The sequence below is a fragment of the Lissotriton vulgaris genome, chromosome 12, assembly GCF_964263255.1.
Source record: "Lissotriton vulgaris chromosome 12, aLisVul1.2, whole genome shotgun sequence".
NCBI lineage: Eukaryota > Metazoa > Chordata > Amphibia > Caudata > Salamandridae > Lissotriton > Lissotriton vulgaris.
The window spans coordinates 589598114-589670202 of NC_141700.1; positions in this window are offsets into that span (position 1 = coordinate 589598114).

Below are 72089 nucleotides of genomic sequence, written 5' to 3' on the forward strand. Positions count from 1 at the left end.
TCTGTTACGAGGGAACTAATTCTCACACATTTTTTAATAACGGTTTTGAATGCGGTCCGACTGGGGTTGAGAGCCCAAAGGTCGCTCGCCGACAATTGATTAATATAATCCTTGAAAAGTCGACCAAACGTACCTCCTGGATTTTTCTGGGTGATTTCTATCCAGACTAAGGATTCTAGTGTGCCAGTGTCCGCTTGTCTCAGTTTATGACAGAGGTTTAGGTATGAGCCGATGTTAGAGGCCTCATAATTTAATAACCCTAGCTCTAGTCTTACCTGTGCTGCAGATGCGGAGTTTGGGAGATGGAGTACCTTTTTATAGATTTTTGTTGTGTGTCGATTTAAAGCAGTGTTTAATTTGCCCCTAAATATCTCAATCCCATATGATAAAGTAGGGCCAATTTTTGCTCTCAGGACTTCTAAGAGTGGCAGGAGAGTTGGGCCAGAAAGATTTTTTGAGATCTTGGCTAATGAGACCGCAAGGGTCGTAGCTTTGACTGCTATCTCATTCCGATGTTTGATGAGGTTACCCCTAGAGTCCAGATGGACACCTAGGTACTTATATGATTGACCTATGGCAAGGCGTATGTTGTTATATGACCATCCTCCGCCCGCATGATGTTTCCTACCAAAGGGGACAACTTGGGTTTTCTTTAAATTAACCTCTAGTTGATTTATGGTCGTATAAATGAGCAGTTTATCGAGGAGCCTTTGCAGCCCAACCCTCGTAAGGCTGAAAAGTGCCAGGTCATCGGCATATAAAAGATTGCTTAATGCCGTGCCTCCTATTTTTGGGGAATGACTGTTGGTTTCGTCCAATGTAGTTGACAGATCTGCTATAAACAGATTAAAAAGCATCGGGGCCAGCACGCATCCCGCATCCCTGCTTCACACCTCTAGTTGTCAAGATTTTCCGCGAGAGATGCGTACCGGACCCCAACTTCACCCTAACCCAAGTATTCGAATGGAGTTGAATATTTGCGTCCAGTAGTCTATCAGGAATCTCCCATTTCCTCAACTTTTCCCACAAAGCCGCCCTTGGGACCATGTCAAACGCGGCTTTAAAGTCGACAAAGCAACAAAGCACTGGCCTAGATGTTGAGAGTGCTTTGTCGACAATAGTTGACAGTGCTAATAGATTGGTCATTGTCCCAGAGTTGGCAATAAAACCTGTTTGGTTCATTGGTATCAGTTTTTGGTCTTTTGCCCATGTCCTCAGCTCCTCCAAGAGGAGGCCAGCATAATGCTTCGCCTCTATATCCAAAAGTGCTATAAGTCTATAATTGTTGGGAGAGGCGCGGGATCCTGATTTAATAATAGGTTGGATGATTGCACCCCGCCATGAGTCTGGAATTATTGCAGTTCTTAGAGCATAATTGAAGAGGTTTGTCAGCAGGCCTGACCAGAGAGCTATATCAGATTTAAACAGTTGCTGTGGCAGGCCATTTGGGCCCGGCGCTCCATCTGATCTGGCTCTTGACACAGCCGTAGCAACCCTTTCTTGCGACATCTGGAGGTCCTCGTCGACAACGTGAAAGCACTCAGGGGCTGTGCTCTGCACATTACTAGTTTCTGTATCATTCTCTCTTAGACGGGTGCTCCCTGTTGATCCTGAGCGTTCTAGTGACCTAAAGTGCTCTGTAAGGAAAGTTACCCAGTCCGATTCCTGGATGTTTGCCGATCCAAAACTTGGTGTACTCTGACATGAATGGTTAATTAGGGCCCAGAATTTTCGTGAATTGCGGCTCTTACTCTCCCAAACTAACTTGCACCAGAATTGGTTTTCGTGTGTCCTTTTGTCATTGGTGATCGCCAGCCTAAATGACTTTTGAGCTGCTTGATATAAGATTAAACATTCGCTATTCCCCGGTGCCTTTCCAAGTAGCCATAGAGCCTTATTTCTCTCTTTCTTAAGTAGCTTTGACTGTTGTGAGTGTATGAACTGGCATGAGGAGGTACTCCTTGGGGGACGCGGATTTGCTGGAAATAGGTTGATAAGGTGCTTGCATAGCGTTGTCCATGTCGCAGTCGGGGAGACATTCTGATCACTTCCATCACTAATCAGATCCATGGTTGCTTGTAAAATATTTGGACTAATATCCTCACTCCATCTGAGGCGCTTTAAGTTTTCAGAATATATTCCCCTAAAGGTCGGAGGTGCAGGTTTATGCTTCTCTGGGTTTATGTTGAAGGATATAACCTGAGGCCGGTGGTCGCTTTCAGTTCGTGGATGGATACAAAAACTGACTAAGCAATGGAGCAGAGCTGAATTACAGATGGTGTAATCCAGGTAGGATCGTTTGTTTCCATTTGTCCAAGACCAGTTGGGGGGGGTATCACCCTCCGATCTACCATTCATTACCAGGTAGCCTGCACTATAGAGTCGCATCACACAAAATTTTCCTAGACCGCAGTAAGCTTGATTAGGCGGATTTGTTTGGATTACTGCCTCAGTCAAGGAAAATAAGAAAGGCCCCTCAGTTTCGGCTGTTTTTCCTTGGAATAGATTGATGTTGAAGTCCCCCGTGGCAATGCAGTCTGAGTTGGGATGTTCTGCGGCTAAGTCACTCATAATTTCCGTTAGACGTGTGAGATGTTCTCTTTTAGTGCGTGTACTTGGGTTAATGTACACGTTTAAAAGGAAGAGTGAACGTTGTTCCCGCCATGCGTTGATTTTGACCCCAAGTAGTCAATCTTCATCCAATTTTAGTTGTATAATTGGGCCTTTTAAGTTGTTTGTTATATATGTTGACAGGCCGCCTTTTGGGTGACCATAGCGGCTAACCCTGAGTGCTGGTTTCCATAGTTCGGTGAAGCCAATAACCGGGCATCCTTGTGTGGCCCAGGTTTCCTGCAGGGCTATTACTGCATGCTTGCAAATGAAGGAATGGACTTCTGAATCCCTTAATTTCTGCTGAAGACCGCTGATGTTCCACAAACACATTAAAAAGGTGGGATCTGCTGCTAGATTGTACGCTGTAGCGAATGAGGCAGCTTGAAGGCTTATATTTTCCTTGAATTTGCGGGTTTGATCCGCGGGGACTACGCCTTGTGGTCAGTCTGAGTTTTTTGTTGACAGGATGGCTGGAAGCCAACTCCAGCATTGACTTGAGTCGTCATTAAAGGCTGCTGTTGGAAATGAAGTTTTCTGTACTTCAGATCCTAATGCGTTTTTTAAAATCGAAAGCGGTCTAGTGTTAAGGGCAGGCATGTGGGTACCAACTTTTGCGTGTGCTGTTGGCTGGTTTAGTAATGCTGGGGGGTACCCTGGGGTGGAGTATGGATAGACTCTGATGCCCCAGTCCCGCAGGGTAGCCTTATGATCTAAGAATACTCCTGCCCAATAGGCCAACTTGAATGACACCAGGGTTACCTCAGACGGTTGTGTACCTCTAGGAGGAAGGAATATGATTGATTCAATGTCGTCCGATACCAGACCTGTAAACCCCGGGGTGTCATTCACTAGTTTTATAATATTAGATCTGTTAAGAATGTCTTGCCGCCCTTTTGATTTGTAGTCAGGAGCTAATATAATATGGGAGAGTTGCAAGTCGCTTTTGTTCTCTTTGCTGCATGGACTTGGAACTGTCTTGTTGATTTTGGCGATCGGTGGGCCTGCTTCTGGTTCCTCCTTCTGTTGTGTCTGATGTTGAGGAGCCTTCCTCACAATCAGACTGTTTTTGGGCAAGGGTGTTTAATGCTTTGCCCTAGTCCACAGCTTTCCAAACTTTTCATGTTGGGGACACACTTTTTGGAGCTGCATCATTATGGGACACAGTAAGGCAGTGTAGCGAGCGTAGCATCGCGAGCCCGAACCACCTAAGGGGGGTTCGGGGGATTCTCGGGCACTCTCTGTCTCTCTCTCTGTCTCCCTCTCTTTGTCTCTGTTCCTCTGTCTCCCTCCCTCTCTCTGTCTCCTTCTGTCTGTCTCCATCTCCTTCCCTCTGTCTCCCCCTGACTATCTGCCTCTGCCTCCCTCCCTCTGTTTCCCTCTCTCTCTGACTCCCTCTTGCTCTGTCTCCCTCCCTCTCCCTCCCTCTGTCACCCTCTGACTCCCGCTCTGTCTGTCTCAGTCTCTGCCTGTCCCTGTCTCTGCCTCTATCTGTCCGTCTGTCCCTGTCTCTGTCTGTCCCTGTCTCCCTCTTCTCCCTCTGCCTCTGTCTGTCTGCCCCTGTCCCTGTCTCTGCCTCTATTTGTCTCTCTCTGTCTCCCTCCCTCTCTCTGTCTCCCTCCCTCTCTCTGTCTCCCTCCCTCTCTCGCTGTCTCCCTCCCTCTCTCGCTGTCTCCCTCCCTCTCTCGCTGTCTCCCTCCCTCTCTCGCTGTCTCCCTCCCTCTCTCTATCTCTCTCCCTCCCTTTCTCTCCCTCTGTCTCACTCACTCTGTCTGTCTCCCTCTGTCTACCTCCCCTCTGTCTCCCTCCCTCTCTCTCTCGCCCTCTGTCTCCCTCCCTCCCTCTCTCTAACTCTGTCTCCCTCCCTCTTGTTTGTCTCCCTCCCTTTGTCTCCCTCCCTTTGTCTCCCTCCCTTTGTCTCCCTCCCTCGGTCTCCCTCTATCTGTCTCCCTCTATCTGTCTCCCTCCCTCTGTCTGTCTCCGTCCCTTTCTCCCTCTCTGTGTCTCCCTCTCTCTCTGTCTTCCTCCCTCTATTTCCCTCCCTCTGCCCATCACCCTCTGCGCGTCACCCTCTGCGCGTCACCCTCTGCCCTTCACTCTTTGCCCGTCCCCCTCTGTCACCTCACCCCAGCTTACAGGGCACACACACAGCCGCACAGAGCAGAGTGTCTCGGGGTCCGCGCTGCTGCGGCAGACTCTGACACACTCTTTCAAAGGAATGCCTCTTAATTAGCAGCTGTTATGTGGTAAGTGCCTTTAATACCGGTGTCATCCTGCGACACACCCACCATTTGCAGGCGACACAGTACTGTGTCGGGACACACAGTTTGGAAAGCTCTGCCGTAGTCTGATGCAGAAGAAGGCACACCACATGCTGTTACTACAATTGGGCCCAGTGTCATTCTATAAGTGCTAATCAGCTGCAGTTTCAGAATGACAATGGGCCAGTCCACAGTCTGTGCGAGGTTCAGAAAAATAAGTGTGAGAGGCCCGAGTGAAATCTTAAACTCATGGGGCCTCTCACAGCGAAACAGCATTCCTTACTGAAATGTCCTATTTCGATTTTAGTACGATATCTGTAAGTCGTCCGTAATTTGGAGATCCCATATTATGGTCGCCTTGTGGAGATGATACTAAAATAACGGACAGTCCGTGAAATTTACGGAAGGTTAGTCACCCTACCCTAGGTTTTATAATGAACTAAGACTATGAATAGTAGAATTCAAATAAAAAAAGTTTGTCTGGGCCGGAGGACCTAGGTACGCAGGGACCTGATAAAGTTGTCGATGTTACAACTTAGGGTGACAATATTTTCAGACCCCAAAAAACACAGGGTTACCGGAGATGCTGAAGTAGGACTAAATGTTGGGACCGGCATTGAACGATGAATGACAACAATACAGCATCCATCACCAAAAAGGTACTACACAGCTACATCCCATAAACCTAAACAAAAAGCTACAGGAAAGAATGTCAAAGACGTCAGCATTTTAAAGTATGTGCACTTTTTTGAATTAAAAAAGTTTACCTTGAAGTGCTCAAGTTACTTTATGACATACATGACTAGTGCTATCTCTCAGGTTTTCTTTGCATTCTCAAACTTTTGGTCTGATATTTATAATGATGGAGCTAGCCTACAAGCACTTCAAATCGAATGAAATAAGAGGATTGTATATGCTTCTACCATTTTTTTGGGGTGGGGAATTGCAATGCGGTAGAGAGGTGCTCACAGGTCTGTGTGCTTTCCGTCCTAGCAAATCACCCATGTCTGCTTTTCTGACATGATATATAAGTGATATGACATGGCAGGTCATATATCTCGGGGAGAGGATGTGGCCTAATGGCCAGATCTATCGCCTTTGGTGCTAGAACCATATTAAAATCTCGACATGGGCTCAACATTCTTTGATTCTGTGCTAATCATGTAATCTCCCAGGGCCTACAAAATAAAATTAATGTGCCCTTGTGTAATGTAACTGGTGCTCATGTAAATGTTACGCCACATCCTCTCCCCGAGACATAGAACATGTCAGAAAAGCGGACTTGGTTGATTTGCCAGGGTAGGGAGGAAAGCAAATGGATCTGTATGTTATGTTATGTTATGTTACATCCACTTGTAGCGCGCACGGATACTCATGAGTGGCCCGGCACAAAGCCAAAGGTGTATAGGAAGAAGCTAACAAACAAAGAGATGGGTCTTAAGTTTCCTTTTCAACACAACTGGGTTCTGAATGGACCGCAAAGGAAGGGGGAGGGCATTCCAGGCTGCACTAGCCTTCACCACAAGGGAGCTACCACCCATCCTCTGAAGGTTAAAGCGAGGAACCCGAGCAAAACGCAGGGGCATAGATTGGAGCGCACATGTCGGAAAGTAGAAGGAAAAGCGCCTCTGAAGATAGAGGGGGCCAAGGCCATGGAGAGCCTGGTGGGCCAAAACTAAAGATTTGAACCTGACCCTGTCAGCAACAGGAAGCCAGTGAAGAAACCGTAGTTGGAGGGTCACACTGTTCCTCATTGAAATACCCAATAGTAATCTAGCGGCCGCATTCTGGACTACCTGAAGCTTTTTAAGCAGGTATCCAGGGAAGCCAGCGAAAAGAGCATTGGCGTAATCCAAGCGAGATAAAATCAGGGCACAGGTAACAGTTTCTCTAGCCGCTTGAGGGAGAAGCGGAAATAAGGTCCTCAGAGTCTTAAAAAGGCCAAAACAGGATCCTGCCAGTATTTTAATATGAGTAGTAAAGGAAAGACTCTCGTCGAGCCATACTCCCAGATTTTTAACAGGCTGTCCCAATGCAAGGGGAAGCGGGGAGTCAGGAGGCCACAGCTGCTCGCGAAAGTCAGCGGGAAACTTGCCATAAAGCAAGATCTCAGACTTTTGTACGTTGCATTTTAACTGTGCATCCGCCATCCATTTAAAGATGGAAACTAGACACTTTTGCGCCTCTGAGACCGAGTCATATGTTTTATCCCAGGTAAACAACAGCTGCGTGTTGTCAGCATAGCCCATCACCTTAGCCCCAAGCTCCTCTGTAGGCACCTTGGTTTACAGTTTAGTCCACATTTTATAACATTCCAAAAAACAAGCATTGCCTATAGGCTCGCTTTTGGGACCTTATAAGTATTAGTTATGCAGCACAATATCCTTGGTGCAACATGAACTGTTGCATGGTTAAACACTTATAAGGTCCCATAGGCGAGAACATTTGGCTATGCCAATGCTTGTATTGCTTGCTATGAGTGTTCAGTGGGAAAAGTGCTCCCCCTTTCCAAATTTCCTTAATAAATCTTTATTTTTTTTAAATAATATACTTAACATAGCCTTGGGCAGAGACCGTGACGCTATATACAAATTGAAGAAGCCAATCAGAGGCGGGAAACAATTAAGTGATCTGATTTCTTTTCTATAGGGAGACAACGTAGAGCTCGTTTTTCTGTGATAAAGTTACTTTTAGAAGTCACTAACCGCACCACTGATTTTCAGAAAATATTTTAAATCACGTTATGTATTTGGGGGAAAATTAAGCCTAATGTTAGGTTTTGTACATTAATTAAAATGCTTAAGGCAGTTGGTTCTTCTTAAGTCTCGGCTATGCCCAGTTCTTGCGGGACCCTGTATTTAATTTGCAGAAGGAACGTTTGAAAAGTTTCCTTCTCTCTCAAAGAAAAGGAGGGCAAACGCAAACGTTTATCAGTGTATGATTGTGGTATGAGCTGAAGCTGCAGGTTGCTTTGACCAGACCACACTTCCACTTTTGAATGATTTCGCCTTTGTTAAAGAGCCCGAGGTAGGGTGGTAGAAACTGAAGTTTGTTTTCCCAAGATATGGGCAGCATTAGGATCCCCCTTGATGCCAGCTTCTTGTAGGTTGCCACTGTGAACGGATTGTGCTATCCAAATATCCTTTCCTGGTCACTTCTAGTGCATTTGTACAGCTCCATTACAGTTGATTGCGAATAGTATTGATATATGTTTGAGGGGTGCACAAAGTAGGATCCTTGACTCTCTTCATGTGCTTGGATTAGCCGATAACCAGTCCTAAATAGTCGGTGCAAATAATCAGGGAAAAAATAGAAGGTATACGTTGGTTACTGTAGCCTATACATTCCATGGTCTTGTGTTCATGGTTGTACTTAGGTTAACCAAGCCCTGGCTTTCCGTCATTGTAGCATGGCAGCATGCTTCAGCTGTGTGGCATTGCTTGTCCTTAGAAACTCTCTGTGGCGGAGGATGGTTGTAGAGCTCCAGCAATAAGAGTCAGTGTCCAGAACTGGTGACAAGTGCAGTGTGCGGGCAGGAAGAAACAATAAATTCAAAAACAGCATAGCCAATAGGTCTCTGTGAGAAGTTGGCCTGATATATGATGTTCACTAGTTCTAGTAACCACCTTGTATCAGTCCAAACAACCCTTATGGTGATTGGTTGTAAGTCAACCTTATAGACCAGCTATCCTTGTGGTAGCGTGGACAAAGCAGTCTTAGGCTAAACTCTTTTGGCATGTGAAGCCAGCTGTATTACCATATGTAACCCCCTTGAACACCAAAAAGAAAGGGTGATTACACCACCTTGCCCCAGCTGAGTGATCAGCCAGTTGTGTCAAATAGTAAGGCCAGGGGTGGCACAGTACGTGCTGCAGCCCCTGGTAGGCTTTGGATGCACCTAGGTCCTGGGTACCTAGGGTACACTGTACAGGGGCTCACAAGGTGATCCATGTTCCAATTGGTATGTACCTAGAGTACATGAAGTCCATTTTAACAGAGAGAGCAGAGGGCCCGGGGTCTTGATTAGCAGGGTCCCAGGTCAACTAAGTCGAAAACCAGCTAAACACTAGGCAAAAAGTTGGGGGTAACCATAGTCAGATGTCCACCTTCCTATAGTCTCGCCTTTGGAACCTTATAAGTGTTTAGCCATGCAACAGTTAATGTTGTTGCAGTAAGGATGTTGTGCTGCATAATTAAATACTTATAAGGTCCCAAAGGCGAGACCTATTGGCTATGCCAATGCTTGTTTTTCTGGCATTTATTGCTGCCTTTAGCGGTAGTTGAGCAATTGTACGCTAGGGGGAGATCATTTATTAAGAATGATTTGAAATGTTGGTCTAGTTTAGAAACGTAAACCGCGAAATAAAACACTGGTCATACGATCTTTGTCTCGTCCGTACGTGGTCAATCATACAAAACATGAAACAAGGCAATGTTGCATCATTTTTGTAGCTTTCAATTCATTTATCCTGGGACACAAAATTCTTGGGTTAATTTAATCAGAATAGCAAGACAGAAAAGGGAGTAAAAATAAAAGAAAGATCATAATAAATAGGCTGAAAATGCACATTAAAACAGGGTTTAATATAAATGAAAGTGGAATGTGTATATATATTACATTTTGAAAGGTGATTATGGGATTTTCCCCCATTATTCACACAAATTAAATTAAGTTATTAAGCGACAGAGAGAAAGGCAGAGGCGGGGAAATACAGGATACATAACAGGGAATATTTATTATGGTCCTATTAAGCTGTCAAGGGTCTCTGGTGACAAAATACATTTCGAACCTGATGTCCAAATTTCGTTTGTAACGCAACCAGTGCTCATGTAACGGTCCCTGATACCTTCTGGTCGCTATATAAAACTGCAAAAAAGATAACATGGATTGTATATTTCATCAGAACGCCGAGCAACAATATAGGTTAATTTTACACATGTAACCCGTTAAGTATTTGCTTGATAGTACATGATTCTTTTGAGGTTTGAGGCTTATTTAAAATAGCAAGTAGAATCCTACACTATTCTGTTTGGTTATCTATAGAAAACAAGCATTGGCCGTGCGACCATCGGTGCCGCGAAAGTGAAAGTAATTGCGAGATGGCGCCTGTGCTCTTGAGCGCTCGCCCTCCCGCCTGCTCGTTTAACCACTCTCTGGTTGCTGGAGAAAGCCCTTCAAAAAGCCGGTAGGTAAATGTCTCGCTGACTGTGCATGCACGCTGGATCAGCGAGACCTAAAAAAAAGAATTGTGCTAGCCTCTGAAATCCATTAATATAATGGGGTTAACCCAGAATAGTCAAAGGACCTGGGTATCAATCAGTAAAGGAAACAGAGTGGTTCTAGACATAGATCAATTATAGCAGTGAATCAAAAACCATTGAATTTTCATATGCGATTAAATCCTGCAAGTAAAAAGAGGAGAAAAAGAGAAGCCAAACGCATATACAATCAATCAGTACCCAATGAGTATAAGCACAGTAAATCACGTCAACTTAATAACAGTTTATTCCCATTTACTTCAGAATAAGAACACTTATTGATACAATGAAGAATGGAGGTTACTGCCAGGTGCAGTGTAGGAAAGTGCAAAGAATGGTGCTCGTGTGAAAAGTCAAAAAGATTGGGAAAGCATAAGGAATTAAGAAATTGTACTACTTCATATCGTGCTACGGTCAACTCTCCTTAGCGATGAGGAAAGCCTGCCCCTAGAATCATTCCAGAGATAATTATTCGTAATTATGTTTCTTTTCACAGTGTTACTACAACATCTGTGAATGTGGTCAGAGGGCGGGGGATCAACAACAAGGGTGCAGACCCCAAACAGGGGGGGGGGGGGGGGATCGTCGACGTTTCGACCCAGACGCGGTAAGGGTAGGTAAACTCCTCATCTACGGGTCATCCTCAGGACGGGGTGGTAAGGAACCTAAGTAGAAGCATGTAACGCCCCCAGCGATAAGGTGGGCCACCCGTCAGTGGTGTGCCATGTTACTCCAAAAAATGACTCCTGATAGGCCTTAATTACAACTTTCATGTGTGGAAGTGAATTCCTTTCAATTCCGCTGTATGTTAAGCGGTGAGAGAACGTCAGGGGATCTAAATCCGCCACCAGTCGGCACAATTAAACTCGAGATCTGCTTGACAGTTAATCGCAGGACCGCCGGGGGTTCCATCTAGCAGATGTTTACATCCCTTATTAAAAACAACTGTGCCTGAATGAGGCATGAATTTATGGTCTGTTGTAGGTGTAATCAGGGCTTTAAGTGGGCCGGTTCTCACCGATGCTGAGCACCAGCAGTTTTTTAAAGGAGTCCTCAAAACAGGTCTCTATCGTGCTCTGTTTTGTGCCCTGGCACAGGCGGTCTGTTTTTTTCCCGGACTGCAGTGACAGCAGCACATCGATGTGCGCATGCTGACACTGCTCACTTCTCACTAGTGGAGAAGTTACGGCATGACGTCATGCCAGGTAATCATTGTAGGGGAAAGGAAATCCTTTAAAGAGAGTCATTTTCTCTCTGGATTTCTCTTCTCTTTTTGAAATTCAGGAGCAGCAGCATTGTTGTGGTGTCACCAGACCTTTAGGTGGAAGCTTTTTCAATACTTTATACAAGCCACAGTTGCTGCTTATTTGTGTTATGCAACTAATAACCTTTGGCAAAAGCCAGTAGTCCTAACTTGTTGTAGGTATGATGTTACTTGTTAAATCATATATCTGGATGCAATGACAGAAAGAGCAAAATATAAGTCGGGCGGCACACTATGTTAAGCACAGATTTTTAGCTTACGTGTTTTAAGCCATGCCCTTAATTATATTGGCCACACCCCTTTGAGAGACCCCCAGTTTTTTTCATCCCACTTAAGCCGTGGGTGTAATGGAAGATCCGGAAGAAATGTGAACACGCTTAACAAGTAAATGTGCACACTCTCATGAAATCCAGGCTTTATAGGTTTATTTTTTATAGTAGGCAATGTAGATTCTTTTTTTTTTAGCTTAAAGTGGTGGGACGCCAGGACAGTTTTTGAGAAAACTCACACTGTGAGAAATTCCAGAACGTCCAGTTTTCCAAACACACTGGCTTCTCAGCTAAGTATTGGTTGAGATGCAAAACCAGTCTCGTAAAGTTGCAGATTTTCGCCACCATGTGGCAGCATAGAATCACTGCTGCAATAGTACTTCACTAGCCAGCCCAACAAGAAGCCCCAGGCAATAAATGTTACTATACAAGAAAGAAGTCCTCTATCATATTTCCTGTCTAGCCAGTTTTATCTCATCATAAAGTAGCAAAGAAGGTTAAGGTGCCTGTGGCAAAGTACAACTGTAACATGCAGATCACAAATGTTTATTTTTTTGTGGGTATCTCTGTGCGTTATTACTTTTTTTACCCATCCGTATTGTTTCATGTGTTACAATCCTTTTAATACTTCACAGTGAGCAATGAACCAGCAGTGAGGTGCTGCATTGTAACTGCAAGACCTGGGTTTAAAACCTTATTTTTTTTCTCAATCTTTTACTGAAAGGTTGCTAATGGGTTCCGTTCAGTAGCAAAAGTCTTATTTGTATAGTCAACCAAAACCTATGCATTATATTTTAAATCCTTATTTTGTATTTCTTCAGATTAAGCAATCTAAACATAAAATGCCGACAAGTATGGATGATATGTGACTCCTCTACCTTGTAATCCTCATTGTCATATGTACGTTTGTATGATTAACACACAAGTATGATTCATTGTCTCAGTAAATATGTGTGTGATGTAAAGCACTCTGGCACCCTGCACTGGAATAAGTAGCATTCAATAAAAAAAAAAACAGTAAGTGCTATATAAATCATTATCAATGTAATTACTCATACAGACTGATGCATCTTACATTATTATGTGCATTCATATATCTTATAGGGTTAAACAAAGAAAAAAATCTGCTTCCAAATCATAGTTTCTCTTTGACTCTTGTGAAGTGATACAAGCTAAGTACCTTTGTTCCCTGCATTGCATTGCCATCTACATTTTAGGCTCCAGATAGCTCTCAACCAGTATTTTTACTTGTAAGTTTTACATGTTCTGGTAGTGAGAAACTCTTTAAATACATTTTTCACTACTGTATATTATTCCTCTTCCACAGGATAACTTTGGAGTTACTTTATTACATTTTATAACCTGTGATTTCCAAAAGGGAGCCGGTAAAATTTAATGTTTGGTGTCTTTGGAATTGTAATGAAAAATCATCTTTCGTGGTAAAGTCTGATTTTAAGTTCCATTTTTAAAAATGGCACTTTTAGAATTGTAGATGGGCCCAGCCCCTAGCTAGTTATTGAACTTTGAGAATGTTGACTTACTCACACTAATTATATTCCTCCATACAGAAACATGGTGCAGAGTCCAAATGGGGGTAGTAGAGGTTTAACTAGACCAATTCTGATGGAAAACAGTCTAAAACAAGGCTGCCCCCTTGCCCTCTTTATTTAAGCGACCTGCCGGAGTATTTTAGTCAAGTAAATAATTTTCCACCGAAATTAGCACTGAGCGGCATTCATATTTTAATGTACGCTGACGACATTGTGATATTAGATTTTACACGGATACGACTCCAAAGAAACTTAAACGCACTAAATGGCTATGCAAAAGAAAACTTCTAGTCCCAAACATCTCGAAAAACAAAAAAGGCTACATCCTTTTAATTGGACATGGGGGGGGGGGGGGGACCATTAGATTCCGTCAAAAAATACACTTACTTAGGTTGCATTTTTTCCTAAACTTTTCTGAACTCCTCCCATCTACATCACATAGGGCGAAAAGCAGGTGCTCATGTAGGGGCACTGCTGAGGTTATACTCTTCTTCTGGAAGCAGGTACTTCCATCCTCTGCTAGAGGTCTATCGTATGAAATCCCTCCAATTTTAACATATGCCCTAGAATATATACATATCAAAACTTGGCAATCTGTAAAAACAAGAGAAGGGAATCTTCAACGGAAACTGGTAAAAGTAAATCAAGCTGTTCTGGTCCAAGCACTTCGCCTCAAACGTTCTCTAGCTAGGACATATGCTAGGGCTATCTCGAATGTAATAAGATGGGCATAACACCTTTTACTCGCTGATTCTGGATCTTTAAGGCCCATCTTAAAAGTAAAACATTTCTGAGATGAGTCCTTGTGATACACTTTTAATAAGAATCTTAATATAGCTTTTTACCTGTCTCACTGCACAGTAGCACTTTTACAAACATGGACACCGGCACACTTGAAGCTCTTTTAAAAGAACCTGACACCTATTTATCTTAATGTACAAAAGCAACACATGTACAAGTTGCAATTGGTCCAGAATGCGGCAGCCAGATTACTGTCGGATGCGGCAAGGTTTGCATCGGTCAGAGGTGAGCTTAGGAAATTACACTGGGTCCTTATCCCGCAGTGAGCTCGGTTTAAGGCCCTTTGTGTGGTCTTTAAAGCAGTGAATGGCATTGGCCCGGAATTTCTTAAGCACAGACTCTCATGGTATGTTCCTAGTAGAACCCTGCGTTCTTCTAGCTCTAAACTTGTTCAACCATCCATGTTCAAGAAAACAAATTGGGGAGGCAGACGTTTCTTTCTCTGCGCCTCTAAAGGGTGGAACTAACTCCCATTTCAATTAAGAAATGCCTCTAACTTAATCTCCTTTCGCAAGGGTGTGAAAACGTGGCTTTCTCTCAATAACTAGCTGCCGCTCTCCCAGGTAACCCAGTTCCTAGCGCCAGGACTCCCCAGGGTAACAGCGCGCTTTATAAGAATAAATAACAAAACACAGAGATTAAGCTTTGTCCCCAAAGAAATACACTTATTTTTCACTAGATCATAGGGGACATTGGAAATCCTCCCTTTGAAAGTTCACATAGCAAAGTGGAATAACTCTGAAAACACAACAGAGCTTGGTGGCTTGTGTAATAGAGGAACACAGGATCTACCGGATCACTGACTAGATATCGAGGGACAAAATATAGACTACCCAAAATATAGATTCCAAAATATCGACAGACAAAATATTGAATTCCTATTTACAAACAGATAAGTACCAAAATATCAACCCCAAAATATCGTTTATATATATATACTTTATAAAAATATCGAATTTCTTAAAATTAATGTAAAATTTAAAAAATATTAAAAATAAATAGCTAAAATATACTTGAAAATACTTAAATTACCTTAAAATTATTAAATAACTAATTTAACAATCATATCTGTTAAAACATATATATATATATATATAAAAATAATATTAATAAAAAAATACACAATATTATTAGCGTAGGATAGCGGAGGTGTAAAAATTACTATTCCCACTCCTGGAAGTGCAACAGGAGGGAAAGTGTTGGATAGCGTAGGGGTAAAAATTACTATTCCCACTCCAAAGAGTGCAACAGTAGGGAAAGCGTTGGATAGCGTAAGGGTAAAAATTACTATTCCCACTCCAGAGAGTGCAACAGTAGGGAAAGCGTTGGATAGCGTAGGGGTAAAAATTACTATTCCCACTCCAGAGAGTGCAACAGTAGGGAAAAAGTTGGATAGCGTAAGAGTAAAAATTACTATTCCCACTCCAGAGAGTGCAACAGTAGGGAAAGCGTTGGATAGCGTAGGGGTAAAAATTATTATTCCCACTCCAAAGAGGGCAACAGTAGGGAAAGCGTTGGATAGCGTAGGGGTAAAATTTACTATTCCCACTCCAGAGAGTGCAACATTAGGGAAAGCATTGGATAGCGTGGAGGTAAAAATTACTATTCCCACTCCAGAGAGTGCAACAGTAGGGAAAGCGTTGGATAGCGTAGGGGTACAAATTACTATTCCCACTCCAGAGAGTGCAACAGTAGGGAAAGCGTTGGATAGGGTAGGGGTAAAAATTACTATTCCCACTCCAGAGAGGTAAAATTTACTATTCCCACTCCAGAGAGTGCAACAGTAGGGAAAGCGTTGGATAGCGTAGAGGTAAAAATTACTATTCCCACAACAAAGAGTGCAACAGTAGGGAAAGCGTTGGATAGCGTAGGGGTAAAAATTACTATTCCCACTCCACAGAGTGCAACAGTAGGGAAAACGTTGGATAGCATAGAGGTAAAAATTTCTATTCCCACTCCAGAGAGTGCAACAGTAGGGAAAGCGTTGGATAGCATAGGGGTAAAAATTACTATTCCCACTCCAGAGAGTGCAACAGTAGGGAAAGCATTGGATAGCGTAGAGGTAAAAGTTACTATTCCCACTCCAGAGAGTGCAACAGTAGGGAAAGCATTGGATAGCGTAGAGGTAAAAATTACTATTCCCACTCCATAGAGTGCAACAGTAGGGAAAGCGTTGGATAGCGTAGGGGTACAAATTACTATTCCCACTCCAGAGAGTGCAACAGTAGGGAAAGCGTTGGATAGCGTAGGGGTAAAAATTACTATTCCCACTCCAGAGAGGTAAAATTTACTATTCCCACTCCAGAGAGTGCAACAGTAGGGAAAGCGTTGGATAGCGTAGAGGTAAAAATTACTATTACCACAACAAAGAGTGCAACAGTAGGGAAAGCGTTGGGTAGCACAGGGGTAAAAATTACTATTCCCACTCCACAGAGTGCAACAGTAGGAAAAACATAGCCTAGAGGTAAAAATTACTATTCCCACTCCAGAGAGTGCAACAGTAGAGAAAGCGTTGGATAGCATAGGGGTAAAAATTACTATTCCCACTCCAGAGAGTGCAACAGTAGGGAAAGCATTGGATAGCGTAGAGGTAAAAATTACTATTCCCACTCCAGAGAGTGCAACAGTAGGGAAAGCATTGGATAGCGTAGAGGTAAAAATTACTATTCCCACTCCAGAGAGTGCAACAGTAGGGAAAGCGTTGGATAGCATAGGGGTAAAAATTACTATTCCCACTCCAGAGAGTGCAACAGTAGGGAAAGCATTGGATAGCGTAGAGGTAAAAATTACTATTCCCACTCCAGAGAGTGCAACAGTAGGGAAAGCATTGGATAGCGTAGAGGTAAAAATTACTATTCCCACTCCAGAGAGTGCAAAAGTAGGGAAAGCGTTGGATAGCGTAGGGGTACAAATTACTATTCCCACTCCAGAGAGTGCAACAGTAGGGAAAGCGTTGGATAGCGTAGGGGTAAAAATTACTATTCCCACTCCAGAGAGGTAAAATTTACTATTCCCACTCCAGAGAGTGCAACAGTAGGGAAAGCGTTGGATAGCGTAGGGGTAAAATTTACTATTCCCACTCCAGAGAGTGCAACAGTAGGGAAAGCGTTGGATAGCGTAGAGGTAAAAATTACTATTCCCACAACAAAGAGTGCAACAGTAGGGAAATCGTTGGATAGCACAGGGGTAAAAATTACTATTCCCACTCCACAGAGTGCAACAGTAGGAAAAACGTTGGATAGCGTAGAGGTAAAAATTACTATTCCCACTCCAGAGAGTGCAACAGTAGGGAAAGCGTTGGATAGCATAGGGGTAAAAATTACTATTCCCACTCCGGAGAGTGCAACAGTAGGGAAAGCATTGGATAGCGTAGAGGTAAAAATTACTATTCCCACTCCAGAGAGTGCAACAGTAGGGAAAGCGTTGGATAGCATAGGGGTAAAAATTACTATTCCCACTCCAGAGAGTGCAACAGTAGGGAAAGCATTGGATAGTGTAGAGGTAAAAATTACTATTCCCACTCCAGAGAGTGCAACAGTAGGGAAAGCATTGGATAGCGTAGAGGTAAAAATTACTATTCCCACTCCAGAGAGTGCAACAGTAGGGAAAGCGTTGGATAGCGTAGGGGTACAAATTACTATTCCCACTCCAGAGAGTGCAACAGTAGGGAAAGCGTTGGATAGCGTAGGGGTAAAAATTACGATTCCCACTCCAGAGAGGTAAAATTTACTATTCCCACTTCAGAGAGTGCAACAGTAGGGAAAGCGTTGGATAGCGTAGAGGTAAAAATTACTATTCCCACTCCACAGAGTGCAACAGTAGGGAAAACGTTGGATAGTGTAGGGGTAAAAATTACTATTCCAACTCCAGAGAGTGCAAAAGTAGGGAAAGCGTTGGATAGCGTAGGGGTAAAAAGTACTATTCCCACTCCAGAGAGTGCAACAGTAGGGAAAGCATTGGATAGCGTAGGGGTAAAAATTACTACTCCCACTCCAGAGAGTGATACAGTATTGAAAGCGTTGGATAGCGTAGGGGTAAGAATTACTATTCCCACTCCAGAGAGTGCAATAGTATGGAAAGCGTTGGATAGTGTAGGGGTAAAAATTACTATTCCCACTCCAGAGACTGCAACAGTAGGGAAAGTGTTGGATAGCACAGGGGTAAAAATTACTATTCCCACTCCAGAGAGTGCAACAGTAGGAAAAACGTTGGATAGCGTAGAGGTAAAAATTACTATTCCCACTCCAGAGAGTGCAACAGTAGGGAAAGCGTTGGATAGCATAGGGGTAAAAATTACTATTCCCACTCCAGAGAGTGCAACAGTAGGGAAAGCATTGGATAGCGTAGAGGTAAAAATTTCTATTCCCACTCCAGAGAGTGCAACAGTAGGGAAAGCATTGGATAGCGTAGAGGTAAAAATTACTATTCCCACTCCAGAGAGGTAAAATTTACTATTCCCACTCCAGAGAGTTCAACAGTAGGGAAAGCGTTGGATAACGTAGAGGTAAAAATTACTATTCCCACAACAAAGAGTGCAACAGTAGGGAAAGCGTTGGATAGCGTAGGGGTAAAAATTACTATTCCCACTCCACAGAGTGCAACAGAAGGGAAAGCGTTGGATAGTGTAGGGGTAAAAATTACTCTTTCCACTCCAGAAAGTGCAACAGTAGGGAAAGCGTTGGATAGTGTAGGGGTAAAAATTACTATTCCCACTCCAGAGAGTGCAACAGTAGGGAAAGCGCTGGATAGCGCAGGGGTAAAAATTACTATTCCCACTCCAGAGAGTGCAACAGTAGGGAAAAGCGTTGGATAGAGTAGGGGTAAAATGTACTACTCCCACTCCAGAGAGTGCAACAGTAGGGAAAGCGATGGATAGCGTAGGGGTAAAAATTACTATTCTCACTCCAGAGAGTGCAACAGTAGGGAACGCGTTGGATAGCGTAGGGGTAAAAATTACTATTCCTTCTCCAGAGAGTGCAACAGTGGGGAATGCGTTGGATAGCATAGGGGTAAATTTTACTATTCCCACTCTAGTGAAAATAAATTAATATAATTCACATAATTATCAATTAATCAATTAATAAAAATTATCAATTAAGAATTAATTAATTATCAATTAAAAAGTAATTAACAATTTAATCAAAATAAATACCAATCAATTAATTAACATATTTATTTAATTATAATTAAATTACTTCCACCCTATTCCCCTATAAACCCACAACCCGCTACAGAATTAAATTATACAATAATTAAATAACATAACATTAATTACTTAAAATAAATTACAAAACTTTATACACTTTTCACACATATACTAACATAAAAAACACTTAAAAAAATTCGATATTATAAAAAATTCGATATTTTTAATAAACTATATTATGTACTTTGATATTTTGACTGTCTATATTTTTAAAATCGATATTACATTACTTACCTTCAAAACTATATTTTTGATATCTATATTCTGTCCATTCGATATTTTGTCCATTCTATATTTTGGACTCGATATTTTGGTTTGTCTATATTTTGGAATCGATATTTTGCCCATTTACCAATCTACCTCATGTATTATCTGTTTTCCCTAATCCAATCCATGTAGAAGCTGGGGGGAAGTATTTAGGACCCATTTGTTTAAGATACAACATCTCTTCTACACAATGTCTAATTAAGCTCTGTAAATCAGTACCAGATGAAATTGTGTGTTACCAATTATATACATTTTTAAAGAGTTTTTTAAAGTTGTTTTAATCTCTATGTTGATAATGCTTTAAAATTATAAATGCTTAAAGCTGATATTAAGGATATCCTGATTAATGTTTTAAAACAATATATGTGTATTTATTGACCTCAGGTGAGGTCTATAACAAATTTAAATAAACTTTACTTTACTTAAACTTTTACTTTACATATGAAGTAGACTGTGACATGCTGGGAGAAGCTGGGTTGAGAATCTTGCCATTTCTCTGCCTTAGCCAGTTAGTGCCTGTTGCCTGTCTATGGGCGTGGGTGTAGCTGACAGTTTGGCTTTCTGTATTCCTCCCAGGCAGCCACACACAATAGGAACCTTAGATATGAATGAATGGGTAGGCTGAGAGTGCGGAGCTGAGCACAGCCATCATTCCATTTGAATAGACTGTGTCATGTGTTCACAAAGGGCTGCATACCCCTGTAGTTTATTCTGGAGCCAGGCCAGGACAGGGAAGGCAGGATGCCTGGGGAATTCAAAGGAACTTCGAGAAACTTCGGCCACCTTCCAGAGGAAGGTTACCTGGTATAAATATTGGACCACAGACACCAAGTCTTTAGTACATTTCTCCTCCTGTGGATACTCTGACAGGAAGGACTACTGTGCTGCTAAAAGGGCTGCCACTCTGCTGGGCTGCTGCCTTGATCTCATCCCTGGGTGAGATGGATTGGACCTTCATCTGTTGAACCCAGTACCTCAAAAGTGACTCCAAGGGCGCTCTCTGGACACTCGTGGGGGCATTCTTAAACATACTTTTTCCCTGCCTTTGCCGCTGGTCATCCTGGTCTTCCTCCCGCCGCCGCAGCTCTACATCCTCACAGCCGCAGTGCGGAGGGGGACTACACCCCCAGGCTCCTTTGCGGTGGAAGCCGCCACCGCCATTTCCGCGCCTGGAGGCGCTTTAAACAGAGGACAGCCCCGGTGGAGCAGGCGCTCTCTGGACACTCGTGGGGGCATTCTTAAACTTACCTTGTCCCTGCCTTTGCCGCTGGTCATCCTGGTCTCCCTCCCGCCGCCGCAGCTCTACATCCTCGCGGCCGCAGTGCGCAGGGGGACTACACGCCCCCAGGCTCCTTTGCGGCGGAAGCCGCCACCGCCATTTCATCGCCCGGAGGCACTTTAAACAGAGGACAGCCCCGGTGGAGCGGGCGCTCTCTGGACACTCGCTGGGGCATTCTTAAACTTACTTTTTCCCTGCCTTTGTCACTGGTCATCCTGGTCTCCCTCCCGCCGCCGCAGCTCTACATTCCCGGAGGCGCTTTAAACCGAGGGCAGCCCTCGCGTCGTGGGACCGCGCGTGGGCCTGACGGGCTAAGCCCGGGACAAGGGCGGGGCCGTCCGCGGCAGAACGAGGCTGGGCTGGGCTGGGCTACCCCATTAACATCAAAATAACTGTAAGCTTATATGTGACTCTCTGCTTCAAGTGGCCTTATACAACGGTGGGAGCTCATGACAACCCGAAATGGAATTGGGAGAAAGGGGGGGGGTCGGGGGAAGTGTTACGGGAACGCTGGATAACTTCATTATAAGAGCAACCAATGTTCTTCAACACGAAATTGCCCTGACGGAGAGACGTCTCACATTAGAACAACTGTATTTGAGACGTTCATCGATAGGGGCGATTGCAACTTCAATTACACCTCAGCAAGTAAGAGCGAATGATGGGGAAAATAACTTGGCACTTAGTGACAAAGGTTCCCCTTCTGTTAGGATAAATTCATCTAGTACGCAAGGAAGTGACTGTGGTGAAGAGCTTGATGAGTCCTGCAAGTTAAATGGGGTTAGCGCAATTAGCGGAAATATACCACTCCCTATGACTAGACCCAAGACCAAAAGTATCTCGAACAGTAATAAAAAATATCCAGCTGCCAAAGCTATTGCTGTTAATACCCCGAAAATAAATAGGAAACCTAGAGTAAAAACAGCGACTAGGAAAGACAGGAAAATAGGAACTAAACAAAAAGTTCCTATGAGGGTTAGTATAGCGCCCATAGCCACCTATAAACCAACAAATTCTGAAACCATTCCGCTAGGGCATGTAGCCCATGAGAAGGATATAATGGAATACACAGATGGTTTCCTGTTTAAAATGGAACACCTGGTCAAATCACTCATGCTGCCCCTCATAGAAAGGATAATAGCTATTGGTGAGAGACTGCTAAAACTAGAAGAATCAACGCAGGCCAATATTGAGATGTTGAAGAGGTATTCTGAACCAATATTGTCTCTAAGCACAATGAATTCAGCTAACATTTTGGGTAACACAAAGAAAACATCCCCAGCGCCCTGCATAAGTGAGGCTGATTCTTTAACACAATCGGCCAATAGAATCGATTTAGGGAGTACCTGCTCATTAAATGGGTCCCTAGGTACACAAGGGGAGGAGAGACAGGGTATAGAGAAAGGCCCACAGACAAAGGGATCAGGAAATAATTGGAACCAAGGGAAGACACAAGATCCAGGGGCAGAGGAGGGCGTAGGCAAGTGTCCATCTGACAAAGTTAAACGATTGAATAAACACCCACGTATTGACTTGCCGCCAGAATCATTCCCCTATACTGCTATTTTAATGGGGGTCCCAGAACTGGAAGAGGGTAAATTAGAAAGTTACTCAGAATTGAAGAATAAAGTCAGTCATTTGTTGAATAGGTATAGACCTATTCCGCCTGTTTTGCACAGTGAAATCCTGCATGTTCGCAGGACACAAACTGAAGGAAAATCAAGGGGACTGTGTTCTAGTGAATTTCAGGGACAGACGGGTGGTAAAATATATTTGTGGGTGGAGACCACAAAGCTCTGAGAGTGGAATACAAACTGTAGATCTCAGGTATTTTTATCATCCACAGCCCCCAGTCCGACCCAATATATACCCAGTGGGCATCCAGGGTGGGATTCGTAGGGACTTGCATAACAATTACTTTAACGTCCCTACCTCCAACCGCTTTGACATCTTCTGTGAACAAGAGGGCCTTGAAGGAGTAGATTGACGGTGTCAGGAAATTTCTATTTTGAGTGCTCCTGCTTTTCCCCCCATGTGTAGTAAATAAGTAATAGAGACAAATGGCGAATTAGAACCATGCCCATCTATTACATTAAATACCTTGGATGGGGCTCATAACCCAGATGGGCAGGTAACTTCAGGGTATGGCACGACGAGTCAGAATGGATTAATAGAAAAACTGACTACTACAAGCCATGTTCCAAAAAGTGTTGTCCAAAAGAAGAATAAGTTAAAGAAGGGAACTTGGTCAATAATGTTTTGGAACATTGCAGGCATAAAATCTAAGCAGACTGATGTAAATTGGCTAAAACTGGCAAATTAATTTGATATAGTTAATCTGCAGGAAACATGGGCAAAGGAGGCTTACCACCTTACTGGATATAAAACCTTTTTCTCCCCGGCTTTAGACTCCGCTTCAGGCAGAGCTAAAGGAGGTCTATGTACCTATATATCAAACCTCCTCAAATGTGATAAAATAGAAGCTCCTGTCACTAATAAATTCTATCAAATGGTACAGATACACATCAGCAAGAAGAAGTGCCTATTGATTGTAAACTTCTATAATAACATACCAGCTGAGGTTCTGGAGGCCGTGATGAAACAATTCTTTACAGACCTCAAACATATGATGTGCTGGAAAAATAAGGAAGTCCTTACAGCCTGGGGAGGGGACTTTAATTGCTTATTATGTAGCAGGGGAGAACAAGGGGCATGCGGTACCCTTCTGGATAGGGAAACATGTTTATCACACTTTGACCATACTAGCTGTGGAAATTTGCTAAATGAAACCTTGTTCTCAAACGATATGTGCTTCGCAAACAAAGCATGTCAACCCGAGGTTAATTTTCGCCCTACATTTAATGGGAGAGGATCATTCTCTATAATTGATTTTATTTTGATTTCGTCTAGACACGGTAATGAAGTGACTAATTTTAAAACCTTAGACATAGCATTAAGTGATCATTTCCCCCTAAGTTTAGAAGTTATAAATCCTAATTATATTTATGATAAAGGTAACTTAAATAGGGATGTAGTAGAGGACATAGCCTTACAGCGCCAAATTGGATACGCCTTGAAATGGACCAAAGTAGTCCCGGAAAACTTCCTACGAAAACTTATTAGGCAATGCAAATCCAGCTTTGATATGTGCCTCGATATTAATACTTCGGATCCCGTTGTTATTAATCATTTCTAAACCATAAATTCAGAGATTAAAAATAGTTTATGGGTTAGTAAGAAACATTTAAAAGCACAGGACCCCAGATGGTCCAACACGGTATGTAACTGTTACCACGCATCTTTTAGCACGAAATACTGTTACAACGAAACTATTACCACGCAGGACCCTTTACAACGAATACCTTTACAACGCATTACACTACAACGCAGATACTATTACAACGCATACCATTACAACGTAAGTATAGGTAAGTTTTTCTTTTTTTTTTAAACATTTATTAGGGGTATTGGGTTTGGGTTTTGGGGTACAGGGGTATTTTTAGGTTTCAGGGTTGGGTTTGGGTTTTGGGGTAAATGGGTATTTTTAGGTTTCAGGGTTGGGTTTGGGTTTTGGGGTACAGGGGTATTTTTAGGTTTCAGGGTTGGGTTTGGGTTTTGGGGTACAGGGGTATTTTTAGGTTTCAGGGCTGGGTTTGGGTTTTGGGGTACAGGGGTATTTTTAGGTTTCAGGGTTGGGTTTGGGTTTTGGGGCACAGGGGTATTTTTAGGTTTAAGGGTTGGGTTTGGGTTTTGGGGTACAGGGGTATTTTTAGGTTTCAGGGTTGGGTTTGGGTTTTGGGGTACAGGGGTATTTTTAGGTTTCAGGGCTGGGTTTTGGTTTTGGGGTACAGGGGTATTTTTAGGTTTCAGGATTGGGTTTGGGTTTTGGGGTACAGGGGTATTTTTAGGTTTAAGGGTTGGGTTTGGGTTTTGGGGTACAGGGGTATTTTTAGGTTTCAGGTTTGGATTTTGGGGTACAGGGGTATTTTTAGGTTTCAGGGCTGGGTTTGGGTTTTGGGGTACAGGGGTATTTTTAGGTTTCAGGTTTGGGTTTTGGGGTACAGGGGTATTTTTAGGTTTCAGGGCTGGGTTTGGGTTTTGGGGTACAGGGGTATTTTTAGGTTTCAGGGTGAGTTTGGGTTTTGGGGTACATGGGTATTTTTAGGTTTCAGGGTTGGGTTTGGGTTTTGGGGTACATGAGTATTTTTAGGTTTCAGGGTTGGGTTGGGGTTTTGCGGTACAGGGGTATTTTTAGGTTTCAGGTTTGGGTTTTGGGGTACAGGGGTATTTTTAGGTTTCAGGGCTGGGTTTGGGTTTTGGGGTACAGGAGTATTTTTAGGTTTCAGGGCTGTGTTTGGGTTTTGGGGTACAGGGGTATTTTTAGGTTTCAGGTTTGGGTTTTGGGGTACAGGGGTATTTTTAGGGTTCAGGGCTGGGTTTGGGGTACAGGGGTATTTTTAGGGTTCAGGGCTGGGTTTGGGTTTTGGGGTACAGGGGTATTTTTAACATATTTACAAATTATTAAATAAAAAATAATGTAATTAATTAAAATATTTAATAATAAAATATTTATTAATTATTTAAAATATTAAAAAAATTATTAATTACATTATTTAAAAATATGATATACTTACCTATACTTACGTTGTAATGGTATGCGTTGTAATAGTATCTGCGTTGTAGTGTAATGCGTTGTAAAGGTATTCGTTGTAAAAGGTTCTGCGTTGTAAAAAATGCGTGGTAATGGTATGCGTGCTAAAAGTATGCGTGCTAACATCATATATCCGTTTGACACACTTTGTACGAAGGCTCACATCAATCTAAAACAAGCCCTAAAAGATTCTCCTCGCGACTATGATTTAATTAAGAAATGTCGCAAGGCATATAAAATTGTACAGAAACAAAGGAAGGAAACCTTAAAAAGGGAATCTTTGTGCGAGGCATCCCAGAGCGGGGACATAGCAGCCTTTTGGAAGGCAGTTAAAGCCCCCTTTTTTGAAGACAAAGGTAAAGCTAGAATCGAGATAGCTATAATGGGTACAGAATGGGTGAAACACTATGAAAGTTTGTATAGTATGGTGGGTCTTGTGGAACAGTCTAAAAAAATAAATGTATAGGATGAGGCGACCTCAAAAAGCAACAACATAGTTCTAGATATAACACTAAACGAGGTCATGGCAGGCATTAAGGCCAGTTTGGGGGGGAAGGCTCCTGGCCCTGTCAGGGTTCCTGTTGACCTATATAAACATAATATGACCTTATGGGGTCCAATCCTCACCATACTTTTTAATGCATCCTGTTCAAATGGATTATTACCCTCCTGGTATGAGTCAATTATAATACCTATATTTAAAAAGGGAGACAGATCAAGCTGTGCTTTTTACCGCCCGATATCCCTGTTAGACTCTACCATCAAGATCTTTGGGCGGGTAATCCTGAACAGATTACAGGTTTGGGCCGAGGATCACTCTATAATAAGTGACCTCCAATATGGCTTCAGGAAACATCTAGGCACTATAGAGCAGGGCCTTAACTTGCACATCCTTTTAGACAAATATGTAAGTGCAAGGAAAAACCGCATATATTTAACATTTGTCGACTTGTCGTCGGCATTCGACTGCATAACCCACAGTAAGTTGTGGCTGATTCTAGAGAAACTTGATGTAGACATGTGAATATAATTAACTTCCTGAGAGAGTTATACAGGGGAGCATGGGTCACAGTAAGATATGGTAGGAATGGGGAATGTACAACAACGTTTAAAATTGCCAGAGGAGTACGGCAAGGGTGCGTACTAGCCCCCTTCCTATTCACAATTTATATCAATGAACTGGAAGAGGTACTTCTTAGGGAGTGCAGGGACATGCCACAAATAGGCAAAAGATCGATCCCTGCGCTACTATACGCGGACAACGCAGTTCTGATGGCCCGAACCCCTTTGGCCAGGCAGCAGATGATTACATCTTTTGCAAACTACATGGCTAATTTAGATCTGAGGGTAAATGCTTCAAAGACTTACTGTATGAATTGCGAACCAGGGGCGTTAAAGAATAGAAAAAACATGTTTATAAACTCAAAATCCCTTAAATTTACACAAACTTTCCCTTATTTGGGCATATTGTTCGATCAAACTGGCCAATGGAATACAACAAGTAACACACGGAAATTGCTGTTTTGTAAATCTATTATAGCCTTACAACATTTTGCAAGAAAAATGGGCAAAAATCTGATTAGGGAACTTTTAACTATATATAAAGCCACCAGTATTGTGATTGCAACATATGGTGCAACATATGGCGCTAATGTCAAACTATTACAACTAGCAGAAAACTCCTTTTTGAGACATCTCCTAACAGTCCCTGAGAGTGTGTCCACTTATAATTGCCATTTGGAGCTGGGACAACCCTATATAGAGGATGTAATTAAAATTCAGCCAGTTTTATTATGGCACAGAGTGTGGACCATGGAGGAGTGTGTTTTTAATCGAGCAATCTTGAAAGATGCTATGATCATAGAAAAAAGCAAAAAAATAAGATGGTTGGTGTATGTAAAGTCTTTCCTTACGGAGATTGGCCTCCAATAATACTTTGATGACCCTCTTCTTATGTCCCATGTAACTAGAAAAGAATTAAAGCATACATGTATGTTACATTTGGAGGACAAAAGGTTTTGCTTGGAGATGAGGAAAAGCACTGTGATGGCGCACCAACTGGTATTGATCACTAGTGAAACCCAGCCATATTTGAAATTGCAAATGAAAGGCTGTTAGACCTGTCAGCCTTAGGGTGGTCTTCCCTACATTTTTGCCCTTTTTGCCTCCCATTTTTACCTTATCTTTTGTTGGACTTAGGACTCTGGGCGCCTCACCACTGCTAAACAGTGCTGAGATGCAGGTGCTCTCCCCTAAAACCTTGTGAGGCTGGCATATCCGCCACAAGCCACTGCTACCGCAGTAAGGCTAATCCTACATAGGCTAATATTGGGAACCTCCCCTTATGGGATAACTTCTGACATGGACCTAATAAGTCTGTCATGTTTGGTCTTGTTGGACTCGGGGCGGGGAACCCTTTCCAATGATATGTAGGGTTTGGGCATTACTACGCTAGGGATCCCACTTTTATAAAGTGGACCTTTTCCTGCCTACACTTAGATTAGGCTCTGAAGACTCCCCTCCCCTCTGCATACTGATAGCCTGCCTGGGTTGGGAGGTGGGAGTGGTGATTCACACCTTCTTCCCTGGGATGAGCTGTGATGGGCTGCCCACTGTAGCCTTAACAGCCTGTCTCTCGTCACTGTGACAGCTAGGTCAGGGAAGGCAGGGAACATACCAGCACTCCCTGGACTCTTCCAGAAGCCCCTGCCCCCAGACCCTTCCAGAGACTTCCACCACTTTCTAGCCCCTGGACTGTAGAATATATAGGGGAGGGTCCTGGCCTCAGATTCTTGTTACACTGCTGGACATGGAAGAATCCCTGCTGGAGTGAGGACTGCTGCGTAGGAGGATTGCCATTGGAAAGGAGGCTGACTGCTCCAAGGAACTGCTGCCCCACAACTTACTGAGCTGCCTTACTGCCTGTTGATCCTGCCCTGCAAGAGGAGACTGCAAATACCACCACCAGAGTGTCTCCACAAAATCCCCAGGAAACTACCTTTCTCTGGACACATTTTAAGGACTGCCTTTTGGGGAAAGCAACTCTTATAAGGACTTGTCACTGCACCTCTGTGCTTGCAATCAACTTTGCTGGCCCTGGCATCATCAACGACTGCGTCTGCAGCACTGGGCCTGGGAAGCCCTTTTCACCTGACACCCCCGGAATCACCGTTGCCGCCCGGGGACCCTGAATGCGCTACGAGGCAGTGTGGAGGAGAAGCGCTGTGCTGTGACTAAAAGCACTGCTGCGAAAGAGCGCTGTGTGCCTTTGACCTTTGATGTCTCAGAAGCGCTGTGTAGCGCCGTGAGGAAAAGAGCTGTTGCAACCAACATCACTGCTGCAAGCCCGGGCGCCCAACTTCACGGTGTCCTGAAGGTACTGTGGGGGAAAACGCTGCATGTACCAATTTCACTGCCGCCGGGCCGGGACCTGAAAGTACTGTGAAACGCTGTGCGGGGGTGCCTGGCTCTTCCAGCTGACTATATCTGAAATTGATGCCAACTACACCGCCGTGGGCCCGGGTGGAAGTGCACCAAAATTGCCTTCGAAAGCACCGCTGGCGGCCAGGGAGACTCGGGAGGCCGTAGCCTGCCCCGCTGACGTCAACCCTGTGCCGCGCTGTCATTGGCTCCAGACTCCGAGGATTCCCCCTTGCGTCATTGGAGGGCCGCTCGGGGATTGGTGGCTGTCTCGAGGACTTCCCCATGTTCTGACCGGGACAGGAAGAAGGAACCTGTCTCGCTCCTCACCCATCAGCAGCCAGCGGAGATCGAGTGAGGAGAGCCTGTGCCGCGACCGCCCTCGCAGGTAACATTTCAGGGCTTTTCAGGTTACTGCGAGTGAGCGGGTTGCGGGAGGCTGGTTATCTTTAGTTGCGGGCCATCTCTTAAGGCAGGACTGGGAACGCTCCATGAGGACGCAGTACTGCCTCATCCTATTCGCGGGAGCACTCTATTCGTGCCATTCATCTCGGGAGATTGCGGTCTGGCGCAAGACTGAGTGGAAACCCTTTCATCGTTTTTTTAATGACTGTTGGCCCACCAAAGATCTGCCATAGAGTGCCCTATTATTTCCCACACCGAGGACACTGGAAGAAAGACAGTACCAGTAGGAGCCCTTGGCACACATGGGCTTTTGGGTGCACTTTGATTAATGATTGACTTTGCCTGGGAACTGGAATCATGATTCTTGGTTATTGATCTTGCCTGGGAACTGGGTGCATTTTGATTAATGATTGATCTTGCCTGGGAAGTGGATTTGTTTCTACTAATTATTGACTTTGCCCGGAAGCTGGATTTATTTGATGCTTGACTTGCTTTATATGCATCTGGAGTCTCCTGATTATTGAATGTGTCGCTTGTGGATCTTGCATAATTCTTAGATAAAGATCTTTATATAAAAAAATTGGTGTAGTGTCTCTTACTTTTGTGTGTGCTTTACTGGGAACTGTTGGTGTGTTGCACAAATACTTTACACATTGCCTCTGAAGTTGCGCGCTTGCTGCTCTGCGTCAAGCTACCAGGTCAGAAGCGGTGGTCCCTACTTGGACTAGGGTGCATACCCCAGCCAACTAGAGACCCCGGTTCTAACAAAGGCTTTGAAAATTTTTTATTAATTCGTTTTAGATTGAATATTTTATTCAGATTTTTTAGCTATCCCAAAATGAACGATTGGACCAAGGACCTAAATAAATGTCCTTGTGATGAATTGTCAACACAATCGGATATGCACATTTTGCTATTTTGTAAATATTATGTTGCCCAGAGGAAAAGATGGATGATGCCGCTATTAAGGATAATGGGTTTTAATCAGTGTCGCCCAGCTTTTTTAGCTATCCAGAAATTAGACAATGTTTTAACTGTTGCCTTAGTTTCTGCCTTTTTTAAAAATGTTTTTAGATTTCGTAAATCAATTCTTAACACTGTAATATAACAGCAGAATGATAATGAGGACTGTGTATATATACGTGTGGTTTTTATTAATTGATTGGGTTTTTATTATTAAATGATTGTATATATTTGTATTTTATATTGTGCTTTTATGGATATTTATGTTCAAAATCCGAATAAAGAAAGAATTGATTGATTGATTGACTCCAAGGGCTAGTTGGTTAACCTCCTAACTAGAGTCTCAGAGACAAAAAGTTCCAACAACCCTGAGCACAGCACCTGGACTTTTCAGTCTGTGAATCTACCCTCCCAACTGGTGCCAGGTCAGTCCTGCACTCTTGGAAGTGGGCCTAAGATTTTCTGTCAGCCTCTGTGGACTCAGCCAAATTGATGCATCTCCTCTGCTGTGCGGCACAACCCGAAGCAGAACCGATGCATTGCCACTACTGCGTGGATCGGGCAAAGACCTGCATCCCCTCTGCAGCTTCTTCGGAACCGCCGCTGCATGACGCATCTTCAATGCAGGTCCTCATTGACGGCAGCCTTGACGAGGATGCCTGATTCTGCATCGCTCCCTTTCAGCTTTTCAGAACGGATGCATCACCCTAACTTCTCGATGCATCCTCGACGTTGAACTCCGGATCGCAAGCCTACATCGAGGATATTTTCGACACAGGACCTCACAAGCAGCCTTTGCCACAACTCAGAACCGTGTATCGCTTTGGCTGCGCGACACATCTTCAATTCAGATCTGCACAATGCTCTGCAAACCAGGATTGAAGGTACTGTGTTCAACTAGAGTGCGAGAGGGAGGCGATTGGAAGGGAAGAAGCTTGGAGAGTACAGAAAGACCCAGCCTGACCTTGTCAGTGCCGGTCGCTCTACCCGCCGCGTGGCCCCTCCAGGAAGTCACCGGTTCCCTGCTGCAGCCGCCGCTCGCATCGCTGCCCTGATTGTGCCCCCACTGTGGTCTGTAGCATTGCCCTGACTTGTATTGTTTAGCATTGCCCTGACTTGTATTGTTTAGTATTGTGCTGTTCCGTTGCCCTGATTGTTCTGTTGTTCCTGTTGCCTTGTGCTGTCCCCGCTCCCTGCCGCTGCTCCCCCGCGGCCCCGCCCCCACTCCTGCTGGTTACCTCGACCCTCCCATTCGCCACCCCGCTGCTCCTCCCTCGCTCCGCCCCCCACACTCTCCATTTATGGCAGAGTCTGCGCGTGCGCGCAGCGTCCACGCGCAGCGGGCGCGCCGATTGTGCGCCGAAGGCGCGCCAAAGGTAAGCCCATCTGCGCTCGTCCGCGCCTGGACCGCGCCCAGCGCCAGACCCCCTGGCCCCCGAGGAGGCCAGCCCACCCGCCGGACGTACGACTACGCCACCCTCAACGCACTCAACACCGGCCGAATCCCCGGCTGCCACCGTGCCACCCCAGGACGCACCCACGGACCCTTCACCTGCCAATCCTGCAAGTTCTCCTGCATCCGGACCTGCACCGCACCCGCCAAGACGAGCACCAGCAGCAATCACTTGAAGTGCATCCTGCTCAACACTCGCTCCGTCCACAGACACGCTGTAGAACTCTGGAACCTACTCGACACCACATCTCCAGACGTCGCCTTCCTCACGGAAACCTGGATGAACGCCTCATCAGCACCCGACATCGCCATCGTCGCCATCCCGGACGGATACAAGATCACCCGAAGGGACCGCGTCAACCAGACTGGAGGAGGAATCGCCATCGTCCACAAGAACACCATCCGCATCACGACCAACTCCGACGACACCCTCACAGCCGCCGAACACCTGCACTTCCAGATCCACACCGACCCCAAGACCACCCTCAGAGGCACCCTCATCTACAGACCCCCGGGACCTCGCACACAATTCAGCGAAGACATCGCCGACTTCATCAGCCCGCACGCCCTCCCCTGACTACATCCTCCTCGGGGACCTCAACTTCCACCTCGAGAACAACAACGACCGCAACACCACCACCCTGCTGGACAACCTCGCCAACCTCGGACTCAAGCAACTGGTGACCACCCCCACCCACTACGCCGGCCACACGCTTGACCCCGTCTTCTCCTCCAGCAAGGACATCTCCTTCAGCCACGCCACCGGACTCCACTGGACAGACCACAGCTGCGTCCACTTCATCTTCAGAAGGACCACACTCCACCACCACCCGCAACAAGTCCCCCGCAGAAGCTGGAACAAGATCACTGCCGACCAGCTCGCCACAGCCCTGAACCAGAACCCTCCCGCCAGCTCAGCGAACCCCAACCAAGCCGCCAACAACCTCACGAGGTGGATCAGCAACTGCGCTGACGACCTCGCTCCACTGAAGACCCCCCTGCCAGACCGGGCACCAAGAAAGCATCCTGGTTCACCGACGAACTCAAAAGCTCCAAGAAGAACTGCCGGGCCCTCGAGAAAGCCTGGCGCAGAGACCCAACTACAGACAACATGACCACCCTCAAGCTCGCCACCCGAAAACATCACAAACTGATCCACGCCACCAAGAAAACCGCATTCAAGGAACGACTGGACAACAACGCCCACAACCGCAAGGAACTCTTCAACATCGTCAAAGAGCTCTCGAACCCTAGCGCCGGAAACAACGACATCACTCCCTCACAAGACCTCTGCAACTCGCTCGCCTCGTTCTTCCACAGCAAGATCGCAGACATACACAACAGTTTCAGCACACAGCCGACGCACCCTACGACCGTACCAACGCCCCCCACCACCACCCTCCGCGCCTGGACCCCGATCAACACCGAAGACACCATCCGCACGATGAACTCCATCCACTCCGGATCACCAACCGACCCCTGCCCTCACCACGTCCTCAACAAGGCCGACTCGATCATCGCACTCCATCTACGGGACATCATCAACGCCTCCTTCGACACCACCACCTTCCCAGAGAGCTGGAAGCACGCCGAACTCAGCGCCCTACTGAAGAAACCATCAGCGGACCCCACCGACCTCAAAAACTACCGCCCCATCTCGCTCCTTCCTTTTCCTGCCAAAGTCATCGAGAAGACCATCAACAGACAGCTGGCCGCCTTCCTCGAGACGAATGGATCCCTCGACCACTCGCAGTCCGGCTTCCGGGCCAACCACAGCACCGAGACCGCCCTCATCGCAGCCACCGACGACATCCGAACCCTGCTCGACAACGGGGAAACAGCGGCCCTCATCCTCCTGGACCTCTCCGCGGCGTTCGACACGGTCTGCCACCGCACCCTAGTGCAGCGCCTCAACAACATCAGAATCCAGGAGAAGGCACTGGAATGGATCATCTCCTTCCTCAGCGGAAGAACACAGAGAGTCCGCCTCCCCCCGTTCAGATCAGAGGCCACCGAAGTCATCTGCGGCGTACCACAAGGATCATCACTCAGCCCCACCCTCTTCAACGTCTACATGAGCCCCCTCGCGGCCATCGCACGCCAACACAATCTCAACATCATCTCCTACGCCGAAGACACCCAGCTGATCCTCTCCCTCACCAACGACACCGCCAGAACCGACCTACACGAAGGGATGAAAGACGTAGCCGAGTGGATGATGAACAGCCGCCTGAAACTGAACTCAGATAAGACGGAAGTCCTCATCCTGGGATCTTCACCCTCCGCCTGGGACGACTCCTGGTGGCCCCCTGCCCTGGGCAGCGCACCCAAACCGACAGACCACGCACGCAACCTGGGCTTCATCCTAGACTCCTCCCTCTCCGTGACCAAGTCAACGCCGTCTCCTCGTCATGCTTCAACATCCTACGCATGCTACGTAAGATCTTCTGGTGGATCCCCACCGAAACCAGGAAGACGGTCACCCAGGCCCTTCTCACCAGCCGACTGGACTACGGCAACTCCCTCTACGCCGGAACCACAGCAAAACTCCAGAAAAGACTCCAGCGCATTCAGAACGCCTCAGCACGCCTCATCCTGGACATTCCCCGACACAGCCACATCTCTGGACACTTGAGAAACCTGCACTGGCTCCCCGTCCGCAAGAGAATCCCGTTCCGACTCCTAACCCACGCACACAAAGCTCTCCACAACCAAGGCCCAAGATACCCCAACAAACGGCTGACCTTCTACACTCCCACCCGCCAGCTGCGATCGACCAGCCACACCCTCGCCGCCGTCCCCCGCATCCGAAGAGCCACAACGGGAGGAAGATCCTTCTCCTACCTGGCTGCCAAGACGTGGAACGCCCTCCCCATCCACCTCCGCCTGACCCAGGACCACCTCGCCTTCAGGAAGCAACTCAAGACCTGGCTGTTCGAGCAGTAGCGGACGCCCCTCCCCCCAAGCGCCTTGAGACCCTCCGGGTGAGTAGTGCGCTATACAAATGCCATGATTGATTGATTGATTGAAAGTGCCTATTTTGCCTGCTTGGGATGCTGTACTGTTGGACTGCCTCAGTTTGGAACCTGATAGGCAAGTTCTGGATGACAAGCCCACCTCGAGTTTTCTTCTATGGCTGCTGTGATAAAGGAAACCAGTCCCAACTCTGGGGAACCCTCCTTGTGTAGTTTTGAGTGTGAGGGTTTGACTGCCCTGAGCTTTTGGATTGGTATGAATGCGGAGATGTGTGAGTTCGACCTCTGACTGTCCCTAGAGTGTCACTGCTCTGCTGCTTGACTGCTGTCCAGACCTGTAGCCAGGAATATTTGTTTTGGGTTGAGAGTATGGGCCCCAGTAATGATGACATGAAGGGCATTTGCTGTATGCACATGGAACTGAAATTATAGACTATCAAGGCCTAAATATCATGTGTTCAACTGTTAAACTAGTCATGCGCACTCTCCATTTTTTCTATGTAAATGGCCTCCCTACAGGCGCCCTGCTGGGCACGTCTGCACCAATCATAGCATTGTGATTGGCTTAGGTGAGGGGAGGGAGAATGCCTGCTTCCTGTTCTCCTGAAGCAGCAGGAAAGCGCGGGACCCCCGGCCAGTAGCGGATGCAGCGCGGGACCCAGTGAGGTACGTTTTTAATTTTTTATTTTTTTTGTTATCCTCGTATACCATTATTGGAAGTCTTGATAGGAGACTGGCAACATCAACGCAAATTGGTCGTTCCGAGCCGGCCCTTGTGTGAACGGCCAACAACAAAGTGGTAAGCCCGATCCCTCAAGTAGCCACTGCTTTCCCATCCATACTCCATTTTGCTATATTGTAGGCACCCCGTGCTACTTTGGAGACAAAGGAACCAGCAAGGCCCCAGATAAATCATTGGACAATCAATTAGCCGAGTTGCCATGCCTCTAAGGCCGCCCAGATTTTGGCCAAACTTGTGGGATCACATACGTTTTTAATTAAACCTCCCCCCCCCCCCCCCCCCCGCGAGGACCCCCCCCCTCGCACATCATGCCAGCTGCGACAGATTTAGGGTTTACTTGTGATTTCACCCTGAGAAGAATTGTGGTTACTGCTTGAGAAGTGATTTGCCCCCCTCAACCAGTACTTACAATTGGTTTATTATAACCACTCAAAAGGTATCTTCCATGTATGCTGGTATAAAGCTCATTCTCTAACACACATTGTATGCATATGCCCTTAACTATTAGGGGAAAAATCAAATGGTTAAGATCTGCCTTTTTGAAAGTGGGATGAGGTTGTACAATTCACCTTAAATGGGGAAAATTAGCCATTGTCATTTGCCCTGGTTACATTTATGAACCTGCCCATTAATTTGTTGACTGCAAAGGATGAGGGTCCTAGCTCTAATATAGGCATCGCTTGGCTAATAGTTTTAAAGGTGGAATGATTGGCAACATATGTGTTTTTAGATGATAAATTTATTCTACTTTTGTTTTAACTTGGACTCCTTCCTCTTCAGAATAAGCTCGCTCTAAACTGAAAGGCTCTGACACAGACATGTTTTTAACTAAGGGCTAATTCTGAGATCTCACTATCCTACTGATGAATTGCCCCAATAATGGATGGTTTTACACTGATATTTGTAAGGATTAAAAAAATTACTTTTTATGTTCTAGCATTGTACTGAATGACATGACCTGTGTTTATATGTCTTGTGTCATTGTTGGTTGGTTGATATGCTTTATTTCGATACATAAAAATATCTTAAAAGCAGTACATACAATAAATATTTTTAAAAAGGCATGCACCAAATGTACATAACAATACATCCAAAGAGATAAAAAGGACAATAAAACATTAGGATATGTACAGTTAAAAAAGAATTAAATTGATACAGAAAGCCTATTTGATCGGATCAACCAAGACCATTTGAAAAATTTTGAGACGTCACAAACTACAAGGGTTGAAGTGTCTGTTAGTAGAATGCGTAGGGCCACTGAATATTGGCGGGTGCCAAATGATCTGCACACTGGTTTGAGCCAACGCTTTCTTGGGTTACAATAGTCTGGACATTCAAAAAGGATGTGAGTAACCGTCTCCACCCTCGTGGAACATAGGGCACAATAGAGGGAGTGCTGGGAGGTCGATTTCCATCTCGATATCAAATAGCCTACTGGTAGGGTACCCACCCTAAACCTAAAGTACAGAGCCCTATCAAATGCGATGGAAACCAAATCAAGATAGGGTTCGTAAGCCACCACGTCTTTGATTTGTAGGAAAGCTGCGGTGGAATTGCAGTGTCGTGGGTTGCTAATGAGTTTGAAAGAGACCCAGTCCCAGTTCAGGGTGGCTTTGGGTGAGGCAGAGCGAGTGACCCATGCTTCGCCCAATCCCAACTCCCCCAAAAGGCTCTTGTGTCATTGTATCATTTATGTTTTTAATTAACTAAATGAAGGTAATTTCCAAGTTAAAGTTAAAAAGTTATACCCAAATACTTTCTTAGTATTGTGTCTTTAAGTGGAGCCAGGAAGATTGAAATCTCCACTCTTAATCAAAATGAATGTCAAATATACATGCACAGTACATTTATATGAAAATGAGCAAACAATAATAATTCGTGCAAAAAAGAAGCATTTGCTAATACTTTAAATAGATCTGTAAATCTGAAAACCGCTTCCTCGAGCCCAGGCTAAACTTCCTGGTGCAGTCAAGGCTAAAAATACAACAAAGCAAAATAGAATGCATACTTTCTATCCATATGTCTCAAATACTAGCCTGCGGGACCGCCCTGTGCCTAGCGATCGACCTGCTGGCAGCAAAACAATCACAAAGTATCCTAAAACACACGTTTGCCTGCATTTCCCTTTATGCAAAAGATAAATAACTCCAGCCGCCTGCTCCTCCCCCGAAGGAAGGAATCCTTTCTTTACAGGTGCACCTTACACGGCCCCACAACAAACCGACTCCACAGTCAACCAACAGCCAGCGGTCTTTTGTTTCACATCCGTATCTTACAGCACTCCCAACACTTATCAGAGCAGCAAGAAAAGAGGATGAAATGGTGGAATTGGCACTATTCATGCTCTTTCGATTGGTTATGTTTTTGTCACTTCCTGCTGGGCTTGCAGGATTGTGAGTTAAGTAGTTTATTATTTGTTTTGTGCATAATAAACATTAAGCAGTCCTGCCAAGTATCACGCATCAGGCGTTAGACTAACGCATTTCAGCGTGGTACTCCGCATTACCCCACTGAAATGCATTGTCACGCATACCCATGTGTCTCAGCTGAGCTGTAACTGTCACTAAAACTGGTCCCTAAAATAGGGTGACCAAAATTTTAAAGCCAAAAACCAGGACATTTCCTAAAAATAGAAGAAGGACTACAATTTTACTTCACCCCAGCGCACAGAATACCAGTGCTCCTTAGCAGGGAATTACTGAAGAGGCAGTAAGAACATCCATAAAATGCGATTTTGGAAGCCAGTAACATGCCTGTTAATCAAAGTGCTTTCTTATAACAGTTACTAAATATTCCTGCTTTGCAAAACATAAAAAGATACCGCCAACCGTTTTCACCCGACCCTCTCTAAAAACCGGGACATGAGCTTAATTTCATGAAATCTGCTGGGACAGCTGCCAAAAAACAGGGACGGTCCGGGCAAATCCGGGACGCCTGGTCACCCTACCCTAAAACCAAAAAGTGCAGCAGAGCTGCGCTGCCCGTGGTGTGCGCGGTGCTCCTGCAGCCAGCTTGGGGCTCTCAGCGGCGTTAAGGCTGCTGCCAGGGTCACACTCACTCAACTGCTACAATATAGCACAATACATGATTGTGATTCCCCGGGGCATGGCTTTAACTGCCGGTCAACCTGACGTCATCGAGGTAGTGTGACAATGACTGACTGTCATTAAACGGCCCCTCTGCCCTGGAGTCAGGACAGCCTGGATTATTTATCAGCGAAGGCAGGGCTGGACGGCAAACCCGAATTGCCATGGCTCGCGGCATCTTATGACCTGAGCCTGGCTGCTGCAGCCAGCCTCGCAGAGCAGAGTCGCTGGCTGCAATTATGGAGCTCCACCACCACAGCTTCGAGTCCGGAGGTACTGATTGTCATCTGCGGCCCAAGTAAGTACTGTGTGTGGTAATTGCAAATGCAGACAACTGTTGACTCTAAGGCTCTGTGTCCACTAGCCTAATTCCTAAAACAGATTTTATTTCTGCGCCAGCCCTCATACTACACGAAGGTAAATTAACTCACCACAGGTACCCAGCAGAAGGGAAGCCTCTCTGAGATGCAGATGGTGATTGCAGCCCCTGCCTTGTGACCAGAGCCCTCTAGTGTTTCCCTCACAAGTTGCTAGTTTCTGTTTATGAAAAAGGCTGAAGTTTCAGCCTGCGGGAAGTCCGAGGCCAGTTGACCCAGAAAGCCCATCGATGCATGCTTCAGCGCCATCCCCAGGCCTTGGCCTGGTCTCTGTTGACGTAGAGGTGCTGGTAATTAAGGGGATAAAAACTAAGTGACCCGAAACTTCAGAGGGAGTGGGAGTGCCCAGCCTCTTAACCATGAAGGCCCTGGTGCCTGCTTATGTACTCGGGAAAATCCCAACCTTTTCATGGGAAAGTTGTGATTTTCAACTTCCTCCGTTCTCATGCACGTTTAACAGGCAGGGATGAACTATAGTGGGATCCAGCCCTAGAAGGTACCCGCAGATGCACTGTTAGACCTGCCTCTCAGTGTAATTTGATGAGAAATACTTCTCTCGCGGCTGTGGGAGAAGAATTATTCCTTGCACAGAACTGAGTTAGCAAACTGTCACTTCATTTTCATTTCATTTGTAACACCACCACTAACCACCAAGCGACAGGTTGACACAGTACTGATGCCACAGCACTGCAGTACAGTGAGCAGGTTTGTATAGCAGTGTTGCACTTGCAGGCTTCAATAAAAGCCCAACTGCATAGCTCATTCGGCTCACTTCAAGGCACTACATGCTGCTTTGAATGTCAGAGTTTGAACTGTAATTGACGTCCAATTGTCTTAGCAAGGTAGCTCAAGGAAAGTATTCAAGGAGGAAAACTTGTTTTTCAGGAGCACCAAAGACACTAGTTTCTGCACAGATTTCGTGCAAACGGAGCATGGCTTTTAACACATTCCACATAGGAACACTGCCTAATTGGAAGTACATAAACATGCTTCCCCTAGAGTGCACTGCTACCCCTTACATATCTGGCGTATCTTTTTTTTTTTATGTTTTCATTGTATATCTCAAGAGTACTGGTAGTTGTTGCTTTTTAAGCCAGGCGGACACTTTCTGTCCCAGTTCTGCCTCTGTTCTTGATTAAGAAAGTATACATTTTATGTTAAATCCTGCTTTTGTTTAAGTAGTGTCTACATTGTTTTGTGGAGTTTATGCTGCCAAAGACCTGCAGCCAGGCTGTTGAGTGTGGCAGGGCATGCCTATTGCTGCTGCTCCAGCTCTCCAGGCTTCCAAAAAAAGTAATTGCCTGAGACTGAGTGAAGGTATAATCTACTAGTTGCACTTGCTATGCTCTGCAATAAAATTAGCTTTTTAGGCTACCACGCAGTCATAAATGATCAGATCAGTTAGATCATCTTCTGAGCAGCTACAGGGCCTGCCTGCCCTCTGTTACTGAAAACTGCAGTCACGCAGTCTGTCACTGGTAAGTGCCCTTCCATTTTTTGTACTTTACAGCAGTTTTCAGAACACCTTCTCGTTGCTCAAATTGGTGTAAGTTTCTGATAGCTATATATTTCCCTCGCCTTCGCTGCTTGATTTTGATCGCAAGAAGGCGTCACTCATAGTCTTTAAAATGTAACTCATAATTACAATGAAATTATGGAAATGTCACACATAGCAATCTGAAACCTTGGCAGCTATGAGTAAGGAAAGAGACTGCATAATATGAATCTCTGGTCTTGCAATAACACTTTCAACTCTTTTCCTAAACTTTTGTGACTCGTGCACCCAACGCTACACGATTAACTAGCTATGTTGTGTTATGATTCTATCATAGTTGCACATTTAGCTATGTAATGCCACTTTCAGTTTGAACCCTCCTTCTAGCCATATGCCCTTACCTTACTGCTAAATTTTTTGTTTTTAGTCGAAACTGTCATAATAAACTGGATGATGCTTCATTTAGGTGAATTAAAAAATATTCTTTTGAGTCTTTTTCTCTGATCTGGAAATCCATATATTATTATCGAACGTAAAAAGAATGAAGATGGTGAAAGATTGTGAAAACGTGTCAAGCGGCTTGTCTATTATAAGGAACACTGGAATCACGTACACATCTGCCCAGTATCTACCACATCTGTCTTCCACTTGCAGGTACAGCACCTTCACGCTACACCTACGTACCGGTTCCACCTTGAAGAGGTCAGAAGGGGTACACAGGTGCATTTGGAGCAAGAGTTTTATTTTTTTATGTTACAGGTTGGCATTAGAAAGGCTATTTTGGTTATGTGGAGATTCAACAGTTTTACATTTTATTTCGTTTTAAGGAGCCCACACTTGAATAGGGGCCGGCATGATTATGCAGTTTCACTGCTTGGGATATATAGATACTGCCAGGCTCAACTGTACCCCCATTTCTAGTTCAGAAGGTCTGAATAGGAGTTACGCACAATACTACTACTTTCCCTTTGCACGCAATGAAACTCAGAATATTTAGCTTTTTCTCTGCACAGATGCCACCACTTGCACTCAAATCTGGATAATAAGTCCAATAACAATGTGTCATTTGGGGTTACCAAAAATCACCACCACTTTATTTCTTCACTTGGCCAAACTGCTGCTTACTCAGGTGGTGTTTAATAATAATGTATGCTGGACTAAGTTCATGGGCTTATATGAGCACAAAATTGGAAAAATGCAATTTGGCTTCAAACAAAGATGCACAGACAAAGTGGAGCATATTTATTTCTGAAGGCAGATTCCTGGCCTAAGAGTCCTGCAAAAAGTACCCCAGAGAGACAGAGAGTAATATTTTATGGCCTCTGGAAACATCCTACTAATCCAGGCATGAAGCCGGGTGTATAATGGATCTCCTTGATTGACTGTACACTAAATATTGCAAAACTTTAATATGAGGAGTCCAATTGGCAGGCGATATGGTAAAATTATCCAAATAATGAATGTTTGTACCCACGCTTCCATGGTGCCCAAACCTAGATAATATCATGCCCAAGGATCTTTTCAAAACCTGGTTCACAGAGCAGTTGATGGTTATTCCCACCAACTAGCAGGCTCTTATCTCAAGAGGCTGTACTGTCAGGCAATATGTTTATCAGAATGTTGGAGCCCATATCGTTTAGGTGTGCTTTTTGCAAAACATGCAAACAAGTTTAGTGTATATGTTTGGTGTAAGAGTGTGTTTACATCAGTTAAAGAGAGGTATGGGGCATATGCAATTTTTATGTTCATGGAAAGTATGCTCTTTCCTTCTCAGGAAATTTGCTCTTTTGGCTTTGACACTAGCTCAATGCATTTGTGATCAACTGCACCCACTACATTGACACAATGTCTTCCTATTCTGTATTGGCACATTGCCTGCAAATGGGGATTTTAATTTGACAGACACATGTCTTAGTAAGTCGTTCAGGAGCTGAAAGAGTGTATGAGTCAGGAACCTGATTATATTATAATGAAAACTAGTTTGACTCATCAGTTGAAGTCTGCTAGCTGCATACGCAGTGGAAGTATGGTAGCACTGCTGTTGATATTCATCACCCAGAGGCGGTACTGAATTAGAGACACTCTATACTGCACCCTGTCTTTTTCAAATGTATATTTGGTCATACTATTATGCTTGCTGTGAAATCTTAACCATCCTTTTTCGTAATGACTAGGATTTATAAGGATTGTGCAAACTTGATAGTCGTATAAACATGGAAGCGCCAGAATCTAAAACTACTCACTCAACCTTTTTCTCACCTTGAGACAGAATCTTCCTCATGGGAATTATGTACACCAAAGCGTAACACTTGGTTTGCACAACCCATCTGAGAACTTACTTAACAGCCTTAATTGACAAGGCAGTTCTTTTAGTTGTTGAGGAACCTAGTTTTGAGCTGGATATGATTCATTCACAGGGAAAACTGCAACCACATGATTCTTGGGTCACAACCCAGTTTGGAGCTGTGTGGGAGGAGGGAATTCTGATGCTAGCACACCACTCTACACCATGTAACAGGAGTACGCAGAGGAAGGAATATGAGTCAGCAACCTACTAGTTTGTAATGGGAGTTGGGGGGATTTATGATGAGAGATAACTGGTGTATATGTCAAGTCTTCCAGGCATTTTAAATGTTCTACAACTCAGGTTTGGGCTTTCTTCCTTGGAGCTCTTAAAAGAATCAATTGCACCACTGGTACAGCATGTTGGACTATAACGATAAAGGCAGAAGGTGAGAAATACTAGTGGTGTGAGCATAGTAGTATGCAACTGCCCCCCAGTCCTTTTGTTTTTACCTGATACTCCTTAAGTGAATGACAATAAGGAACTCAGGAAAGTACTGAGCAATCTTCCCCGAGCTCAGGGACACCAGGATACTCTGGAAAATGGTGATTGCTTTGAGTACCACACAGCAGGTGTAAATTAGTTGACTGCTGGTCTTCAAGGCATAAGAAGTAACAACAAAGCTAAAACATGGGGAGAGGAAAGAGCAAAACAAAGGTGAAGGCAAACACCAAAACAGTGATCGAGCTAAGTGAGCTGGAACCACATAGCTAAGCAGTTGCAAGGCAACTTGCTACTGCTTCCTGGCTGCGTACATTACTCAGGATGTGGTCCTACTGCAAATCTGATTGGCTGTCATACTCTGACCCAAGAGACCTAGCTCCTTGTTCTTAACCTGTCCACAATCTCATATAACCAAACCTCACCTGCTCTTTCTCTGAGACATGACATCTAGAAGATCTTAGATTTATTATTGCATTCTTTTACAAAAGGTCATCACCATTCGTAATACAAACAGTAACCATGTATTTGCCTTTTGCCCTTCTGCTCAGTAGGTATTTGTTATGTGGCACTTCCCAGCTGCATTGACTCAGAAGAATATGCTATTCTACCCTCTTCTGTCTTATGTCGCACTACTTGTAATCATGTCTTTTCTGATTTTAGATTTTCATTAAAAAAACTGATGATCAAACTGTACAATTACCTCTATAAGCTCCTTACATTTGGTATGAAGATTAACCCCTGTTCTAACTCGCCCTACAATCCACAGTGAAGGCTTTGATGTACCACAGATGCTCTTTTTGCTTCTGGCAAACCAGTTACTACTTTCGCTAGGGTCTATAAACAGCGACTAGTGAAGGCAATCCTTGCCACTGCTGCCTTAGACTAAAGCTGGTGCTGCAGTTTATCGAGTCCTCTCTCTGCATTAGCTCTAGCGTAAAACTCGTATCTTATAGCTTAGTAGCTGGGTTTTTATAGGATCTTGTCCAAGGTCTTGTTGAAAAACTTTTAGTTCAACCAATAAACTGTGTCATATTTTAAAGAGCCTTTAGGTTAAACAATAAGCGGCATAGTTATTATGTTGCTTTTCATAATAAAAAACGATGCTGGAAATCGACAGCAAGACCTCAATTTAGTCTTTGATGGAGAAGGTGCTTCATCATGCAACGGAGTACCATCTCCACCAAAGTAAAGGTCCAGCCACCTAATATATGGTCAGGTTCAATATGTGGCCGGTGGAACTACTCGAATCTTTGCCACCTAAATACACCACCAAAGGAATAAGGGCCGTCAGAAATGTGGCCATGTGTTCGTCTGTCCTATTTAGAGTGGAAAAACATATGGCCAGTTTTTACTCTTTGTCTCTAGCAGACAGTTCTTTGTTTTATTTTCAAAAAGTAAAAACCCACTTTGTGATTTTCTTATTGAAAATAAAAGCTAGTTGAAAGTGCGTGATACGGCTCCTTCATGTTGATAGAGCCGTCCATCAAATTTCAATGCATTTACAGGAAACTCCATGATGACAGTTTCTAACTGCAATAGATTTCCACTAGGCTGCCCGACATCTCTAAATTTGGCAGACTGGTACTCCCTCAGGGAGAAAGAGTTTTTTACTCTGTCCCCCTGATGCAGTAAATTGCCGTTCGCCAAAGTCAAAATCAGGTCCTATGTCTAAATATAACAAGCTTTTGTAATACAATGTAGAGTAGATAACATGAATGTGAATGTGTCAGCCTACTGATCATGTTTTTTTGATAGATTTATCGTTTTAAACAATCCAGAATAGCAGGTGCACTCGAAAGTATTTCTGAGCATTTTCTAATTATCTATTGTCATACATTTAATATAGGGATTGGAGGCGCCTGGAAGTGAAAAGCACAGTGTTTGTGACACAGTATTAATAACCACTCTATTGAAGATAGTAATAAAACACAAATAATAATAGAAGACCCTGTTTACTACCCCCCACTCGGAGGCCTCCTCCGTCCCACGTCGGCGCTTAGCAGCACTCCCACCACGGGTCTCTACTGGTTGGGGCATGATTTGGAACGTCAGTTTGTATATTTGCTTCAACAGCCCTATGTCCCCTAAGATCTATCTGTGCTCCATACCCGTGACACATCAGAACAGAATTTATCATTACTGACTGGCATTAAATGTCAGTACAGTTGTTGTTCCTGCCTGCAATATTGAGTGTGATAGGATCTTCTCAGGAATAGCGAAGTTTTGGTTCGATATGGGTCCTAGAAGCGGCACTTGCCGTGATCTGGGCGTGGACGGGCTTGTCTTTGGCATGCCAGCGGCTCGCCTGCTACGTGCATTCACTGCCTGACGCGTTCTCCTTCCCTATTTATAGCCCGCCATACAATGAGGGCGGTGGTGTGTGGTTTCAGTGCTCTACAGCCTGCTGTTGCCAGGAAAGAAGTGGGAGAAATTAAACAAAATGACCTGGGGTCCAGCAACCCCTGAGTTCTGACCTCTACTGGTAAAAAAAAGACAAGTAAATGTATAGTTTACCTGTCAATGCTCCTCATAATACAGCTTTCTGGGTCCGGTTCACAAAGGTAACTTACAGTTTATATTTATACCCCAAACTCATCCCACATGGACTTCAGGTACTCTGACATGACGTTTTTTCACTCGGTCATACACTTCCTCCTTTGGAAACCCTACTCTGGTAAATATTTCCATCAGTGCCCAGGTCTCCACAAGTGAAGTCCCTTTCCTCACAGGTGCCTTAGGGTCAAGAGGGTCAGTAAAGTCTATCCCTATCTTTCAACTGGGGTCCCTATTTCATGGAAATTCTGTAGGGGAGCCCTGTGCTTCCCCTCTGACTTGCCACTGACCTGACAAGTCACACATAGCCAGCAGAACCCGTCTTCCTTGGTCCTCATCTGGGGCCAATAGAAGTGGGTATCAGGAGGTCAAAAGTTTTGGACTGCTCCAGATATCCTACCAAGGGGATGTCATGACCCTACTCCAGCAAGAAGGTCTGTTAACATTGAGGGTGCCCCTATACTTTGCTTTACCCAAACTCTGGTACCTTAGGATCACTGTAAAGGAGGCATCCTCCCAGTAAAATAGCTGATCATCAGTGGTGTCTTCATCTTTCTGGGCCTCACCCTTTCACTGAAGAGCCTTGAGAGTAGGGTGAACACTCTGCCTTGAAGAATTCTGCCCGGGATGGTCCTCCTGTAGCTTCCTACCAACCCTCTCTCTTCTTGGTGATAAATTGGGACACTGTTCCAGGCTCTAGGTCTCATTTTTGTTGATGTGTATGGGACCTGTTTCAAAAGTACCCATGCCATACTTCAGAGGATTACTTACAATTTGTAGGAACAATATGCAATACCACAGCTATCTTGAATAGCCAGGTTAATGTACAGGTAAATCTCACCCACTTTGGAAACAAATGAATCATGTATACTTCACTTTGTGGTACTATTATACAACTCGCTCTTGCATATCTTATTCAATATAATTCACCCTCAGTAAGGCTGGGACACTTCCAAACTTATTTAGCAATGACCCAGAAGTCTCTTACACATATCTTGGTTGCTGCAGACAGTCAGCAGAGAGGCAGCATGAAATATGTGAGCTATGTCAGGGTCAGTAGGTCACCAATGGGCCTACACAGATAGGGATGTGTTTCAAGCCCCATGCAGGGTAGTAGTCTGCTCCAATCGGAGGTTCCACTCCTAAATTTGGGCTGAGGTACCAATTAAAACTTTGGGTGATAAAAGATGAACACCCGATCTATGGTAAACCACAGTGCGTTGCCCTCGTATGGCCTACAAGAAGTAAAGAGGACTGCATATTATTCTATTTTGCATCTCTGATGATCTGGGCTGGCCTCCAGGATGGGACTCTTTCTAGAGTAACATCGGGTATTAGGGACAAGGTCATGCAAGGCTTTCCCACAAACTGCTTATACATTTTCTATCCAGATAAATAAGGGATTAAGTAACCCAATCCGTATATTATAAGGATAGTGCAAGTGACAGAGGTGTTCTATAACTGTATAGATGAAGGACGCTGAAGGCCGAGTTACTTTATAAGGTTATGGAACTCAGAGGAGAATTGAAATATGCTTATCGAATACTTCAGGAGGTACTTCATCCCATATAATATATGGTCACACCCTCAACTTTCAAATAAACTACTTGAGTCGTATTTTTTGCAAACATAAAGAATACAAATAAAATCTGTAGTGCAAAATTAAACACATCAGAAACCTGTTAGATATTTATTGCAAATATGTATTAGAAACAGTTCAATGCAAGTCAGTTAAAAAAAAATATAAAAGCTGTAGTTGCTTGGAATGTGTAGAAATATGCAGAAATATTTTAGCTTTTCTTTATCTAAGGAGTGCAAAAAATAAACATATTCTCTCTGGGGAAAAAGCCTTAACAACCCGGGTGTAACTACGCCTGCAGTTTCCTCGCAAGCCAAACCACGCTTGCTATAACCACGCATAGGCGTAATTAAGGCAATGCACGGTCTAGATGCAGAGTGGATGGGCGGGCAAAGGAAGACTGGAAGAGGAAGGTTCAGGAGAGGAGGCACTGAGGTAAGTGGGGCTGGGACCGGGTCGTGAGGGTTTTTTTTTCAGGGTGGGGGTAGTGTTTAGGGCTGGGTGTTAGGGTTGTTTACAGGGCAGGGAGCAGTTTTAGGGCTCAGGGCAGGGGGTCTGGGTAGGGATACTTTACAGGTATTGGGGACGTTTAGGGTTCAGGGCGGGGGCTTGGGTTGGGGAAGTTTATAGGGTGTGGGGCCAGTTGGTGGGGCTCTGGCAGGGGTAACAGACTGTTTTCAGGGCTGGGGGTAGTTTTAGGCATAAGGGCAGGGGGGACTGGGTCGAGATTGTTTACAAGGGTAGGGGTCAGTTTTAAGGGCTCAGGGCAGGGGGCTGGGGTTGGGTAGTTTTTAGGGCGTTGGGACAGTTTTTAGTGCTCAGTGTGGGAAAAGGGACAGTTTTAAGGGCTGGGGGAGTGGTATGATCTTTAGCACACATGTCCCTTTACCAATCATGTCTTTACCATAAAATTGCCTGGAAAATGCATGTGTGGTAAAGACATAAGTGGTCAAGACGCAGTCGTGGTTCAGAGGGCGTGTTTCAGGAATGCGTTCTTCAGAAATGCGTTGTTTCATCATGCAACTATTCTCTCTGCTAGTCATTAAAATACAGCAGAGAAAAGAAAAGCCAGGTTCAATTATGCTCCATGACATGAACTCCCTCTCATCTCAAGTTACCAAAACCATTAAAAAAAAAATCGACACTTCTATTATAGTTGGATTACCAAATCACATTTATTATAATGCTATAAATTAAAACTCGTTATTTTAATTATTGTATATGTGAACATTTGGAGTACCAGATGTGCAGAGAACAAAAGACTTTTTTTGACACTTTATCTTATATCATATTTCACTTGAACTGAAACAAATGAAGAAGGGATTGTGAAGGAGAAGGGAGAGCTAAAATGTAGATTAAGGTTCATACTTTTGTAAACTAATTTTGAATTAAGTGTAGTTAAAAATAAACCAGTATTTGATATATTATTAAACCTTATTCCTACTGGTTAGCAGGACATGCAAGTACCTAGTGACAGGGACCAATTACATATTTTGAGCTGCTGAACTTGGGCACCTGCACGAGAATAGAGCGCTCAGACCGGCTAACATTATGCAAATATTCTTTTATTGCCTGCTCACAGCAGGAACAATAGAACATTTTTGATTTTCAAAACATTCCAGTAAAGTATAAAGTCCAGCAACGCAGAACCATCTTCCTTCTTTTGTTGCTGCTGCTCACAAGATAAGTACTCTTGGCTTTACTTATTAGATGTAGGGCTGTGTTGATGTGTGGTTTTTAATAGCAGCCCCCATGTGGGTGGGCTTATGTATACTTGTATCTTTCCCTCACTTGCTTCTGTGCCTGTGGATTTATTTTTGTGGTTTTATTTAAATTCTGTTTTGTATACCTTGCCTCTAACTCTGTTACTTAATTATTCCTCTAGTTAATTTCCTTTGGATATGCACATTTTCACTAAATAATTGCCTTTCATACCTTACTGAGGCGGAAGGTGCGGGCTGGTTTTTCCCCTTCGCTTCGGCCCCAGAGGTCTTGTGGTTGACAGCCGTCTTTTAATTATCACAGCTTTCGCTGGGTTCCACTTGCACCTCCGTGCGTGTAGGTCACAGAGGACGCGCCGGCTCGTGCTGTGGCATCCGTGCGCCTCCTCGGCACCAGCAAAGACCTCCTAAGTGGCTGTGGGCCCGGTGCGCCGCTCTTTACTGCAAGTGCCCACTCCGGTGGCCCTGGCATCAGCTGCAATCCCTTGGTGCAGCACACACATTAATGGTGGCAGCACTGAGTCCCTGGGTGTGGCTCTCTTCCTAAGCGCCTGCCCTGATCACACAGCCGCTTTTCTTGAAGGGAGCAGGGAACAGAGGAAAATAACGTAGAGGCCGACAACGCACCAGTTGTGCACGTCTGCCACCATTTTAGATGTATGGGCTAATGTAAATGGCACACATTTGGATCAGCCATTTTTAGGTTTTGCCTGGCGTCCTCTGCGCAGCAGCGTTCGGGCAGGCGAAAACATTTGTGAAGAGTATGGTGCCTTTGTCACGCCTCTCACTTCCATTGGCTAGCTCCATAAATGGAGGCTAGACATTGGAAGTGAGATCTGTCTGTCATGGTTCGAGGCGATTCGTGGGCGTTCCGGCAATGTTTTTCTCATCCTGCCCCTTTTATCACGTCAGTGCGGCAGTGGGCGGGGTTTATATTTTTGGTTGTCCATGTTTCTTTTGGTCATTCCGCGGCCGACTGCCGCGGAGGAAGTCCAGGTCCAGGTGAGTGCTTTGATCGTTCCCGCCCCCCCTCCCGCTGTCCGTGCCTTTCCCGCTCGTCTTTTACTCGTCTCGTCTATCCCGTTTTATGTCGTCTCCCCTTTGTGTGTCTCGTTGCTGTGTTTGTGCGTGTATCCTGTCTCGTCTATCCCGTCTCATGTGCCCCAGGCCAAAGTGCAGCGCAAAAGAGAAACTGCTGCGCGCCCTAGAAGGATGCACCCCTGCCCGCCCCCCTCCCGCTGTCCGTGAGCCTGCCCCCTCCCCCCGCCCGGATAAGACCCAGCGTCCGTGTGCCCGGATAAGACCCTTCGTGCGTTGGGAATTTCACAGTAAAACATTTTTCAAACTGCAACACACCTATTGGGATTTATTGCATTGAATTCTCATTTAGTTTACTGCATATTGGTAAAACACAACCTGTACGTAAATGCATACTACAACATCAATTACGGGTGAGTTGCAAAACCAAGCATAGACCCTTTGTAGAGCATTACATGAATTCTGATAAAGACATCAAATGTTGAACTATAGAAGTCATCAAAATCCACGGCCAGCTCTCGGAATATTGACCGACTTCTGACTGTTTGTGAGAATAAGTGGATTTAGAAGGTTGACCACGTCAGGATGAGGTTTGAATGTGTTTTTTTTTTTGAATGGCAGACCTCGGCAACATTATAATTTGTACTCTGCTGTTAGCTGAATCAATGCAGAAATTATCTATCATTCTAAATAGGTAAACATTAATGGCCTTACCAGTTCAATTCCAAAATCTCATCAAGCACTAGATATAAATGCACTGAATACAACAATTTAAGTCATCACTATATTGTTTGCATTATTACGATTATTGATTTGTTTCTGAGTAACATAGTTTGTACGCTGTCCGTGTGCCTGCCCCCCTCCCGCTGTCCGTGTGCCCGTTAACCCGCCCCCCTCCCGCTGTCCGTTCACCCGTTCACCCGTCCCCCTCCCGCTGTCCGTGAGCCCGTTCACCCGTCCCCCTCCCGCTGTCCGTGAGGCCGTTACCCCGCCCCCTCCCGCTGTCCGTGTGCCCGCCCCCCCCCTCCCGCTGTCTGCTACTTTCACTCTTGCTCCTTAGAGCACCCTCCAGGGAACTTTGGGAGTCTCGCATCTCCGAGGTTTCATTTTCGCCAGCTCGCCGCTGCTTCCTTGTTTCTGAGCTCTGGGATCCTCGGCGGTGAGTTGAAACTTATATTACTTGTTAGTCTGCAGTGCGCGAGCTGTTACAGGGTGGCAAGCGCGTCATTGGGCTGCAGATGTAAAAGGGATGTTTTTGCAGCTACGTTTTAAGCACCAAAGAGTTCTGCAAAGCGTAATGTCTTGAACATTTCTTACGGTTTTTATAGCTTGAGGTACTTTTAGGTTTGCTTTGTTGCTGTAACCGGTCTGTGGCTTTTAGCCCCAACTGCACTCATGCAGTCGAGCTGTAGGGGGCGCATTTTGGGGTTACTCATGGGGTGGAAGCTTTCTGCTGTGTCTCTGTCGGGTTTCCGGTGGCAGTTCTGAAGGAGATGAACTGAACTGTCACATGAAGTAAACATTGAAACACATTAAACAGCGTATATGTAATGCCCGTGTATGTACAAGGGAAGCCTGACGTCTTAGACGGCGCTTTCTCAGTCATTTATTTATGTATGCGTTTTTATATTTTTATATATGTTATATAGTAATGACCCAAAGACTTGTAAAAACGGGTGTTATTACCAAAATCAGTGTGAGGTCACATGGAGTGCGAATGCTGCTCCTTGCAAGCTTTCTGCTGTGTCTCTGTCGGGTTTCCGGGGGCAGTTCTGAAGGAGATGAACTGAACTGTCACATGAAGTAAACATTGAAACACATTAAACAGCGTATATGTAATGCCCGTGTACGTACAAGGGAAGCCTGACGTCTTAGACAGCGCTTTCTCAGTAATTTATTTATGTATGCGTTTTTATATTTTTATATATGTTATATAGTAATGACCCAAAGACTTGTAAAAACGGGTGTTATTACTAAAATCAGTGTGAGGTCACATGGAGTGCTAATGCTGCTCCTTGCCTTCTGTGTCACTTGCTATTCTTCCCTTGATCCTGAACCCCAGCCTGGGCTCCTTTCTTCCATCCCTGACAACTTTCATTCCCACTCTGCAGATCCCACCCATTCCTTAACACCCACTCAGCCTTTTTACCTCATAACCTGTTGCCAGACCTCTTCATGTGCCACACACCTTTTCAATCTCTACTACTCATATTCCTGTACCTCCTTTATATTACCCAGTTACTTTTTATCTTCTTTGCAGCCTTGGCTGGCTGTGTGTGTGTGTGCGGCTGGCTCTGTGTGTGTGTGTGCGGCTGGCTGGCTCTGTGTGTGCGGCTGGCTGTGTGTGTGTGCGGCTGGCTCTCTGTGTGTGTGTGTGTGTGTGCGGCTGGCTCTGTGTGTGTGTGTGTGTGCGGCTGGCTCTGTGTGTGTGTGTGCGGCTGGCTCTGTGTGTGTGTGCGGCTGACTCTGTGTGTGTGTGTGCGGCTGGCTCTGTGTGTGTGTATGCGGCTGGCTGGCTCTGTGTGTGTGTGCGGCTGGCTCTGTGTGTGTGTGTGTGTGTGCGGCTGGCTGGCTCTGTGTGTGTGTGCGGCTGGCTGTGTGTGTGTGTGCGCGGCTGGCTGTGTTTGTGTGTGTGCAGCTGGCTGTGTGTGTGTGCAGCTGGCTGTGTGTGAGTGTGCCGCTGGCTGTGTGTGTGTGTGTGTGCGGCTGCCTGTTTGTGTGTGTTTGCGGCTGGCTGTGTGTGTGCGGCTAGCTGTGTGTGTGTGTGTGTGCGGCTGGCTGTGTGTGTGCGCGTCTGGCTGTGTGTGTGCGCGTCTGGCTCTGTGTGTGTGCGGCTGGCTCTGTGTGTGTGTGGCTGGCTGTGTGTGTGTGTGTGTGTGTGTGTGTGCGGCTGGCTCTGTGTGTGCGGCTGGCTCTGCGTGTGTGTGCCTGTGTGTGTGTGTGTGTGTGTGTGTGGCTCTGTGTGTGTGTGGGTGCAAATGCAATAGGTCTCACATTTGCTAGAGATTAAGCTAATGGCAATGTAAATGACTGCCATTTATTTATCTGTTTTCAATTCAACACATAAATACAAATGTTGTCATTTTCAATGCCAATAGCTCTAACTTTTCCAAAGGCGAAACCATTGCATTGTAAATGCTTGTTTAAGGTTGGGTACCATTAAGTAACAGTCGATGAGACCCTTGGCAGTTGCAGTCCATTTTTATATGCCTCCAATATTTTTTCATGGACGGCTGTCTCGGCAATCATCTCTTACAATTGTTCTAACTAGGCTACCCCAATTTAACCCTGTCAGCTCTGTGTTAGTTTGTTTAACCCTATTATTACTAATACCTTAGATCTCCTAGTTTGGCAAAATGTCTGAAGACCAGCTGGATGAGAGAATTGCAGGGAAATGGGAGGATATGGTTTATAAGGCACTTGGGAAATTGAAGGGGTCGCTAGGTGACACCATAAATAGGAAGTTGGAAGCTTTTTTCAAGAAAGGAAAAGGTTTTAAACCCATGTAACAACATGAATGCTCTGGATGAGTAGAAAGGAACCCAAAAGAAAGGGCTTCAGTCGACACATTTACAAAAAAAGCAAAGAAAATGAAAGTGACAGGAGAGGATTGGACACTGGAGAGTGTTGGTGGTAGAATCAGTACTTCTGGAACTGTGGGTAGGCAAGACAAAGGCCCGGATGTCCCTAAGTATATTAATAATGATGAGGCTTTTGAGACTGAGATCGATCTCTCTTATTCCTATGACCACATGCACCTTGAGGTCAGGATAAAAAGGACATCAGAAGAGACATCAAAGGCCACGGGATCAAAGATGGCCATTGTTGATCCTTTGGGGGAGGATATATTCAACCCCCTTTAAATTAAACACCCCTTATCCCCTGAATGGGCAGCATCACAGCATGTCACTGACTACATTGCCTTTGGTTGAGAAGGGAGATTTTCAAGGAGGTAAGATTTAGGTTGAGCCCAGAGTGCCCGTGCCTTTCCCTCCCTGATAAGGTCGCCATGACCCCAGATTTGGACGCCAAGGTAGTGGCATTTATTAATAAAAGTGGCAAAAAGCCAAGGAAGGGGCATGACAGAGGCTTAAAGTCATGCCAAAATCATCTGCTGGATGTAATTGGTCCCCTGACTAAAATGTTTGAGATAGCTAAAGTCGCCTACCTCAAGGAGACACCAGTTGACCCCAAAGAGTTGCGCTAGTGGGCCCAAAGAGCTGCCTGACTCTTGGGTAATGCCAACACAGCTCTCTCTAAAGAGAAAAGGAAAGCATCCTCCTCAAGATGAACCCCACGTTGATTGGACTGGTGAGCAAGGAAGGGGGTCCTAACTCTCATGGGCATTTCTTCGGAGATGAGTTCATCAAGAATATGGCCAAATAAAAAAGAGTTTTTAGCTCCATACAAAACTCACAGAAGAACATCCCAATATTATTCCATGATAAGGTGTTTGGTAGGGCCGGGAGAATGAGAGGTCGGTTCCTCTGCTGAGGTCAAACTTCTTGGGACGAGGCTCAAGATTCACCCAGATGGGCTTTGGGCCCCACCAGGGCTTCTACCTGCAAAGACAAAGATTCCATGTTAGGGCCTCCAGAGGAGGTCGGAGGGAAAGAGGCTTTTCTGCTGGTAAGAGTTTCAAAACACCTTTCAGATACCCCTCTAAAGGTGGGAGGCAGGGAAGTCTGACTTTGTGGGAACTGGAATCTTGTGACACAGGATCCCTGGATCCTAGAGACTGTCAGTGGATACAAACTGGAGTTTACGTAGAGGATTTGCTAGCAAAAGGGGCAATTTAGGAGGTCACTGACACTGGTATAGGTTGCATCAGCAATATATTCCTGGTTGAAAAGTAAGACGAAGGTATGGGACCTGTGATAAAGCCTAAAAGCTGAATGAGTGGGTGGTCTACCACCCCTTCAAAATAGAAGAAATTTACCTATTAAGAGACATCCTGAGGAGGGGAGATTGGCTAACAAGGCTGGGTCTCAAAGATGCATATTTGACTGTATCTGTTGGGCACCTCACCAGAAGTATCTCCAGGTCACCAGGAAGGACAAGCTTTGGCAATTCTGCAGTCTCCCATTTGGCCTCTCCTCAGCACCCCGATGCTTTACCAAAGTAATTTTCCTGGTGGCTGCTTGACTCCGGACGAGGGGAGTAAGGCTAATTATTTACCTGGGATGACATACTAATTATGGGACAGTGCAAAGAAGTAGTATCAAAATATACAAAAATGACCATAGAGTTACTAGAACAGCTGGGTTTTGTGATAAACCAAAAGAAGTCTTGCTTGGTCCCAATTCAGGAAACACAGTTTCTGGGCTTTATTGTAGAGACGGTTCGGGCAGAGCGGAGGCTACCAAGAGAAGAGCTAAAGAAGTTATGCAGGGAATTGAGGAAAATGTAAGAAAGAGAGGAGATTCCGCTGAGAGTTTTTAGCAAGGATTCTGGGCCTGTTACCTATAACAATTCAAGCAATATTTCCTGGATGTTGTACTTTTGAGCCCTCTGGAGACTCAAAACAAGATGCTTACGGAATGGAACAATATTTTGTAATTGATTTTAACGCTTTGTGAATTGACAGATATTTTAGCTGATTATTGAATTAAGTTATCCTCTACAACTTCTGTTAAATGATGGAGAATGGCCATTGATTATTTATTATTAAAAATTAAATGTATGTCTATGAAGGGGTGTATAGGGAAAATGTTTGCCATTCTTAAAATATTTGAGAATAGCAGGGGTCTCCAAATTTAGCAGCACTGTCTCTTGATCTGTTTATAAGCATATTTTCTAGAGTGCAAAATGCACGATTGATAAAGAGCATTTCAAAGCCACTCAAGTAACAAAGAATCAGCTTGGTTGTCCAAACAGCTAGGTTTTTATCTTCCACCTGACACTCAGAAGATTGGCTTCCGACTTCAAAGTTAGGACAACTGAATACTTAGGACCCAGGATTCTATAAGCTGTATCGTCACATTGGAATTTGTTAAAATTAGGAACCGTAGGAAGGTACATGCAAATTGCTACATTCTGAATAATTTGTGCATTGTGGGATTGCAGCTCCTGAAGACATGAAGAGTGGTAGATTCTGAAGCCTTTAATAAAGTTTGCCCAATGTTTAATCTCCCATTCTTGGCAAACGTTTTTGAAAACTGTGAACAAACCCATCTCGAATTCTTCTTTGAGGACATTGAGCTGTTACATGAGTTTCATGCCAGCATTGAAGTGGGGCTTAGCACCCAATACACAACCCCAAAACAGTGGATGATGCCCTCCACATCTTAGAGAAAAGTAACTCAAGCCTTCTCATCCTCCTGGATCTATCAGCATGGTGAATCATGACTTGCATCTAAGTATGCTTAAAGAAAGAATTGGCCTAAATAATTAATTACTCATGATTTTTACATCATTCTCCCCCATTTTTCAGTGTCTATATGGAATCTCTCTCCTCCGTTTGTAATTAAACATCAATTAACATTTCAATGCAGATAATCATAATTCTGCCAAAAAATCTAATCATTTGTTTTGTCTAAGTTCTTAGCCAGCAAGATTCTCTTTGCTCACTATCTGAAATTAAACCTGACAAACTTTTATGGATGTTTTATCCCGAATAAAGATCTTTTGACTTGACCTGACAAAAGGAAAATTTCTCTCAATCTCATCCCATTTGCAATACACTGGTAAAAAAGCAGCTCAGACAGAGATAATATGATAACTTCAACCCAAACATTGTCAACTCTTTGAAATGTTTGGGTTTCATCCTGAACAAGGGCTTAAATTTACAACTGCCCATTAATAATCTACTGAAGAGATACTGTTTCCAACTTGGAGTGCTCCCTTGTGTCAAACAGTTCAACCCAGGGCCTGACTTCAAACATGTTGTTCAGCCATTAGTATGTTCAAAACTGGAGTATGGTAACAGCCTACTTAAAAAGCGATTAACAAATTACACTTAACCGCCTCAGGGCACGGGAACTCTGAATTACCTCAAATGGAAATGTCAGATCACTGGAGAACTGCGGCACACTAGGAGCTCAGAAAACCTCCTTATCATAATTCCAGCCCTGAAGGAGTCTTAAATATTGAATTTATCTGTAGCTGCCCACAAAATCTGGTATCCCATCCCTTCTTCAAAAATTATCCCAGTTCCAACAACTTGAATGTCGGTTATCATATTAGACCCGATTCTCTGGTTAAAAGTCACCATAATTCAATAGCGTAATCCCTCAACAAATCCCAGTTCTTATGTTACATCCAATCCTGCCAGGCACTCTCTGGATACCAGGAAGCACTCGCTGGACCCCCGACCACAACCCCTGGAGGTTAGGCTCCTTATGGGCTTACTAGCTAAAGAGGGCATTTCTCAGGTCTTTCTTGGTCAATCACCCCCCTGTACACGATTGCCCCCGAGAGAGCTTTAAGTGGCCTGTCACAGCCCGTTGAGAGGTGTAGAGGGTAGCAAATAAGACACCACCCACCTTGGCCGTTTCTGCCCAGTTATGTCTCATCCAGTTAATATTATCCAGAAATACTGGGTGTCTATTCTTGCGACTCTTTATGAGGTGCAGGGCCGGAGACTTGCGGCATCCCCAAGATCGCGTTATTGGGTCCGATGGATGACCTAGGGGACCCTGAAGGGGACTGCACATGGGTAGAGCTGGGCACGTTGCTTGTGAAAAGAGACATGACCAAATATTGGAAGTAACCTGTGGCCCTAATGTGGAGGGCGGGCATGGAGTGTTCCACAAAGTTGGAGGATCCAATATACTGCACTGAATCATGTCCCAATAAACACTCGAAGATATGGGGGAAATGGTGGGCGTTTTATGGATTAAAAACCGGGTCTATGGGTATCCCTGGGGGCGGAGTGGGTTGAATGTGGGTGTTCAAAAAAGTATACATGATCCCTGGAGCTGGTTGGCACTTTGTGTGTGCTTCTGTGCTTAAATAAAACCAATAAAGTGTTGTTCAAAATAAGTTACAAATATTCACAGAGCCATGAAATATGCAAGATTGTTATTGGCAATTCTCAACTAAAGTGATCAGCTTCAGATTAGAAACTATTGGTTCTATTTGCAAATATAATCTAGAGTAGTGATCTTCCTATGCAGAACTATATATTTGGATTAACTCCACTAACTTTCCAATCAAAAGGGAGGGTTTTAAGTAAGTAGGAAATGGTGGTGCTCAGCTAAAATTTGCATAAGTGCTAAGAAAAACTCAAATGAATACAGTGCTAACTAGGTAGGGGAGACCCTTGTAACCACTATATGCATGTAGGACAACTTCCTACATCAAAATAGTACATCCAAACCCTGGGCACACATGCGTTAGTGTATACATATGAGGTCACATTAACATAATCCATTCAAGAGTAAATATCATTAAAGTTCACAAAAGGTTTGTTTCCTGTTTCTTTTCATTCGTATCACGTAGAAAAATATCCAGCAAAAGCAACCAACCGACTCGTGTTTCGTCTAGGAGGATACTCCCACAACTTCTTCTGGACTGGGAATGATACAAGTAATGGTATAAAAAATAATAACAAGGTGCGGTGATTCACAATTGAGAGTGAACTCTCACACAAGGTGACATAGGTGAAAAACACCCATTGACTGACTGACTGACTGATAGTATTTCTAAAGCACATTAAAGCCGAGGCGTCTTGGCGCTGAGTAAGGTAACTAGACACGTTCTAGCCAATGTATCATTGATTGAAAAGCCATGTCTTGATTTCCTTCCTAAACAGCTTCCGATTAGTGATCTGTCTAAGATATAGGGGAGCTGAGTTCCATATCTTTGAGGCCAGACTGGAGAAGCCCTTTTGTAAAGATGAGGCGGAGGCAGGAAATTGTAGATCAGGATTTATTCAGGAGAAGAGAGCCGTCCAGCTTGAGGGGAAGACACAGCAGCTGCAACTGCCAAACAGGGAACACTGGGGAGGAATCTTCGGTACATGGGAATCCAAAGGGTGACATCACGAGGTGATGAAATGATGGCAATACAGATCACCACACACCTCCCCCCTTTTTAAAAAAAAACAATTTTGAGAACATAGTAAAACAACAAGGAAAAGCAAATCAGATGTAATCACGGTATTTGTTAGGCCTAACAGTTGCCCTCGAACTTTTCCTTAAACCATTACTAATATTACCATGCGAGTCTTCCTTTAAGCCATTACCAACATTGACATTCGATGAGGGAGCAGTTGCACGGGAAGGATCTTTGGCAACCCGAGAAGTGCTCCACCAATTGCCATTAGACAGTTTGACAGCATTCTTGCGGACTTCAACAACTTGTTGGGATTCAAGAAATTTCGAAAAACCTTTCTTAACTATAACAGGATTCTTGATTCTGACCCAATCACCAGCATGAATATTGTGAGAAGACTTTTTTCCTGACTCCACATAGCAAGGCAGAGAACCAGAAGATTTTTTATTGGCACATTCCCACACTTCTTCTAAATCGCAGCCCCGGTGGAGACTTTTGACCATCCAAAAGGGGAAAGCTTGGGAGCAAGCTTTCCTTCCTCTCATCAGTTCGAAAGGAGAAAAGCCCGTGGCAACATGGGGAGAAATCCGATAAGACCATATGAGATCTTTAACAGCTTGAAATATACAGTTATTTGACCTGAAAGCAGCTTGCACACATTCAACAATAACTCTATTAAATCTCTCGGTTTTGCCATTGCTCTGGGGATGGTACAACGGAGTTCTGGTATGTTTAATACAGCAATTATTCAGGAAAACGCCCATTTCCTTAGAAATGAATTGTACCCCGTTGTCAGTGAGAATTTCTTCCGGACAACCCTCCCTGAGAAAGATTCTGCTTAAACAATCAATGACACTCTTAGAGTTGGGAACATTGATGGGTTCAACTTCGACCCACCTGGAAAGATGATCAACAAGGACCAGGAAGTATTTGGAGGTGTTGGGAAGGACATGGAACGGACCTAAAAAGTCCAGACCAATTTTTTGCCAAGCTCTAGCGGGAGGGGGAACAACAGAATCACAAACACCTTCTAAAATAAGAACTTTGTCACTGGTGTTGCAACGTGAACAAAGTTTGATGGCTTCAACAATCTGGTTGTCCATTTTTGGCCACCAAAAATTCGATCTGACATTTCTCTTCGTAATGGTGGCTCCTAGATGTCCAGAATGTGCATCAGTAATAATTTTCTCTCTGTAAACAGAGGGGGGAATGAATTTATCACCCCTAACAATTTTGCCATTTTCCAAAGAAAGTTCTGAGTTAATTTTCCAATAAATTTGAAGTTCAGGAGAGAGGGATTTTTCTTTGGGCCAACCTTTCTGTATGAAAGAGATTACATCTTTGAGAATGGCATCATTTTCAACTGCCTTGATCCAATCACATTCAGCGAAAGAAATGGAGGTTTGAGAAATATTGGCCACAAAACATTCCTCAATGTCAGTTTCATCATTCTCATCAGGTTCTTGTAAGGGTAACCTGGACAAACAGTCTGCCCGTTTGTTTTTACCACCAGGGATATAGATAGCTTTGAAGTTGAATTCCAATAATTTAGTGGAAAGTCTAGCCAATCGTGCAGTGGTGCGATTGATGTTTCTGCCTGACAGAATATCAACAAGGGGACGATGGTCGGTTTGAAGAATGAACGGTCTACCCAATAAGTAAGACTTGAATTTCTCAACACTCCAAGCACAAGCAAGCAGTTCCTTCTCTATGACTGAATATTTTCTTTCGACAGGGCGGAGAGTCCTGGAGGCAAATCCGACAGTAAATTCTTTACCATAGGCCACTTGAGAAAGAACAGCTCCTAAGCCATATTCGCAAGCATCAACAGTGACAACAGTTTCTCTGTTGCCATTAAAAGGTTGAAGGGCAGGAGCGTTAGTAATGTGCTCTTTAATGAGCTGAAAACCCTTTTCGCACTCATCAGACCAGCTGAAGGTGGCTCCCTTTTTTAGTAAAAGCCTAAAACATTCAGTGGTCTTGGCATAGTCTCTCATGAATTTTGAATAAAACTCACAAAGACCAAGAAAGGACAAAAGCTGTTCCTTGTTGGAAGGAGCGGGAGCTTCAATGATGCTTTTCACAAGACCTGATCTTGGCTTGATGCCACTTTCAGAAATAGTATGACCAAGGTATTCTACTTCTCTGGTTTTGAAAACACACTTACTCTTCTGTAAGGTCACACCTCTTCGTTCTAGAATATGAAAGACTTGGTCAATGACTTTGTCGTGTTCGCTCTCAGTTTGAGTGAAAATAAGAATATCATCTTGGAAGACGACTACATTGGAGAGTTCCTCAAACATTTCGGACATGATACGCTGGAAAACAGCAGCAGCAGAAGCCAACCCGAAAGGAAGGCGACGAAATTGGAATACACCATCAGGTGTTACAAAGGCAGTGAGGTGTCGTGAGAGAGGATGCAACTCAATCTGGTGGTAAGCCGCCTTTAAATCAAATTTTGAAAACCAAGTGGATGATCCTACTCTTGCTATTAAATCCTCAATGCGAGGAAGGGGAAAGCCATCAACCCAGATAGCCTGATTGAGACTGCGTAAATCCACACACATTCTAAGGTCACCGGACCTTTTCCTAGCAAGAACAATGGGAGAAAGCCATAATGTTGATTCTACTTTTTCAATAATTTCTTGTTCGCATAATGATTTTAAATGTTTGGACAAATCCTCTCTGATACTGAGTGGGACATTTCTAAGTTTGTGTTTGACTGGAGTAATGCCATCTTTGACTTTGATAAAATGTTGGAAATTAGTGATCTTACCAAGACGATCTTCAAAAACTTTTTTATATTTGTGCTCCCACAATTTGTCATTCAAAATGTTGCAAACAGGGGCAGAGGATGAAGGCATAGAACAGGGAAGATTGCACTCTTCAATAAATACAGGATTGGGTAAACCAGGTTTAATGGTAACACCAAATTCTGCTTGATGAATGAGACCTAGAACGTTGATGCCTCGCTTGGCAACATAAACCTTCCCTTTAATAAATTTGCCAAAGATGGAAATTTCAGCCCAGAAATAACCTAAAAGGTTAATTCTACTTCCTTCAAAGGCTACAGAAAGAACATCAGGAGGAAGTAAATACCTGTCTTGCCAGAAGTGAGAATATTTTTCGTGGGAAACAATAGTGATGCGAGCACCGGTGTCTACAAGTAGTTGGACATGATGTTTTTCAATAATAGCATCAACTTCAGGATCAGGAACAAGAAAGGTACGACTAACAATGTCATTGTCTTTCACAACAACTACATACTCCTGATTGGTTACATCACACTCTGAATATTCCGTTGAATGCTCAAGGGAATTTAAATCAGGGGAAGAATCATTCTCATTCATTACACAACGCACATTACCTCTTCTACCTCTCATACAGACCTTTGAGAAATGACCATTTTTGCCACATTGACTGCATTGTTGGTTGGCGGCAGGACAATTTTTGAAGTTGGAAACATGGTAAGAAGAACCACATCTAAAACAAAAAGTGTTCTGGCTGAATTGTCTATTGGGCATAAAGGGTCTTCTAGTACTGGTATTTCCCATTCTTCTAAAATAACCACGTGAATCACGAGGAACAAAATTAGAAGTCTTAATGGGAGTAAGCGTTTTAGTGGAAACAGCACTAGAAATGGAAGTATTGGAAAGAGAAACTTCTAGTTGTTTGGAATCCTCCAAGGATGTTTCAATACTTTTGGCTATGTCAATAGCTTTATCAAGAGAAGGATCCTTGCAGGATAATAGTTTCCCTTGGATTTGTTTACAAGAACAGCGAGCAACAAGTTGATCCCTAATAAGTTGAGAGGTGAAATTGTCAAATTCACATTTAGAAGCAAGTATTTTTAAAGCAGTAACGAACGTGTCAATGCTTTCTTCAGGTTTTTGAGCCCTGGTGAAGAATTTGTAACGATGTACAACCATGTTTTTAGTTTTAACAAAGTACTTGTCTAATTTGGCTATGGCTATGTCGAATTCATCAGGAGCTTCACCAGGAGGAGGAACATAAGGAGGAAGATGGTCAAAAACATTCTGGCCTTCTACACCAAGATGATAGTACATTAAACTCTTTTTTCTTTCTGCACGATATCTGAGACCGTCAATTGCACCTAAGTAGGCCATGAAACCGGAGGATCTCCAGGAGTCTGAAGAAATGGAGCTGGAGGAAAAACGCTTTGCATTATGATATCTTCTATTTTACCTTAGAATGAAAAGTTTTGGTTAAAAGGAACCAAAAAAAAAATAAAAAATTAATATGAAAAGAATAACTAATGTAAATATGACTTAAGAATAAAACTTGCAATTAACAATGACATGTGCAAATGTAGTATACAATAGCATGCAAAAACTGTGCACATCAGTGTGCAAATGCTGTGCACGTCAGCGTGTAAAAACTGTGCACATCAGTGTGCAAATGCTGATAAAGAGAGAGAAGGCTGTGCGCATTAGCGCGAAATAGTAGTTTTTTTTTAATGTAGGCAAAAGCTGAGCACATCAGCGTGAGAAAAAGTAAATAGTTAGCAGTGTACTTAATTTGCTGTGTGCTTGAGCTGTGCACATCAGCGTAATGAGTAAAGCAAAATACGGAAAGCTGTGTGCATCAGCGAAGGAAAGAGCTCAAAGACAGATCAGCTGTGCACAGTAGAGATAAAGAGGACTTGATTGCAGCAAGTGAAGCCTTTGTGACGTGTCAAGTCTGGAAAGCGCAGCAAAAACAATGGAAGCTGGAATGCAGTAATTGAAGCTTTGTGACGTGTAGACGCTGGACGTCGATGAAACGTAGTGACTGACAAGCAGAGAGAACGTCTAAGTTGTCATGGTGATAAACAAGCGTGATACGTGAAGACGCTCGATTGCTTGGAGACGCGCTTGGAAGTGGAAGTTCTGCTACGTCATCATTCTGAGGCGCAGCCCGAGGGAGAAGGAACAAGCGGAGGAATTACACAGGGCGCTGGGAAGGCGAAAATGAAGGTAGGAAAGTCTTGGAAATACAGAGGAAAAGTCTTCCCAAAGTCAGCAGGTGGGAGTGATGTGGGCTGGCACAAAGAACGAAGCAAATGACACGAGGCTGGGTGGCGCGTAGTTAAGTAGCACACAAAGGAGCTTAATTGGAGGAAACTGTAGCGGGGCCAATTAAGAAGACAAGAGTTCGGTGGCTGCGACGGCTCTCGGTGAGTACAGCATGAAGAATAAGTTGTAAAAGTACTCACATGAAGATGAAGGTCGTAGGAAAGAAAAAATGTCCTGAAATTCAAAACGCTTTCCGAGATGAAGTTGTTTTGAAGGCTGAAACGGCAGCTGAAGAACAGCTGACCACCATCCTCTGTCGCCAATGTAAAGATGAGGCGGAGGCAGGAAATTGTAGATCAGGATTTATTCAGGAGAAGAGAGCCGTCCAGCTTGAGGGGAAGACACAGCAGCTGCAACTGCCAAACAGGGAACACTGGGGAGGAATCTTCGGTACATGGGAATCCAAAGGGTGACATCACGAGGTGATGAAATGATGGCAATACAGATCACCACACCTTTCCTCCCCATCGTGATCATTTGATCCTGGGAATATTGACCCGACATTGAGCAGCAGACTTTAAGGAGCGGGTTGGCTGGTACCAGGAGAACAAAGACTGAAGATCTAATGCCCCATCTTTAGACAATGATTTATGAACCAGGCATAATGCTTTAAAGTCCAACTGCCGTTGTACTGGAAGCCAGTGTAGTTGCCTGATAGAACGAGAGGTATGGTGGTGCTTGGGCAGGTTGAGAAGTACTCTCGCTGCTGCATTTTGTACTGATTGCAGCTTGGCCAAGTGAGCAGAGCCGGCTCCCAAATTAAGGCCATTGCCATAATCAATTCTAGAGAAGATAGTGGCAATTATAACTGTTTTCCTAAGGACGAAAGGGATAAACGGCAGTATCTTTCTCAGCCCTTTAACATAAAAAAGCATGCTGAGGCTACTTGATTAATATGTGGCCGCCAGGACATGTCTTTGTCGAACATTATGCCAAGATTCCTAACTTTAGCCACTGGGAGCGGGCAAGCCCCCGCTGATCTAGGCCACCAGAGCTGATTCCAGATGGATGCTTTTTCGCCGAACTCTAGAACTTCTGTTTTAGCAGTGTTCTGATTCATCCTAGACATAACTTTGGACATGCAGAGGGAGAAGTCCTCTGCCTTGGCCTCCACTGAATGAGAACCTGCCACTATCAGCTGAGTGTCATCTGCATATGACACTAGCTGAAGGCCTTGCTCTTTAATTAGTTTTGCCAGAGGGGCAATATGAATGTTAAACAAAGTAGGCGACAGAGCAGATCCCTGCGGGACTCCTCGTGGGAGGGTGAGCTTTTCTGATTGATAGCCATTCCAGAGGATAACTTGTTCTCTGTCGACAAGAAGGAAGTGAGAAGATCCAGCGCTATGCCCTTGACACCAAAGTCTCTGAGCCTTTGAATAAGTACCTCATGGTTTACGGTGTCAAAGGCCGCTGTTAGATCCAGCAGGACCAAAGTGACTCTGCCTCCTTCGTCCACATGCTCTTTCGTATTTACTCTGCCGCCATTATTAATGCTGTTTCCGTAGAATGTTTTGCACAGAAGCCATGTTGGGTATTGTCGAGCAGGTTGTTAGTCTCGAGATAAGATTATAACTCCAAATTCAATAATTTGGCAGGCAGCGGCAGGCAATAAATAGGGCGGTAGTTCTTTTCATCGGCGGGATCTAACTTTGTCTTTTTTAGCAGCGGGCGAACGCATGCCTTTTTCCATACTAGCGGAAAAACACCTGAACTCAGAGCCTGGTTCAGAACCGGCATTAGTAATGCACTAGTCTCTGTTGGAGCCAGGTGTAGTACATAAGGTGGACAGGGATCTTTAGGTGATCCTGACTTGGTTTTCAGCAGCAGATACAACCCAAGGACTGTTACATGGTTAACATATGACATTATAATGTTACAAGATGATTGCTGAGGAAGTGAGGAAGTGTTCAAGATATGTGCATCGGCGAAGTGCAGAGTGACTTGATGTGTAGCTGAAAACATCGCAAGTAGGCTATACATTCCTAACATCATTAAGTGGAAATTTGGACCAGATAGATGAATGGAGAGTGAAGATGTGATATGTATGAGAAAGGTTACTCAGCACAAAGGTTTATGAGAGAAGTAATAAGTAGTGCAGCTGCCTATAAAAAGCCCAAATGTAGATCATTAAATCCAAAGTCCCGGAGGTGTGATGGGAAGAATATTGGCTAGTTTAAGTGCAAGTAAACCCAATTAGAGTTAAAACAAGGCAAATTCCTATGCGGAAAGGTGGGAAACAACCTTTACAACGCAACTTTTACAATGCATGCCATTACAACGCAACCATTACAACGCATGACACTACAACGCATACCACCACAACGCATGTCATTAAAATGCATACCATTACAACTCATACCATTACAACACATAGTACCCTTACACTATCCAACACTTACCCTACTGTTGCACCCCCTGGAGTTAGAATAGTAATTTTTACCCCTACACTATCCAACACTTACCCTAGTGTTGCAGCCTCTGGAGTTAGAATAGTAATATTTACACCTACACTATCCAACACTTACCCTACTGTTGCACCCCCTGGAGTTAGAATAGTAATTTTTACCCCTACACCATCCAACACTTACCCTACTGTTGCACCCCCTGGAGTTAGAAGAGTAATTTTTACCCCTACACTATCCAACACTTACCCTACTGTTGCACCCCCCTGGAGTTAGAATAGTAATTTTTACCCCTACACTGTCCAATACTTACCATATATGCAATGTAATGGTATGCGTTGTAATGGTATGCATTGTAAAGGTAGTATGCGTTGTAATGGAATGCGTTGTAAAGGTAGTTTTTAAAAATTTGTTGTAATGGCATGCGCTGTAATGGAATGCATTGTAATGGATGTTGCATTGTAAAAAATGTGTTGTAATGGTATGCATTGTAAAAGTATGCATTGTAACGTCATACATCCCTGAAAGGTACAGGGATCTGTAAATCTGGAGAGAAAATGCGGGAAAAGTAACCCCATAGAAACGTATAAGTAAGCTGGCAAGTGTGACAGGGAAACTCTTAAAATACTAAGGGGCCGATTAGGATGGAGGATTTTCCGCCTCCTCCGGGCCGGCGGAAGCCACCTCCGGCCCGGAGGAGGCGGAAAATCCTCTGCGGAGTCACCAAAGACCCACCGCCAAATTAGGATGGCTGGTGGGTCTGGAATTCCGTCCGCCGCTTTTCCGCCGCGGTCGGCTTCCGACCGCGGCGGAAAAGCTATAACATGGCAGGCGGTGTCTATGAGACACCGTCCGCCATATTATGATGTTTGTGTAAAACTGCTTTTCCAAGGCGGCTTTTCCGCCATGGAAAAGCATACGGACATTCACTTTGGGGGCCCGTTGCGGGCCCCCTGGGTGAATGGGGGGTGGGGGGTGCACATGGGGGGTACCTATGGTACCCCCCTGCATTTGCGTGCACAAAGCGGCAGGCACCGTGCGGTCCCTGCCGCTTTGTGCATGTAAATGTAACACATGCTTTTTTAACATTGCGGCGGGTGCAGCTTGAAGCTGCACCCGCCGCAATGTTAAATATAGAGGATGTGACCGCCACCCTGGCGGTCACATCCTAATCAGGACGGAGGGAACGCCGCAGCCCCTGCGGACGTTCCCTCCTCCTCAAGGGTGGCGGACGGACGCAAGTCCGTCCGCCATCCTAATCGGCCCCTAAGTTAAGTTCATATATGAGTGTACTTTTACCCCAGAGCCGGTGATAATTCCAACCCGGCTGGAAAGTAGAGTGGTGAATCCTTCGGCGTATAACAGTGAAAGGGATCTGGATACGTGAAAAAAAAAAAAAATGAGGGAGAATATTGGGAGTTAGACGAAAGTGAAAAAGGATAATAAAAAAGGGCAAGCCTTGTCCACCTGACTTCGTGGTGAGCGGATCAATATATTCTGTAAAGAATGTGAAAGCAAGGTGACGTCAGACCGAAGTATGAGAAGTGATCACAAGCTATTACGGTAGGTGCAATAAATCTATAGAGATCTATGAAGAAAATACTCACCGACAAGCTGGTGATAATTCCAACCTAGCTGATCTGGACAGCAAGTAGAGTGAAATGTACCTGAGTACAAAAGGATCTGTAACAGGGATACATACAATGGTGTAGGTCAGCCTGCTATCCCACAGGGAGATAGTGAAAATGTAAGTAACACTGCAAAGAACACGTCATACCTCGTAAAGTGTTATTGGGTTTAATGAGAAGTCACGGGTAGGTACACGGGTGTGTGTCTTGGAGGAAATTATCTAAAAACGGAGTGAAGACTGAAAATATGTAGACCGGACGTCGAGCGATGCGATACATCGGCCCGTGTTCATGACAAAAGATACAATTACAGCATGGGCACCCGATCAGGGCTCGAGTCGGGATACCACGCGGGTGGATGGCGTCCCTCCACTTATTTTACCGGGGGGACACTGTCCCCCCTACTAAACAGCTGGACTTCACTGTTTGGCCTCTCTGGGACGAGATCAGAGCTCACAGTGTGGACGAGATCCTATCTCGTCCCAGAGAGGACGCAGCGGTAAGGTGGGCACATTCCACGAGCAGATGGGCATTTGAAGGGAGGTGGGGGCGGTGCACCTCTTGAGAGACGTCTCTTTCGAGTTTGGAAGCACACGGGGAAGCAATGAGTTCGATTTTGAAAGCCACCTTTCGTGACGTCACTTCCTGTCATGACGTCACTTCCGGTGACATCATCCCCCCACTTCTTTTTTTAGGACTTGCACCCGATAGTACTTACTATTTCAGTGCGGCAACACAGAATCCCATGGCTCAATTCAATAAATCCATAATAATTCGAAAAGTGGAAACAACGGGAAGGACACGGGTGTGTGTCATGAAGTTTGCAATCTGCAAAGAAAAGGGAGGATAATCTATGTACAACTTGTGGGTCATGACAAAGTCACCCAGCTGTAGAAGCCTTATTATTAAAGGACAAATTCAAATCGAAGTACGGGTGCCTCTCAAAATTTTACTTGAATTGCTTAAACGAAGAGTAATCCTGTGGCTCACGTCCGTTTCCACAGTCAATGGGTGTTTTAACCTATGTCACCTTGTGTGAGAGTTCACTCTCCATTGTGAATCAGCACACCCTGTTATTATTTTTTATACCACTATTTGTATCACTCCCAGCCCTGAAGAAGTCGTGGGAGTAACTCCACTAATCTTATTCACACCAATTTTGAAACTCCTTTAACCTATTATTCAACCAAGTTTTAGGTTTCGCCTGCACAGCACTTGCAAAGTTTTTTGTATTTTGAAAAATTCTTAACAGGGGTTTAAAACCTGCCCCTTACTTACCTGAACTTACAATTCCAGGATTCCAATGTCATTCTAATTTAGTAGCTTCTCTCTGCCCAGTACACCGTCTGCTTTCACTTCCTTTTACTTTTACAAATGCACTCTCAGGGAATGTACGTGTCTGCAGTTCTTCTGCTTAAGCAGTATTACATGTTTTTGTATTTCTTGTTTCGATTCCACCCGCCCTCCTTCCCAGTGCTTGAAATGGAAAAACAGAAGTGTAGGTACTCTGTACCAGAGTATCTGCTTGTTTCTGAGAAGTGCCGGTACTCTCCAATTAAAGGTTTTACGTTTTAGTTGAGAAGTGCTGGTTCTCTACGTCTCATTGCTAAGTACCGGACAGTACCAGCCCATTCAAAGCATTGCTCCTTCCTCATCTTTTATGGTCGTTTTTTTTTCTTCAAGCCACCCTTGCGTGACTGATGTGCATGCGTTCCAGTGCTGCAGATACCAGGCTGCAGCCGAAAGCAATATGGAGCATGAAAAATGACCGTCAGGCACTCTTTATTGAGTCTAGGTGCAATGTATTTGTAACCGCCTACAGGTGTAATTATTATGCTGCGTTCACACTGTCTTTAGTGTTAGCGATGTCTTTGGCTGTCAGGAAGGTTGCCCTGCTGACTTTAGTGCCCGGATCTGCAGTGGGTGAGGGGTCAGTTGGGGCTGCAGTGCATATGTTTACTCTGGCTGTTATACTAAGAGTTTGCACAATCTGGGTGAAATTCTGTGTGCTGTGGTGTTCTATAAAGACCCTCCAGGATTTCGCGATTTGCAAAATAATCACAAAATTACCACTTCTGTAAAAAGGCAGCCCTTTTTAGAAAAGTGCATGGAAATTCAGGTCTAATTAGGACTGGGGCGGCAGAAAGCTGCAGCAGTCCTTTTACCCGGGAAGAAAAGCCGAGAAAGTAACAATGGAGACCAGATCACCTGCAGGTATGTTAACCCCTTCCATGCTGATGACGGCCCCCAGCCGTCATGGCACACAGTGCTCGTGTGCTGATGATGGCTGGGGGCCGTCATGACCACGCCCGCGATCATAATGTGCCGCACAGGAGCGGAATTCCGGCAGCGGGCAAGGGGTTAAGGAAGAGGTCCTGGCCCAAAGTGTGTTAACTTTCGGAACAGACAAATAATCCCTTTCACATGCTACACGTGCAGGGCAATTTCTGCATTCTGTTCTCAACAACAACGTGCAGGCAGCAAGTTAAGGGACCAACAGGTAGCTTCTTTTGATCGAGTATCCTGTCTGGAAGAGGCCCGAAACCTCTTTTAAATGTAAATTCAACAGAGGGGAAACAAAAGCACACAGCTTGTCTCTTCACAGGCCCTTGAGAGCAGGATTCTTTTGACTTTGTTCAGTCCCTTTATGTAAGTAAGTGCATGCATTGTAAGAATGTCAGAGGTGTTGGTCTGTCCAAGTATTTACAAAAATAACAATTTAAATAGTACAATTGTATGTCTTTTATAGCAATACTCATCCCAATGCAGAGTGTCAGAGAGCTTTACATAACATACAGATTGTACATTGAGAATAAATCATTTAAGTTTGTAAATCAGAGTACAAGATGTGTTACATGAGTCAGTGAGGGTTTCAAGGTGTAAGAGTCACATGTTCTTCACAACTCACTGTGCTATATTGCAAAGATTACAATTTATCAACTGCAAATAGCAAAAGGATCTCGGGGTTAAAAGCAGTAACTTACTTACCTATCAACATAAAATAAAAATCTCATCTGCATGTTATGTGATGTGCTTTGCAGGAGACACATTAACCTTCTATACTACTTTGATGCAAATCTGGGACTACACAAAACAGAGGGCTCGATTCACAGAACAAACTTAAGACAAAATCTTAAACTTACTACCATTTTGGTATTCACAGAAGACACTCATTGATGAGTAAGTGCCTTTTGTGAATACCAAAATGAGTAAGTGCCTTCTGTAAATACCAAAATGGTAGTAATTTAGGATTTTGTCTTAAGTTAGTTCTGTGAATCGGGCCCACAGATCTCTCCAAACAATACTTTTTGGCACAAGCCCAAAGCACAATCTAATTTGTTAAATCTTATAATGCGCGTATACTCATGATATATCTGATAAACATATGAGTGAGATCCTAATATTTGATGTCACTTCCAGAGAGGTCACTTCATGTGATCCTAAGCGAAATGCCACACGTCATGTGCTATGGTGGCATGTGTCATGATGTCACTTGCCAACTACCTAACTTGGTTAGTCCCCCCACTTCTTTTTTTCGGACTTGTGCCCTGGAGGAGGGGGTGTTGGTGGTGAGTGGAAGATGGGGGCGAGGAGGGCTCAGTCAGTATATTCATGTGTGCTACTTGTTGTTTACTGCAAAGTTATAAAGTGCATGAGCAGCCGGTAGAGAATCAAAACACAGCAAACCATGGTGTAGGCTTGTAAGCAGGGCCGGTGGCGGGAGAGTGAAAGGGTTAATATCACTAGTCAGGGTAGGGGTGCCTGCACACTATTCTGGGGAGAGAGTAGACAGGAACCAGGGAGCAGCGTTCGGCACCAACCCATCCCCTCTCTTCTTGTTTCAGGACCCAGCAGGGGTGCATTAAGGCTTGCAAGAGTGTCTTAGCCTCTTGCGGGCACGCCAGTTTAAAAGTAGAGAGTTATGATTGGCACTGGTATCTTTATTTCCCTTGGGCCATCTCGCTTCTGCACA